At 42.5% G+C, this 72,089-nt stretch overlaps 1 pseudogene; it reads right to left on the reverse strand.

The window, feature by feature from the left end:
* Window positions 1-33,947: 33,947 nt before the first annotated feature.
* LOC129492656 (sal-like protein 4) lies at window positions 33,948-42,835 on the reverse strand (annotated as a pseudogene).
* Between the last annotated feature and the right edge of the window lie 29,254 nt (window positions 42,836-72,089).

The raw sequence follows: 72,089 nt of genomic DNA on the forward strand, positions 1-72,089 counted from the left end.
TATGATCAAGTCCTCAAAAGCAAATGCAATAAAAACAAAAATAGACAAATGGGACTTAATTAAACTAAAAAGCTTCTGCACATCAAAAGAAACAATCAATAGAGTAAACAGACAACCTCCAGAATGGGAAAAAAATATTTGCAAACTATGCATCCAACAAAGGGCTAACATACAGAATCTACAAGAAACTCAAACAACTCAACAAAAGAAAAAAATAACCCGATTAAAAAGTGGGCAAAGGACATAAACAGACATTTTTCAAAAGAAGAAATACAAGAGACCAACAAACGTATTTTAAAAAATGCTCAACATCACTAATCATCAAAAAAATGCAAAAATCCCAATGAGATACTGTCTTACACCAGTCAGAATGGCTATTATGAAAAAGTCAAAACCAACAGATGTCGGCAAAGATGCAGAGAAAAAGAAACACTTACATGCTGTTGGTGGGAATGTAAGCTAGTAAAACCTTTATGGAAAAGCAGTGTGGATATTCCTCAAAGAACTATATATAGAGCTGCCATTCAATCCAGAGAATCCCACAAATATTTTTTCTAACTTACCCAAAGGAAAAAAGTCATTATATCAAAAAGATACTGCACTCATATGTTTATTGCAGCACTATTCATAAGAGCAAAGATATGGAATCAACCTAAGTGTCCATCAACAGAGGAGTGGATAAAGAAAATATGGTAATTTCATATAATACATATTTTATGGTATAATGTATAAATATAATACATATATTTATATGGTATATATGGTGGGTATATATACCATTATATATTTCACATTATATATAAAATTTTATATTTTTATGCATATAAAATTTATAATTATATATAAATAATATATATAATATATAAAATTTTATGTGTGTGTGTGTATATATATATATATATCACCATAGAATACTACTCAGCCATAAAAAAGTGTGAAATCGTTTCTTTAGCAGCAACATGAATGGAAATGGAGACCGTTATCCTGAGTAAAATAACTCAGAAACTAAAAGTCAAATACTAATACTGCATGTTCTCACTTATAAGTAGGGGCTAAACAATGGGTACATGTGGGTGTACAGAGTGCAATAATAGACACTGGTGACCCAAAAAGATCAGAGGGCAAGAGGGGGATGAGGGCTGAAAAATGACCTGTCGGGTACAATGTTCACTACTGGGGTGATGGGTACTAAAAGCCTAGACTTCACCACAACACAATACAGGCACGTAAGAAACCTACACTTGCACCTCCCAAATATATAAACATTTCTTAAAAATTTTTTAAAAGCAATAATAGTCATGAACTTCATTCTCTGGGCTTCCACTCTTTTTTTTTTTTTTTTTTTTTTTGAGACGGAGTCTCGCTCTGTCGCCCAGGCTGGAGTGCAGTGGCGCAATCTCGGCTCACTGCAAGCTCCTCCTCTCGGGTTCACGCCATTCTCCTGCCTCAGCCTCTCCGAGTAGCTGGGACTACAGGCGCCCGCCACCACGCCCGGCTAATTTTTTGTATTTTTAGTAGAGACGGGGTTTCACCATGGTCTCGATCTCCTGACCTCGTGATCCGCCCGCCTCGGCCTCCCAAAGTGCTGAGATTACAAGCATGAGCCACCGCGCCCGGCCCCACTCTTTTAATTCACATAAATAAATTATGCTTGTATTGTTTTATAAGCTTAGAAAATGCTTTTACTTAAATGACTCCAGTTCATCCTTGTAACAGTCCTATTATCTTTTTAAAAATAATAATGTTGGCCAGGCGTAGTGGCTCACACCTGTAATCCCAGCACTTTGGGAGGCTGAGGCAGGCGGATCACGAGGTCAGGAGATCGAGACCATACTGGCGAACACGGTGAAACCTCATCTCTACTAAAAATACAAAAAATTAGCCGGGTGCGGTGGCGGGTCCCTGTAGTCCCAGCTACTCGGGAGGCTGAGGCAGGAGAATGGCGTGAACCTGGGAGGCAGAGCTTGCAGTGAGCCCAGATAGCTCCACTGCACTCCGGCCTGGACGAAAGAGCAAGACTCCATCTCAAAAATAAATAAATAATAATAATAATAATAATGTTAACATATAGTACTTTATATGTCCCAGGCACTATTTATTGTGTCTTATATTCTGTAGTCCTAAACTCACTTATTCATATAGCTCTGTGAGGGAAGTACTATATTATCCCCATATTACTGACCCAGAGAGGTTAAGTAGTATGACCAAGCTCACACAACTAGTAAGCAGTGGTGCTGGTATAGAACCCAGAAAGACAGGTTTCAGACTCTGAGCTCTGAACCTCTATTCTGTGGTGCCTACATATAAGGCAATTAAAGTTTATGAACCCTCTAACAGGTAACAGTGAGGAAGTGCCAGAACCAGGACTCAAATCCAGGTCTGTCTGCCTCCAGAGCCCCCAGTAGATTTTTCTGACCTGCTGTCTTGCATATCCAAGTAATGTAATAGAAATAGCTTTGAGTTGATGGTCAGCAGTAAAATAGAATAATCAGTCAACTGCTGGGTGACCTTGGGCAAATCAAGTTTGCCTCCATGCTTCACCTGAAAAATTAGGGAATCAGACTCATTTGAGCTTTAATATCTTGTAATTCTAGGTCACTGTTTTCCTATACTGAATTGTCTGCAGCAATGCTGTTTGAAGAAAAGAGACATGGGTTAGGGCTCAATGTCAGTCCACACTACACCACCCCTTAAGGAAAACGCTGACGAATGCCTCCCTTTACCTGATAAAATTCGACATGTTCTATGAGATGCAGCTCAAATGCATAGCAGCTAGAAGCACAGACATGTCTCTGAAGACCTCTCCAGCATACAGCCTCTTTCTTTCATCAATATTGGTAAGAATTACTCACTCGCTGTGCTGTCCTGCTGCAATACTCGGTTCATGCCTGTATAACAGCATTCACTGACATTAGGAGTGTGTGAGAGTGTCACTAGAAGTTCCTCCAGGACACAGTCTCCATTTTATTCCTTCATACGCTCGGTAAATTGTATTAGGCTGACCATATGTAAGTGCCAATATTTTATCATCTTTGACCTATACAAATGGCAATTTCACATGTTTCAACTTATAAGATGCTCATTAAATATAACCATATTTGCTGTTGTGCAATATATGCATTCCTGGAAAACCTCATGTTCTACAAGAAGGGCCAGTCAGATATTTCTGAAAAGGGCCACACAGTAGCTATTTTAGACTTTATATGCCATATAGTCCCTGATCCAACTATTCCTTTTTTGCCATTGTCACAAGAAAGCAGCCATGAAAAATCAGTAAATAAATGAGTATGGCTGCATTCCAATAAAACCATATCTGTAAAAACAGACTAGACTCAAGAAAAAAACAGAAAATCTGCATAGACCTATAACAAGTAGAGAATGAATTAGCAATCAAAAAAGCTTCTTATAAAAAAAAAGCTCAAAATCAGATGGTATCCTGATGAATTCTACAAAATATTTAAAGAATAACTAATACCATTTATTTACAAACACTTGCAGAAAATAAAAGAGGAAGGAACAATTCCTAACTAACTTTATGAAGCTAATGTTACCCTAATACAAAAAAGGACATCACAAAAAAATCTACAGACTAATGTCTCTTAAGAATATAGATGTGAAACTCCTAAAAAAAAAAAAAAAAAAAAAAACAGCTAGCAAATCGAATCCAGAAATATATAAAAAGGAGTATGTGCAATGACCAAGAAGGATTTATCCCCTTTGGGAGGCCAGGGTGGGCAGATCATAAGGTCAGGAGATCGAAACTATCCTGGCTAACACGGTGAAATCCCATCTCTACTAAAAATACAAAAAATTATACACGCGTAGTGCTGGGTGCCTGTAGTCCCAGCTACTCGGGAGGCTGAGGCAGAAGAATGGCGTGAACCCGGGAGGCGGAGCTTGCAGCGAGCCAAGATCGTGCCACTGCACTCCAGCCTGGGCAACAGAGCAAGATTCCCTCTCAAAAAAAAAAAAAAAAAAAAGAAGAAAGATTTATTCCAGAAATGCAAGGTTGGCTTAGCATCTGAAATTCAATGTAAATACACCATATTAATAGAACAAAGGACAAAACCACATGATCAACTGAATAGATACAGAAAAAACATTTGACAAAATTCAACACCCCTGTGTAATAAAAGCACTCAGCAATCTAAGGGTCAGGCATAGTGGCTCACACTGGTAACCCCAACACTTTGGAAGGCCAAGGCAGAAGGACTGCTTGAGGCCAGGAGTTTGAAACCAGCCTAGGCAACATAGCAAGACCCCATCTCTAAAAGCGTAATAAATAAATAAATAAATTAGCTGGGCATGGTGGCATGCTTGCAGCCTCAGCTACTCAGGAGACTAAGGTGGGAGGATTCCTTGGACCCAGGAGTTCAAGGTTACAGTGAGCTATGATCACACCACTTCACTCCAGCCTGGGTGACAGAGTGAGACCCTGTCTAAGAAAAATAGTAATAGTCAAAAGAAATACAACAGGTGCTGGAGAGGATGTGGAGAAATAGGAACACTTTTACACTGTTGGTGGGACTGTAAACTAGTTCAACCATTGTGGAAGTCAGTGTGGCGATTCCTCAGGGATCTAGAACTAGAAATACCATTTGACCCAGCCATCCCATTACTGGGTATATACCCAAAGGACTATAAATCATGCTGCTATAAAGACACATGCACACGTATGTTTATTGCGGCACTATTCACAATAGCAAAGAGTTGGAACCAACCCAAATGTCCAACAACAATAGACTGGATTAAGAAAATGTGGCACATATACACCATGGAATACTATGCAGCCATAAAAAATGATGAGTTCATGTCCTTTGTAGGGACATGGATGAAACTGGAAAACATCATTCTCAGTAAACTATCTCAAGGACAAAAAAACCAAACACCGCATGTTCTCATTCATAGGTGGGAATTGAACAATGAGAACTCATGGACACAGGAAGGGGAACATCACACTCCGGGGACTGTTGTGGAGTGGGGGGAGTGGGGAGGGACAGCATTAGGAAATATACCTAATGCTAAATGACGAGTTAATGGGTGCAGCAAAACAACATGGCACATGGATACATATGTAACAAACCTGCACATTGTGCACATGTACCCTAAAACCTAAAGTATAATAATAAAAAAAATAAAAAAAAGAAATACATTTAAACAAACTAGGAATGGAAGGGAACTTCCTTACCCTGATAAAGGGCATCTACAAAAAGTCACGACTAACTTCATACTTAATATTGAAAGACTGAATGCGTTCCTCCTAAGATTATGAACAGGACAAGGATGTCTACTCTCATGTCTTCTATTCTGTCCTACTCTATTCTAGCCGGGCCAATTAAGTAAGAAATATAAAATAAAAGGTGTCCACACTGGAAAAAAAAAGAGTAATACTATCTCTATTTGGAGATGACATGATCTTGATATAGGAAATCTTAAGAAATCCATTTAAAAAATTAAAACTAATAAACAAGTTCAGCAAGATTGCAGGATATGAGCTCAATATACAAAAGCCTATTGTATTTTGAAACACTAGCAATAATCTGAAAATAAAATTAAGAAAATAATTCCATTTACAGCAGCATCAATAAAGTACTGAGGGATAAATTTAAGAAAAGAAGTGCAAAACAATAATTTCTTTGGAAGAAATTAAAGAAGACCTCAATAAGTGGAAAGACATCCCATGTTCCTGGATCAAAAGACTTAATATGGTTAAGAGGGCAATACACTCTAAATTAATACACATAGTCAATGCAATTCTTATGAGAGAGTGTAGGATGCCAAGAAACAGATAAGTAGAATCTGAAACATAAGAGAAGTCTTAGATGGACTGGAAGAGGAACCACTTTCTTAGCCAAACACAGGAAAAGCTAATGAACAATTTAGGAATTTGTAAATTAATAATCATAACCATTATATACAATCTTATGCTAACTGAAAAATAAACTATGTACAATCCTCGTTCCAAAATTTGGACTCAGTCTTCTCAACTAACCCTTTTTGCCATATCCACAAAATACAGAGTTAATCTTTTTGGGGTATGGTCTGAGATAGCTATCGTGATTGAGTGGACCCTCCCTGACAAACAAAATCACTTCTTCGTTGCCAAAGAGGGCTGATAGAAGCATTTTTGAATAATGCTTTAGCTCATTTCAATGCAGGAATGATAAGCATTATCCAAGTAGGAGTGGTCACATGGATAATGTGTATCCTTACCATCAGAATGGTTTTCTTGGGGCTAAAGAAGTTACCTAGCTGGAAGGAACTATGTATGTCTTCTCATTCACTCAACATATATTGAGTGTTTGCTAGATACTGAAGATATGGCAAAGAACAAGCCTCAATTCTTGCTCCAACCCTAGAATTTTCAATCTAGCTTAAATACCATCTAATTCAGTAGTTCTCACCAAGGGGCAATTTTACACCCCAGGGAGCATTTGGCAATATCTGGGGATATTACTGGTCACAGTTAGGGAATTGCTACTGGCATCTACTGGTTAGAAGGCAGGGATGCTTCTAAACATTCTGCAATGCACAGGACAGCCTTCAACAACAAAGAACTATCTAGCCCATAATTTCAGTAATACCCTGATTAAGAAACTTGATCAATCTCAGTCTCTCCATTTTACAGAAGAAACTGAGGCCCATGTAATGACATGCCCAAGATCACCAAGCATCCAGATGTCCTGGTTTCATTCTGCATTCGGTAGGTTTCCAGTTTCCCTTTTTGAGCTGAGATTGAGGACTCATTTTGATATGTTTTCTGCTCTCTAAAAGCAATAAGCTCTGCAGCAGCGCCTTAATGGAAAGCTGCTTTCACCAGCAATAGAAAAACACTCATATTCAATCTGTGTGTGTGCCACTAGAAATGGGCACTAGACATGAGTGACAGAGCTGCCTTGGCAAGGTTTGCTGTGGCCTCTAGACTTTGTCTGAAAGTAAAGATGCCATAAAAAACAAACAAACAAACAAACATGGACTTAGAAGTTTCATTTATGCCCTTTTTTTTTTTTGAGACAGGACTCATTCTGTCGCCCAGGCTGGAAGGCTGGACTGCAGCGCTGGAGTGGCACAATTATAGCTCACTGGAACCTCAAATTCCTGGACTCAAGTGATCCTCTCACCTCAGCTGGGACTACAGGAATGTGCCACCATACTGGCTAATTTTTTTTTTCTTAAAGTTGGGGTCCTGCTAGCATTCCTTCCTTTTCTTGTTCATTCACAGATTCAACAAAAGCACACTGAGCCCCAATGTGTGCTGAGCACGAGGCTAGAAACTAGAGGCATGATGATGAGTAATAAATCTGTGGTGCCTGCCTTCAAGAGCTCACAATAAACAAGAGACAGATGAGTAAATCAGGCATCATCATACATTGACATAGAAGCATAGACAGAGGCAAACACAGGATGGAATGGGGTTATGCTAGTCAGGGTTATTGGTTGCAAGCAACAAAAATTGATTTTAGCTTATTTGATCCAAAAAATGAATTTACAGGAAAGATACAGGGAACTCACAGAAGCATCAGACAGCCTGAAGATGAAGGCTCATAAAACAGCAGGAGAAGAGAGATGCAGCAGCAGCTAGTACCTCAGTCTCAAAACTACCAGTGGTAAAGACCCTAAAGCCAGATTTGGGGAACAGTAGCTATTGGAGTCTAACAACATTACTCTAGCACTAGACATGTTAAGTTGCACTGAACTCCTGACCCCATGCCCGTGGAACCCACATGTTGCTGTCACAGCTGTGCCAGAATGGCTTCTCCACTGTCTCAGCTTTTTTAGCTTCCCAGGTACTAAAGCAATCTTTGGATTCAATTATCCTAGGTCATTCATCCTCACTCCAGCTGCAAGGCATGCTGGGATGGTAAGCATCTAACCTGTTGAGTTGCTACAGTTAGAGGCAGACTGCATCACCCACCACCAAAAAAAAAAACAACACTCTTTTGGAAAGAGGAAGTCTTCCTTCCAGGCTTTGGTGAAATGTCACCTTCTCAGTGATACCATTCTATTTAAAACTCTGATATTTCCCTCCCCTGGAATCTTTATTACCTATGATATATTTTTCCCATGACTCTTATCGCCATGTGAAATTCTACATGTCTATTTATTTATGTGTTTGTCTGTCTCTTCCTTGTCAAATTCAAGCTCCAGAGGGAAGGAATTTGTGTCTGGTTTTTTCACCACTGCATCTTTAGTGCTTGGAACATAGCAGACCCTCAGTAAATATTGTCAAACAAATGAGTGAGTGAATGAATTCTCCAAACATGGGGAGATCGAAGATCCTGAGAATCCAGATTTTCAACAAATGCTCACTGCAAAGAGCCTATCGGAAAGATGCAAAAGATAACTTAGCCTGGGAGTGAAATCACAGAGAGCTCCTTGGAGGAAGTGATACCTGAGCTGACTCTTCAGAAAAAGCAGTACAGACAGCTCAAGATCAGGAGAGCAAGATTTAAGCAATTATATGGGATTCCAAGAATGTGTTGTTTCATGGTTTGGCATGGTTCCAGGATGCTTCTCTGCCAAGCTCCTGCATCTTTTTAGTATGAGGGAGGCATAGGCTTGGACCAGTGAAGCAGCAAGCTTGACTATAAGAGGCCAAGATTCAGAGCTTAAAGGTCAATGGAATCTAACCCACAACATCCAAGAGTTGCAATGGTGGACTAGGGTAGTCCCTTGTAGACTAGAATGGTAGGTTCTTTTTCTTTCTTTCTCTTTCTTTCTTTCTCTCTTTCTTTTTTTTTTTTTTTTCCAGATGGAGTCTCGCTCTGTTGCCCAGGCTGGAGTGCAGTGGAGTGCAGTGGTGCAATCTCGGCTCACTGCAACCTCTGCCTCCCGGGTTCAAGCCATTCTTCTGCCTCAGCCTCCCAAGTAGCTAGGACTACAGGCATGTGCCACAACACCTGGCTAATTTTTGTATTTTTAGTAGAGACAGGGTTTTACCATGCCTAGCTAATTTTTTGTAGAGATGAGGTCTCACCATGTTGCCCAGGCTGGTCTCAAACTCTGCCCACCTTGGCCTCCCAAAGTGCTGGGATTACTAGCATGAGCCACTGCACCTAACCAAGAATGGTAGGTTTTAAGGAACATCTGGAGCCTTAAACAAAAAGCTGTTACTTTGAACTTTATTTGGAGAAAAGCAATCAGAGCAGTGAGAGAATAAATAATGATCACGCCTATGAGGGAAATGAGTTTTTCTCAGGTTTAAAGGTTCTTGTGTTATTACCTGGATAGCTTTTTGTTTAAGTGATTATGTTGCCATAGAACTTTTTTAATTCATCAAAATTCATGGGATGTGGAAGGCCAGAAAAAAAAAAGTAGGTGGTAGGGTTATTACTTAAAGTTCAATTCAATAAATATAATTTATTTTTCTATAGAGTCCTTTCTACAAAATAGTGCCAGCGGCTTTACGGTCCAATAAGACTGAGTTTGAATGACTCAAGTTATTTGCTTTCAGACCAAATGGACTTTTATGAACATTTTGACTTCCCCCCTGCACTAAATGAAGTGATATACAGCTATTCTCGACATAATTTCTGTCACCGCCATTATCTTTCCTTGCTCCAGCTCTTTTGCAGAGCTCCAAAATGACATAAAGTGATAATTGCTGCAGTATTTCCCCTCATGAAGGGGATCACTTTTGCTTTTTACGGTTGATCACTTCAGAAGGGCCTTTTACAAGGTGCTGAGTGGTGCAATGGGGAAAAAAGGAGCTGATGAGGACAAGACCTTAAAGACGGTGCCTAGAATTCTCTCCTCTGTCACATTCAACGGACTTAGCTAAAACTGTCGGGCAGACAGTATTGTAGATCTTGGAAGTGCAGACATGAGCCACATACAGCCTTGTCACCTTGTGCCTCATCTCATCTCCTTATGACATTCAAATAAATAGTAAAGGAAAGGCAATTTACATCTTTGCTGCAGTTTCTGCTGAAAATAACAAAGGGGAAAAGACTATCATAATGCATAGCAAAACTCAAAAATCCTTTCCCCAGCCTCTCTCCCTCCTCATTCCATGCTCCCTAATGTCCCCTCATAAATCAACCCCCTGCAATCTTTCTGTTTTCTCTTTTCTCCATACACAGGCTCAGCCTTCTGGCTTCCTCAAGTCTTCCTTTTCTACCATCACCTAGATACAAGAAAAGAGAGCAAGTAAGGTGAGCCTAAGGCAGAAAAAAATTCCAAAGATTTATAATTTGATATATTTTCTCCCTTCTAAGAGTGCCTATTCAGAGCACAGTTTTGTTTTGGTTAAACCTAGAGTGTAAAATATTATGTTATCAACAAGGCTTCCTGCCTGCTTATAAAGAGGACTTTGGGCCGGGCACAGTGACTCACACCTGTAATCCCAGCACTTTGGGAGGCCGAGGCAAGCAGATCACCTGAGGTCGGGAGTTCGAGACCAGACTGACCAACATGGAGAAACCCTGTCTCTACTGAAAATAATTAGCCAGGCATGGTGGCATGCGCCTGTAGTCCCAGCTACTCGGGAGGTTGAGGCAGGAGAATCGCTTGAACCCAGGAGGCGGAGGTTGCAGGGTGCCAAGATCGTGCCATTGCACTCCAGCCTGGGCAACAAGAGCGAAAGTCCACTGCAAACACACAAAGAAGCCTTAGAACTGGGGCAGGAGCGGGGGGAAGAAAAGGCAAAGAAAACACGTGTGTTTAATTTACCATGAGCAAAGATTTAATTACCTCAGATGTGACTGAAGAACACCTCTTTCTCTGTGAGAGTGGTGACAAATCCTCAAAATAAATAGACCTGCTTTTTTCTAATTCCCTTAGCCAATGACCAGTTCATTCAAATAAACCTAGGAGTCCAGCTGACATTTTTAAAACTGTGCTAAAATACGTGTAACATAAAACTTACCATCTTAACCATTTTTAAATGCACAGTGCAGTGACATCAAGTGCATTCATATTGTTGTACAACCATCACCACCATCCACCCTCAGAACATTTTCATCATGTCCAGCTGTAATTCTATGCTCATTAATCAATCACTCCCCATTCATCCCTTCCCCAAGCCTCTGGAAAACACCTTTCCGCTTTCTTTCCCTATGAATTTGAATACCCTAGATTGCTCATGTAAGTGGAATCATCCAGTATGTATTCTTTTGTGGTTGGCTTATTTCCTTTGGCATATAATGTCCTCAAGATTCATCTGCATTATAGCATGTATCAGAATTCCCTTAATCCTATAATCCTAGCTAGCCCTTTGGGAGGCCCAGGTGGGAGGATCACTTGAGGCCCGGAGCTCCAGATCAGCCAGGGCAACATAGAGAGACCCCCATATCAACAAAAGAAAAAGGAAGGAAAGAATCCCCTTACTTTTTAAGGCTAAGTAATATTCCATTGTACGTATTGATCACTTTTTGTTTAGCCATTCGTCAGTTGATGGACACTTGGATGGCTTCCATCTCTTAGCTATTGAAAATAATGCTGCTATAATATGAACATGGGAGTACTCAAGTCACCATTGTTTTGTCCAACACAAGAATCTGGAGTCCATTTTCTTCCTGCTGGATTTTTGTTGGGTAGAAAAGTGGCAGCCATAAGCATTGAGTGTTCCAACTCTTCACTCATGATTGAAGTGGATTCTTTGTGGGCACTCAATAGCCCATATCCCTGTTCTCTAAGAACTGCCTCCTCATCCACAGGTTGAGATGCTGCAGCTCTTTCCATTGTAAGGGACTCCACCCACTCACTCCCCAGACACAGGAGGCTGGATAAGAAAAAAAATCCCTGACCAGGGGAAGCCAAATCATTGGCTGAGATAAGCCAATTAAATTATTTCTCTCAGTAATCTGGAATTGGACTCACTGAGAGGCTGAGTTATTCAGCTTTGAGTATCGGACTTGTACAGTATGTAAATTCAGAGCCAGGGGACCATGCTTGGAGCAGTCACTCCATGAGCCCTCCAAGTTGGAAAATGGAGAAAGCTCATCTAATAGAGAAGGGTAAAGCCCTCTACAGAGAGAAAGAAAAGAAATATTCTCTGGCCTGAGAAAATCCGAGAAAGTTATACCCCCAGAGAAAGGAACAGAGACTCAAATAGAAGGAATCTGCCTCTGATGCCACTGACTTTCCTGTTCCTGAAAGACTGTATTTCCCATTCCAGTGTTCCAAGATGGCCCCATGTGTCCTTCCAAAACAGTTCCTGATTTGCTTAAGCTATTTTGAATGACTTCTCTTCTCTGTAACGCAGTGTGTCAAGATAATCTATTGAGATATTAATTTCGGTCTTGTTTCTCAGCTAGGGAAAGGAAAGATGAGAAAGTAATGATCTGTTTCTCCTCACCTGCTGGAAGAAGAGCTACATTTTTGTTTCTATTTTATTGTTCTGAAATTACACTTCCAATATGGTAGCCACTAGCCACATGTGGTTGTTGAGTGCTTGATATATGATCCATTCAAATGGAAATGTGGCTTAAGTGCAAAATACACACTGGATTTCAGCGACTTAACACTAAAAATTGATGGAAAATATCCCACTAATAATGTTATACTGATTGCATGTTAAAATGGCTATATTTTGAATATAGTGGGTTAAAGAAAATACATTATCAATATAAATTTTATCTACTTTTTAAAAATGACTACCGGAAATTTTTTAATTTAGGTGGCCCAAGTTATATATATCTCTGGGACAGTGCCAATCGAATGCCTAGACTAGTTTTTAGGGAAGAGTAAGATGTCACAGCATCTTTGAATTGCAGGAGCTCTTCTGATCAAAGCCAAGTCTACAGTCAGCACGTCAGACTGACCATGGAATTAAGCTGAAGTTGCTACAGAGGAGAGAGGAGGGAAGGGTTGGCACTGTGAGTGGAGGAAGAAATTGTGCCACCCTGGGAAAGAACTGGAGTTCTTACAGCTGAGAGGGTGGAGGGAGACAGATTCTGTGAGTGCTGGAGACCTGTGTTCTTCTCCCTTGCAGTGCCCTGAAGGAAGTAAACCTCTGATGGGGTGATGCTTGGATCCTAAGGTTGATCACCAAGAACCATGACCTACAAGCTCTACAAAGATCTCTGAATCTAAGCCACAGCTCACTCAGCTCGGCCACTGTAGGGAGTATCTCTAAAACAAACAGCTGAGGACCAAACCCCTCCTGGAACCAAAATAACCTTCAGGATTTGGTACAATCCCATGGGGTGGGAGAAACCGCCCATTGATGACAGATTCTGCACCTCTCATCAGTCATGTCGGTGGGGGCTTAGAGCCAGATTTAATTTGATTTAGATAAATGAAGAAATGTAAAGCTTTCTGCATCCTGGCACTGTGGAGCAAAGTCATGTCTGTTTCACAAATAATCTTTGGCTAAGGCAGCTATGCACCTTAAATTCAAAAATTTATTCAGGACATCTGAGGCCAAAGGCCCCTGGGCCTCTATGCATCTGGCTGGCTGCAGGACTTCTTTCCCATAGCCTCCAACCTGAAGCGTTAGGACCCCTGCTTTCCAGGTAGATACGTCTTCTTAGGAATATGCTCAGAAATTCCAGGAGCTAGAAGCCAAGAGAATCCCTACTAATGTAGAAGCCACCATCCTGAAACCTCTGAACTAAGAAAGGTCCTTAGGGATAATACAGCCCACCCCCCATATTTTACTGTGAAGAAATCAAAGTCTGGATGAGAGCTAGGGAGGGCTTGCTCAAGGACATGAGGCAATAGTCAGACCTCTAACTAGAAGACAACCCCTTTTTACTCGCCTGAGCATCTCAAATGTTCCTATAGCCCTGTCCTCAACACCGCAACCTCAGATCTTTCCCTTTCCAAGGAAGTCACAGTTTGTAAGATTCCAGGCACAGCCCTTCTAACCGTATAACATGCAGATATCTAAGTTGAGATGTTGAAACTCTACAAGGAGGAAATTAACTTTATCAGAACTATGCACATGTACACATATTATATTAAGATATAACTTAGCACAGCTGCTGTAGCTCCTATCATTGAGAACCAAAAGAAGGTGTTTTAAATAAGAAGTGTATTATTGTCTCATGAAACAATCTGTAATAAGCAACTCAGGGTTAGTAAGGAAGCTCCAGAGTGCTTGTGGCCCAGGACGTTTCCATCTTGTTGTTCTTCCACACACAGGGTATTGCCCTTGACCCTCTGGTCCAAGACAGCCCATTCTCATGCCGGTACTCCCCGCATTGGGAGTGGGGGAAAAGGAAGAAATGTGGGCAGCATATCCCTGCCCTTTAAAGACATGACCCTGAAGTTGCTCAAATCACTTCTGCTCACACCTATGGAGCAGAACATATTCACATGACCATACCTCACTCCAAGGGAGACCAGAAAGTAACCTTTATTCCAAGAAGCCATGTATCTAAGAAAAAGTTTCTTGCTATAGAAGAATAAAATGATGGATGTGGGAGACAACTAGTGGTCTTTTTTACATACTCCTGTATGTAAAAGAGTATGCAGCTGCTCAAAGACCCATACCCACACATAAATACACGTGCTCAAATAGAAACACACACTTACATAGCAATCCATGCACATGAGACCCACACTCATGTATATGCACTCACACACATTCAAATATACATACACTAAAGTCCTTTGCACATTTGTATATCCATTTATACACTGATTCATAGGCATACACATACACCAATGTGATGGTGCCTCTAACACACACACACACACACACATATGTATATACACATGGAAAGAGAGGAAGAGAGAGAGAGACCCTGCAAAATTTATAATTCCACTCTGCAATGTATTGGGGATCACATCCCAGTCTTCATATGTCTCCATTCATTGGGAATGCCCTGTGTTCTGTGTTTAGGATACATTCTTCTTTTACTATTAATATATTTAGAAGGGCATTTAGAACAAGATTAAAGCAGCACAACAGAATGTAAAACAAAATGATATATCATGGAGGTCCACAGCCATAACCACTAAGGTAGCTGATACCTCACCCTGTCTATTGGCAGTCTGTCCACTGCATGTTTGGGCCTGCCCTGCTCTTCAGGAGGACGTGTAAGATACTAGCACCAACTAGTATAGAAGACCTCTAAGACTTCTAAGACCAACTACTATGGGAAAGGAGGCAGAACTAAAAGCAAGCCTAGGATAATGTGAAATATTCTGGGTCACTGCACATTGCCTGACTTGTAATAGCTGTTGGATGGATGGATGGATGAATGGATATATGGATAGATGCATTAACAGATAGCATAGAACATTCTGCACTCCACCCTGACCTCACTTCTACAACTCAATCCCCTGGCACAGTACCAGGCACACAGTAGGTACTCAAACGATAGTTAAGCCAACTGGCTGGTTGATAGGATGGATGAATAAATAATGCATAACCTTTTCCATCCTTCTTGGAAAATGAGTGTTTGTCCCAAGCAACATTTTGAATTAAGTAAAGCAAATTACAGGTGAGGATAGGAACTAACATTTATTGACAATTTGTATGTTCCAGGCTGAACAGTTACATGGACATGACATTGAATTCTCAAAAGAAGCCAATAAGTAGGCTCTTTTATTATCTTCCCCATCTTACAGTTTTTGATGGTTAAATTAATGTGTCAACCTGACTGGACTAAGAGATGCCCAGCTAGCTGGTAAAACATTATTTCTGGATGTGTCTGTGAGAGTGTTTCCAGTAGAGATTAGCATTTGGATCAATGGACTGAGTAAAGAAGACAGCTTTCCCCAAAGTGGGTGGGTATCATCAAATCTATTTACAGTCTAATAGAATAAAAAGAAGGAGACAGTGTGAATTTGCTCTCTTCTTGAGCTGAGACATCTATCTTTTCCTGCCCTCAGACAACAGAGCTCTTACTTATTGGATTTTGGGACTCAGACTGGAGTTTATACCACTGGCCTTCAAGCTGGGACTGAAACTATATCACTGGCTTTCTTACGTCTCCAGCTTGCAGATGGCAGATTGTGGAATCTTCAGTTCCCGTAATCATGTGAGCCAATCTTTCACAATAAATCTCTGTCTGTCTATATATATATATATATATGTATATATATATATATATATATATATACATATATATATATATATATATATACATATATATATATATATCCTATTGGTTCCATTTCTATGGAGAACCCTGATTAATACACAGTCGATAAAACTGAGGGACAAAATGATTAAGTGCCTTGCCCAAAGTCACTTGCTCAAGCTAGTAAATGCAGAGCAGGCATTTGAACCAGGGCTGTCTGTCTCCATCCTGCAATGATGCAATACTGTAGAATGCTTTTCCCAATTGTGATGGGGTGTCAAAACCCAGTTTATATGACAGATGAGGGAGAGGCAGCTTTGGCTGTTTTGACTCAGGACTTCAGTGCTCTGCTGTATCCCTGTCATTCTCTGCTTATTTCCAAAGACACCTCTATGGATCCCTAGACTTCCATGAACCATGACATGAAACAGTGTAGAAAACCACTGCTCTGTAGGCTACTCCAGGGCTCTTCCTGGCCCTGTGCTAAGCAGCCTTCCAGCCTACTACAGCAGAGATGATATTACATTCCCCAAAGCTTCCAACCAACAGGGGGAAAAGCAGTGGATATGACACAATAAAAAGAATCCAGACAGAATTGGGCTTTGTTGCCTCACCATTTTGGGCTTCTGTTTCTTCAGATGTACAATGGACATACTAATGTCCACTTCATAGGAGTGATGTGAGGATGAAATGAAATGATGTATGCGAAGTGCTCTGTGTGTGGTGCACATAGAAAAAATAATCAATAGAAGTCAGATGGTGGCACCAGTAGTGGAGGAAGCATCAACATTTCCTAGTTTTCTGCATCTAGATGTGGCAACTCCTTCTTTTCTTTGGCTCCTTTGACAGCATAAAATGGTTTCAAAACGTAGGTTTGAATTCGAATGCCAAGTCTGCTATTTATTAGCTGTGTGACCCTGGGCAAGTCAGTTAACCTCTCGGGAGCTTCCATTTCTGCTTTCTTAAATGTAGAGAGTGTCTTCTAACTTACGTTGTGAGAATCAAATGAGATGAAGGATGAAACGTGCCACTCAGGGAAGCATACATAAGGATTCATCTTCCCTTCCTATCACCCAGGCTTGGGAACTCAAAGTGAAAGCTGACAGCTTCAATTCACATGAAATCCACAAGTATTTTCCTTAGGATGCAGATTTTCCCAGCCAGTTCTCACTCCTGGGTTTATCATTCTCTCCTTCCCACCAGGCTCCATGAAGTTGGCTTCCATTTGTCTGCTGTGTGACAACTCTCTCCTTATTATTTATTTATCTCCAAACAACCAGGGAGAGAGAGTAGGCTGGCTCTTGCTTTAGGCAGACATCCTCAGAGATATAAATTGCTCCCTTAGCCAGCTGAGACAAAGAAAGATTTGGAGCCCTGGATGAATGGACTGCAAACTCCTGCCCCACACCCTTGGCCCGAGGGAAGGGGGGGGATACCCGTAGCTCCATCATCCAGCTGGCATCATGGAGAAATATGAGTCACTGAGATTCCTGGAAAAGTATCACTTGAGAAAAGGCTTTTCAGTGCCAATACGATGATTTACTAGTCCACCGTACCATCTGAATAGTAATGCCCGGATGTCCTCGCGACACCTCCGTCATCTTGTAAAAAGAATCTCTGAGCCAGGCAGCTGGGGCAGAATCCATAATGGCAGGAGGTAATTAGCTGTCATATCTGCCTTTACCACTGACAAAGGGGTTGGAGTCTCATGCTCCCTCCTTAAGTTTCCCATTCTGGAGTGTGTGTGTGTGTGTGTGTGTGTGTATAGGAAAGATGGGAGATGGGGTGTGAAGCCCTGAGCTCGACATATTTATTTTATACACAAGAGAAACAGACAATCATGGGTCATATTTTCATATTTTCTGACTACTCACTAGATTGCCAAGCATTGTCTGAGAGGCCTTTGCAAGAACTAACTCTTATAATCCGCACAAGAGCCCTATGAGATAGGTATTTTAACACACCCATTTACAGACATAGAAATTGAGGCACAAGAAGCCCCTGCACTCAGGGCACAGAGCTGGGAAGTGGCAGAACCTGCATTTGGACCATGAACATCTGGCTCTAGAGCTCACACTCTCGATGACTGTTCAATCTCACAGCTCAAGAGAATGACTTCCGCCAGGCACGGTGGCTCATGCCTATAATCCCAGCACCTTGGGAGGCCAAGGCGGGTGGATCACCTGAAGTCAGGAGTTCGAGACCAACCTGGCCAACGTGGTGAAACCCTGTCTCTACTAAAAATACAAAAATTATCTGGGTATGGTGGCGTGCACCTGTAATGCTAGCTATTGGGGAGACTGAGGCAGGATAATCGCTTGAACCTGGGAGACGGAGGTTGCAGTGAGCTGCGATTGTGCCAATGCACACCAGCCTGGGTGACAGAGCAAGACTCCTTCTCAAAACAAACAAGCAAATAAACAAACCAAGAGAATGACTTCCAGGGTCAATCTGAAATCACCTTTGCAAAATTATGAAAGTAAGAGAAATCTGACGTAGTCAACTTCATCTTGCTTCTAACCACCAAACCATCCTTGGTCATTCCTGGGCATAGGCCAAGCCAACTGTGGAAGGAATTCAGTTCATAGTTTAACTTTGAAGCAAGGATGATAATAGTTCCCCCCCAAAACTAATCCTCTCTTTTTTCTGGGGCTGAAACTGTCTTTGTAAGACTAATGAAAGGCCACAAGATTAGGATCATGAGAGGACCATGAGCTCTGCTAAAATGTAGGCGTGGTTTCTATAATCCCGAGATCACAAAATGTGTGATTTTCTCAGTTTCTCCTGGGGATAACATCACTATTGTAGAACCTACAACTGGTTTTTTAAGATGTTTTTCAGACTGATCCCATCCAGATTCATGACTCAACTGGTCCTGTAGTCCCACCCAGAGGCAGACTCAGCACATGAGGACCATTTTCCACACCCCTATGATTTCATCCCCAACCAATCATAGGTGCCATTCCCTAGCACCCTGCCCACCAAACTGTCCATAAAAACTCTAACCTCCAAGCCTTCAAAGGGACTGATTTGAGTAATAACTCCATCTTCCATCCATGTGGCTGGCCTTGTGTTAATAAAACTCTCTCTCTGCTACAATGGCACAGTTTCAGTGAACTGATTTTGTTTGTGCAGTGAGCAGAAGGAACCCATCGGGCAATTATACATCTATGGAGTGCAAGTTCCCTTAAGCACTAAGACCCTGTCTGGAAGGCAAACATGCATTTTATCTGCCTGCTCCTTCAGCAAACATGTTCTAAGTGCCTATGATGTGCCTGGTGCTGGGCTGGGCACACATCTCATGGAGATGAATTGGATCAGGATCCTGTGCAGAAAGAACAGTCGGAAGGACTAGACACATGCATGTAATTGTCATAACATAATAATCATTATGCGTTAATTTACTTCATTGGCACCACCACCTTATGAAGTAGGTGCAATTATTATCCCCATTCCACAAATGACAAAACTGAGATACAAAACTTTAGTAATTTGCTCAGGATTACAGTTAGCAAGTGGCAGAGGCAGAAATGGAAAAAAGGCATGTAGCCACAGAGCCTCTCTTGGCTCCTGTCCTCCATCCACATAGGACAGAATGTGGTAAGGCCATAAGGGTGTCCAAATAAAGTGCTAACAGTAGTTTACAAAGGGACCCAGGGAAGGCTTCCCAGATCCAATACTACCTGTGGGGCCTTGAAGGACAGGGAGGATTTGGACAGAAGGGGAAGGAGGAGGTCGAGCATTCAGGCAGGTGAAACCATGAATAAACGGATGAAGATGGAATACCTCGTGGGCTTGGTAAGCAGACAGGGTGCTGCCCAGCTTCACTGGCCAGTGGGGAGAGTCCTGGAAGAGAAGGTTGGTAAGAGAGGCACAAGCACCAGGCTGAGACCATTAGACTGAGCTACTAGCAAGTTGGGAGTCACTGGGGTCTTGGAGCAGGAGAGAGCCTGCTCATATCAATGCTCTAGGGATGGGGTGTAATGTGGGCAGAGGAACAGGAAGGGAGGGGCTGAGGCCCCAGGAAGGGATGGAAAGGAAGGTGCAGGCTCTTGTTGTAGAAGATTCTGTGAAATTTGAGGAAGACAAGGGATAAGGGAGGCGACGAAGGGGATGAAACCCAAGACAAAGAAGATGAAAGAGGAATAAAGAAAAGACAAGAAGAAGGAGGAGGGAAAGGAAAGAAGAAAAAGAAAGAAATGCCTCTTATCAGGGTGCCAAGCACATGCATTCTCAGTATTTTCCCTAAGTATATGGCTCACGCATCTGGGGACAGGTACACACTAGAGATGACATGGGGCATAAAAGTTGTGGTAGAGTAAGGGGCTCTGGAGGGCTGGGGTGTGGGGAAAGTAGTTAGATTGGGTCTCCTTGAGAAGGTGGAGATTAGGGCAAAGATTGGAAGGTGGTGAAGGAATGGGCCAGGAGGCTGTCTAGGGCACAATCTTGCCGGGCAGAAGGAACAGTTCTTGCAAAGGCCCTGAGACGAGACTGTAAACGATCCTTCAGCAGCAACGCCTGAGCGGCTGGAGCACAGCAAGTGGAGTGGGAGTGGTAGAAAATGTGGAAGTTGGGGCTGGGGGCGGGAACAGACCATGAAGGCTCTTATAAGCTGTTTTCAGGACTTTGGCATTTACTCTAAGTAAAAGAATAAGCCTGCTTTCCTAACATATCAGAAAACTGGATATATTAGTCCATTTTCACACCGTTGATAAAGACATACCTGAGACTGGGTAATTTATAAACAAAAAGAGGTTTAATGGACTTACGGTTCCATGTGGCTGGGGAGGCCTCACAATCATGGTAGAAGGTTAAAGGCATGTCTTACATAATGGCAGACAAGAGAGAATGAGAACCAAGCAAAAGGGGCAACCCCTTATGAAACCATCAGATCTTGCGAGACTTATTCACTACCACGAGAACAGGATGGGAGAAACCACCCCCACGATTCAATTATCTCCCACTGGGTCCCTCCCACAACATGCAGGAATTACGAAAGCTACAATTCAAGATGAGATTTGAGTAGAGACACAGCCAAACCGTATCACTGGGCTGCACTGGCTCCCAATTCCCCCAGAGCAACAGGTGCCAGGACCTCAGTATCAGCCATCTTCTTCCTTAGGCATTTGCTTTCCCTTTTGCTGCAGTCCCCTCTATTCCCTATTAGCTCCCATCCTGGCATGCTTCACTCACTCATGTTTCTTATATGGTCCCTGTAAACATTTAAGGTTGCAATTCCTGTTGTGCAGATTAATGTCTCAGGCATCCTTAGGAATCGACTTCCCTTGAGTGAAAAGTCGGTTCTGGTTTGCAGAGAAAACAAATGCATCATGGGGACCCCTGTTAGCCTGGATTGATGCTGACTGGGTGCCAAGTGGTTAGAAGCAAACTGGGTCTGGTATGGAAAGATCCATCATCACCCCCATCTTGTCAACCTGCCTCATACTTCAGAGACTCTTCCTACACTGTCTTTGCGAGAGCACGGCACTGATATGGGGCTTAATTAAAAGAACACCATATGCTGGCTTCCTTCACTGGGGATGGATGTGCTGGGCTGGGAAGCAGACATGGGATTCCCCGGGCTTCTCAGCAAGGCTGTCGAGCTGTCATGTTGTCAGAGTTGGGACTATAGGCATTTGGAAAGTAATGTAGCTTAGGACAGAAAGGTCTTTGAAGCTGATGTATCTTCACATGGGGCAGCTTTGGTGTTGTCCTCATCAAGGAAACTGAGGCTCAGGGAGCAAAATTTGTCACCCAAGTGAACATAACTCTTAAGGAGCAGAGGAGGGACTGGAGCTCAAATCTGTGTCTCCACAGCATTTGTTCTTGCCTGATATCAAGCTGCAAAACCCAAAGACCTCCCGTAGTGACAAGATTCCTCCCATCACCTCAGAGGTCACATCGTGGCTGTCCCATAGCAGTTCATTGATTTGGATGCTTTTATGGTAATTCAGAGTTCATGATATTTTGGCCAAAACTGAAGTTTATCTGCATGTCATAAAGAAAAAAATGGCCTAGCAAATGAGAGGGGAAAATAAGATTATTGGCTCTTCTTGACATATGCAAGGCATGCATTCTTTGAGAAGCTCATGCATCTGAAATTGCATTCTTTTGAAGAAATGGTCCCCTAAGGCTGGGTGCAGTGGCTCACGCCTGTAATCCCAGCACTTTGGGAGGCCAAGCAGGTGCATCACATGAGGCCAAGAGTTCCAGACCAGCCTGGCCAACATGGAGAAAGCCCATCTCTATTAAAAACACAAAAAAATCAGCTCGGTATAATGGTATATGCCTGTAATCCCAGCTACTTGGGAGGCTGAGGCATGAGAATCACTTGAACTGAGGAGGCGGAGGTTGCAGTGAGCCAGGATCACACCACTGCACTCCAGCCTGGGTGAAAAAATGAGATTCTGTCTCAAAAACAAAAACAAATGGTCCCCTAAAATCATTGACATAGGACTTAAGAGTGCTAGTTTTGGCAACTGATTAATTGTCCACCAGCTGATGACATTTGGAGCTCGCAAGAATTGTCCCACTCTGCCCCACAGATCGTCCTACTCTGTCCACCTTGGAAGGATGGCAAAGCTAACTCCCAATTAGCCTCCATCTGCAGCCCTGGGAAAGACCAGTTCCTTCCAGTCTGATTTAAAGCTTTAAAGGACTTTTGAGAATCAGAGCTTTCTCACATAATAGATTACTAGAGCCCTTTCTGGCAAAAAAAAAAAAAAAAAAGGACAAATTACAAATGGTTAATGAAACAAGAGCAAAATTTACAGTCAGATAAATTCTTTTCCTGAACCTTCCAATTACATGAGCCATTAACACTTCTGAGGTGGAGAAAGAAAATCCCAACGTGAGTGCAGAAGGGAAAATGTTTGCTGGGGTCACCTGTGGCATTACACTCCCTGGCAAAGCCCCTTGAAATTCCACACACCACTCACGCCTGTAATCCCAGCACTTTGGGAGGTGGAGGTGGGCACATCACTTGAGGTCAGGAGTTCGAGACCAGCCTGGCCATCATGGCAAAACCCTGTTTCTACCCAAAATACAAAAATTATCCAGGCGTGGTGGTGGGCGCCTGTAATCCCAGCTACTTGGGAGGCTGAGGCATGAGAATTGCTTGAACCCGGGAGGCAGAGGTTGCAGTGAGCCGAGATCGCACCACTGCACTCCAGCCTGGGTGACAGAGCCAGATTCCGTCTCAAAAAATATTAAAAAAAAAAAAAGAAAGAAATTTCACACACCAACATTTCTAAGATAACAAACAAAAGAGCCAAAGAAAAAGCTTCTGCTATTTCAGAATCACATAAGCAAATACGAGAAACCCAAGAAAGCCTTGATGTTTTGCCTTCTTAAGAGGACCTACTGTTTTAACTCAAGTTAGCATATTAATTGCCCTTATGCAGCTGCGTGCTGCTAAGTACAAATGAATGGTATTTACTCATTATAGAAGACCCAGCAGGAAAGTCTCTACTTAGCAACACTGTGTTAATTTAAGTTTGGCTTTCTCAGGTCACAAAACTGCTTTGAATGAAAAGGTTTTTTAGAGAGAGCGTTATTTCCCCTTTTCGCCTTCACTCTTTGCAAGGAGATTCTGAGTAGAGAGCTTCTGACTCTTTCTCAGTTTCGTTTCTTGCTCCTCCTGTGATAGGGGAGAGCCTGTTTAGTCAGGATAGCAGATTATCATGTTAACAGCTTCTGCTAATGCATGGCACATCCTCACTGCCTCTTTCCCTCTTACTTGTATTTTCATTATCTGCATTCCAGCACTGCAGGTCCATTTCTCTTCTATTTGCATGCAGAAAGCACCCCTCCCCACCAGTCAGAACTCCTGTTTGTGTTTTCTTTTTATTATTATTGTTATTTTATTTTTATTTTTTGAGATGCAGTCTCGCCCTGTCTCTCAGGCTGAAGTGCAGTGGCACGATCTTGGCTCACTGCAACCTCCACCTCCTGGGTTCAAACGATTCTCCTGCCTCAGCCTCCCAAGTAGCTGGGACTACGGGCGCTCACCACCACACCCAGCTAATTTGTGTATGTTTAATAGAGATGGGGTTTCACCATGTTGGTCAGGCTGGTCTCAAACTCCTGACCTTGTGATCCGCCCACCTCGACCTCCCAAAGTGCTGGGATTACAGGTGTGAGCTGCCGCGCCTGGCCCTGTTTGTGTTTTCTTGTGGTGGTAGGTCCTACCAACCTTTCACTAACAAACTAGCTCCCTTCTAGTTAGGAATTTAGGGAGAAAGAGGTCCCAATTTGGGCTTGGATCTAAGTTGTATTCTCATTCCAGCTTTTATCTGAGAGCCCTGGATTTGAGAGGTAGCAGGCTGCTCTTCTGTGTCATCAAAGCATTTTTCATTTGTCTAGCGATGGTTGTGTACAGCGCCCACTGGACAGAGCTTGGAAGAGATAATGGGAGGTTGACACCTTGTAACTCTCTTGGAGTCTATAATTTAGAGACATTTCAAAAGAACATTTATTGTGATTAGTCTGGATTCTTTCCTGTAGAATGACTTGAAGTCACTGTTGTCTAACTCCAGTAATAACTGTTGATATCTTTAGGTCTCAACCTTCACTCTAATTTTTTTACATGTATTACCTCATTTCCCTCTCATAACCATCCTAAAAGGCAACACTATTATTATCTTCCTTTTCTAGGTGAAGAAACTAAGTCTCAGAGAGGTCAAACAGCTTGCCCAAAGTCACACAGCTAGTAAAATATGAAAGTAGACACTGGTTTTATCTGACTCCAGAGCTCTGAATCACTGCTCTACAATGGCCTATCAATAGCTCAGCAGTTTTAAATGGAGAAAAAGAGGGTGGGCTGGGAAAATAGAATCTAAACTTGAAACTGGCTAACCCAATGGCAGAGTTTCCTCAATGACTTCTAGAGCATTGGCTGCAAACTAAAAGATGATAGCATCCCATCACAAGGCATTTTAGAAGCCAGTGTTAAAAAAAAAAAAAAAAAAACAATAAAATTTGGCCAGGTGCAATAGCTTACCTGTAATCCCAGCCCTATGGGAGACTGAGGCAGGAGGATCACTTGAGCCCAGGAGCTAGAGACAAGCCTGAGCAACACAGACTTTATCTCTACATAAAAATTAAAAATTAGCCAGGTGTGGTGGCACATGCCTGTGGTCCCAGCTACTTGAGAGGCTGTGGTGGTGTTACAGGAAAGGGGTCCCAATCCAGACCCGAAGAGAGGGTTCTTGGATCTCACACAAAAAAGAATCCAGGGTGAGTCTACAGTGCAAAGCAAAAGCAAGTTTATTAGGAAAGTAAAGAACTAAAAGCATGGCTACTCCATAGACAGAGCAGCCCCGAGGGCTGCTGGGTGCCCATTTTTATGGTTATTTCTTGATGATATGATAAACTGGGTGAATTATTCATGCCTCCCCTTTTTAGACCATATAAGGTAACATTGCCATGGCATTTGTAAACTGCCATGGCACCATGGCATTTGTAAACTGTCATGGCGCTGGTGGGAGTGTAGCAGTGAGGGTGACCAGAGATCTTTCTCATCACCATCTTGGTTGTGGTGGGCTTTGGCCGGCTTCTTTACTGCAAGCTGTTTTACCAGCAGGGTCTTTATGACCTGTATCTTGTGCTGACCTCCTATCTCATCCTGTGACTTAGAATGCCTTAACCGTCTGGAAATGCAGCCCAGTAGGTTTCAGCCTCATTTTACCCAGCTCCTATTTAAGATGGAGTTGCTGTGTTTCTAATGCCTCGGACAGTGGGAGGATCATTTGAGCCTGGAAGGTGGAGGCTGCAGTAAGCTCTTGTTACCAGAAAGGGGTCCTGATCCAGACCCCAAGAGAGGGTTCTTGGATCTCCATAGGCAGAGCACCCTGGAAAGCTGCAGGTTGTCTATTTTTATGGTTATTTATTGATCACATGTTAAACAAGGGGTGGCTTATTCATGCCTCCCCTTTTTAGACCATGTAGGGTAACTTCCTGACATTGTGATGGTATTTGTGAACTGTCATGAAGCTGGTGGGAGTGTAGCAGTGAGGATGACCAGAGGTCACTCTTGTCGCCATCTTGGCCTTGTTGGGTTTTAGCTGGCTTCTTTACTGCAACCTGTTTTATCAGCAAGGTCTTTATGACCCGTATCTTGTGTTGACCTCCTATCGCATTCTGTGATTAAGAATGTCTTAACTTCCTGAAAATGATGCCCAGCGGGTCTTAGCCTTATTTACCCAGCCCCTACTCAAGGTGGAGTTGCTTTAGCTTAAATGCCTCTGACACTATGATTACACCACTGAACTCCAGCCGGCATGACAGAGTGAGACTCTGTCTCTAAAAAAAATAAAAATATAAAAAATAAGAATCAATAAAATGTAACCCATCAAACTATTGAGGAGTTGGGGTTGCTGATAGAATGAGAAGTCAGCTTAGAATTGCTGGTAACCATCTTACCACCATGAGGGGAGAGCTTATTTGAAAATGGAGACCACAGCTGAGGAAAGAAGATCTGAAATGAGGAGAGAGAGAAACAAAACGCTGATCACATCAGTTGAACTCCTGGGTCCAGCCACACTTGCATGTTTACCTCTTTTCTAAAATTACTTGAATGAATTACTCTCCAATTCTTCCATGTCCTGGTAATTAATTATAATTGAAAAATCACTTATAAGCAGTTAAATCTTCTCCTAAACTTTTTCGGTTACATAAGCCAATACATCTGTTTTCCTTGTTAAATTGTGAGTTTGTCATTTGTACCTGCAATGGTCTTGAGTATATGTTAGCTTTCCACTGTTGTTGCTGTCCTCTTTATTGTTGATTTTATTTTCATAGCACATGGATAGATCATTCAACTGTGGATTAACAGGTCCCTAATTCACTGAAACTTTACTTGTCGCCAAAGCCAAAAACTGATTCCAGATTAATCAGAGATCTAAACATCAAGCTAAAAATGTAAAACTTCTAAAACAAAACATAAGATAATATCTTTAAAACAAAGATTTATCAGAACAGAAAATAAAAACCTTAACCATAAAACAAACAAATGATAAAATAAATTTTATTGCATTTTAAAACTTCTGGTACTCAAAAGATAACATTAAGAAAATGAAAAGGCAAGTAGCAGACTTGGAAAAAATTTACAATACATATATCTGACAAATGACTTACAGCCAGAATATGTAAACAAATAATACAACCTATTACATTATTGTACTCGAGCCTGGGTGACAGAGTGAGATCCTGTCTAAAAACGTTTTTTAAAGGCAAAAAGACTTAAACGAAATTTCACAAAAAAGATTCAAACAGCCAAAAAGCCATATGAAAAAATATTCTATAGGATTAACCTTCTGGGAAATGCAGGTTAAACCCATATTAAGATACTACTTTAGGCCGGGTGCGGTGGCTCACGCTTGTAATCCCAGCACTTTGGGAGGCCGAGGGGGGCGGATAATGAGGTCAGGAGATCGAGACCACGATGAAACCCCATCTCTACCAAAAATACAAAAAAAAAAAATTAGCCGGGTGTGGTGGTGGGCGCCTGTAGTCCCAGCTACTCGGAGAGGCTGAGGCAGGAGAATGGCGTGAACCCGGGAGGCGGAGCTTGCAGTGAGCCGAGATTGCGCCACTGCACTCCAGCCTGGGCGACAGAGCAAGATTCCATCTCAAAAAAAAAAAAAAAAAAGATACTACTTTATACCCACTAAAAAGGCTAAATTAAGGACTGATAACACCAAATATTGGTGAACACATAGAACAACTGGAACTCTCATCTATGCTTGTAAAAATGTAAAATGTTACAACCACCCTGTAAAATAGTTTGGCAGTTAATTAAACATATATCTGTCCAATGACCCAACAGTTTCACTCCCAGGCATTTATTTACCCAAGAGAAATGAAAACATGTGCCCACATAAAGACTTGTACAAGACTGCTCATAGCAGCTCTATGATAATAACCAAAGCCTGGAAATGATACAAACAGGCATCATAAATTGTGATAGGTTCAGACAACAGAAGTAGATTCATCACTAAAAATAAAAACAAACAACTAATATGTACAATAACACAGATGAATGTATTAGTCACTGCTAATAAAGACATACCCAAGACTGGGTAATTTATAAAGGGAAGAAGTTTAATTGACTCACAGTTCCACATGGCTGGGGAGGCCTCACAATCATGGTGGAAGGTGAAGGGGAAGCAAGACACGTTTTACATGGCAGCAGGCAAGAGTGCATGTGCACGGGAACTCCCCTTTACAAAACCATCAGATCTCATGAGATTTACTCACTATCACAAGAACAGCACAGGAAAAACCCATCCTCATGATTCCAATTACTTCCTACCAGGTCCCTCCCATGACACATGGGGATTATTAAACTTCAATATAAGATTTGTGTGGGGACACAGTGCCAAACCATACCAATGAATCTTTTTTTTAACCTGTATTTTAAGTTCAAGGGTACATGTGCGGGTTTGTTACATAGGTAAACTTTGTGTCATGGGGGTTTGTTGTACAGATTATTAGATCACCCAGGCATTAAACCTAGTACCCATTAGTTATTCTTCCTGATCCTCTCCCTCCTCCTACCCTCCACTTAAAAACATTATGCTGAGTATGGAGAAACCCAGTCTCTACTAAAAATACAAAATTAGCCAGGCATTGTGGGGCATGCCTGCAATCCCAGCTACTCAGTAGGCTGAGGCAGGAGGATTGCTTCAACTTGGGAGGCGGAGGTTGAGGTGAGCCAAGATTGCGCCATTGCACTCCAGCCTATGCAACAAGAGTAAAACTCTGTCTCAAAAAAAAACAAAAAAAAAAAAACAGACAAACAGAAAAAAATTACGTTGAGTAAAGGAGGCCAGACACGAGACTACATATTATCTGATCCCATTTATATGAACTTCTAGTAGAGGCAAAACTAAGCTAAGATGATAGAAATCAAGATCTGCGGTTTCTTGAGCAGGAGTGCAGGGTGACCCTGCTTGGATTCCTTCCTTCATCAAATAATGTAAAAGATTGCTTCAACATGGAGATTCTGGAGCTAAACGCCCAACTCAAATCCTGGCTTGATGGCATAGCAGACAGGTGAACTTGGGCAAGTCACTTGACCTCTCTGAACCTCACATTTTCCCACCTGTATTAGTTCTACTTACTGTATAAGGTTGATGGAGAATTAAATGAGATAATACAGGGTGTAGAATTGAATAGTGTCCCCCACAGAAAAATTCATGTTTACCCAGAACCTCAGGATGTAAGCTTATTTGGAAATAGGGTCCTTGCAGATGTAATGAGGACAAAACTTGAGATACGAGCTTACTAAATTAGGATGGGCCCTAAATCAAATGAAAGTGTCCTTATAAGAGACAGAAAAGAACACACAAAGAAAGAGTGATGTGATGGCAGAGGCAGATATAGGGGTGATGTGTGTACAAGCCAAGAAACACCAAGGACTGCTGACCACATCACAAGCAAGGAGAGACGGTGGGATGGTTTCTCCCTCTGAACCTCCGGGAGGGACCAACCTCACCAACACCTCAGTTTTAGATTTCTGGCCTCCTTACTGCAAGAGGATAAATTTTTTTTCTTTTTTTCTTTTTTTTTTTTTTTTCTGAGACAGAGTCTCACTCTGTCACCCAGGCTGGAGTGCAGTGGCACGACCTCAGCTCACTGCAACCTCTGTCTCCCGGGTCCAAGCGATTCTCCTGCCTCAGCCTCCTGAGTAGCTGAGATTACAGGTGCCCACCACCGTGCCTGGCCAATTTTTGTATTTTTAGTAGAGATGGGGTTTCACCATGTTAGCCAGGCTGGTCTCAAACTCCTGACCTTGTGATCTGCCTACCTTGGCCTCCCAAAGTGCTGGGATTACAGGCATGAGCCACCACACCCGACCAAATTTCTATTGTTTTAATCTATTCAGTTTGTGGCAGTTTGTTAGGGAAACCCTAGGAAACAAATACACGGTAAGGGCCCATGGGTGATAAATGGATTTTTTTATTAGTAAAATTAGTAACCTGTTATTAAAGAGCAGCAGCCCACCTCTATATTCCTGTGGATAACATGATCTAGCTAGATGTTTGTATCCAATCTGTTCAGGCCATCATATCAAAGTACTATGGGCTGGGTAGCTTAAACAACAGAAATTTATTTCCTTACAGTTTGGAAGGCTGCAAGTCCAAGATCAAGGTGATGGCAGAGTTGTTCTTCTCAGACCTCTTTCCTTGACTTGAAAATAGCCATCTTCTCCCTCTATCTTCCCATTATCTTTTCTCTGTACATGTCTGTCCCCAAATGTTCTCTTCTTATAAGGACACCCATCCTTATGACGGTTAGGGCCCACCACCCTAGTAGCCTCATTTTATCTTAATTACCTCTTTAAAGACCATCTTTAAACACAGTCACATTCTGAGGAACAAGGGTTAGGATTTCAACTTATGAATTTTGGAGAGACACAGCTCAGCCTGTAACAATGCTGATAAATGCTTTCTGTGCTGAAGCATCAGCACATTGAGCCTACAGCTTGCAACGATGATTTAATAATATTGAACAAGGATTTACTGAACTTGCTGCAGCAACCATGGAAGTGTCCTGGCCAGATCTATCTATGGCTGCATTCATGCTCGGTCACGCTTCTGCTGGGCTGTTCTTTGCCAATGACTGAGGACTGTGAGAAGGGAGGGTGAAGGGCACCCTGGATCAGAGCCATTCCTGCGGCTGCAGGATTTCTCTAATGGACAGTGTCTGCTCTGGGTGTCCCCATTAGCCTGGTAGAGACTCCAGAGCTGCACTATGATCTGAGACTCTTCCTATCCAATCCATCCTTCCCTCTCTTCTTTCACAGGTGTCAAACCTGCATCACAGTTGAAGTGTCTCCCTGATCACTTCTACTCTCTCGCCTTTATTCGTCACAGGAATTTCCTAAAATAAACCTCTTGTATCTCATCTTACTTCAGACTGCTATCACAGAGTACCCAACATTGGGCAGCTTAAACAACACACATTTATTTCTCAGTTCTGAGGGCTTCCAGCCTCCTCCTTGCAGACAGCCAAATTTTCATTGCACCCTTATGTGAAAGAAAGAGGATGAGTGAGCTCTCTGAAATCCCTTTTAAAACAGCACTAATCCCATTCATAAGGGTTCCATTTTTATGACCTAATCATCTCCCAAAAGCCCCACTTCCTGATATCATCAGCCTAGATGGAGGTTAGAGTTTTAACACATGAATTTTGCAGGGACGTAAGCATTCAGTCCATAATACACCTCTTATCCCAACTCAGCATCTACTTCTCAGAAGACCTGAACTAACACACATGTTGAGAATTTAGGAGTGAGACACAAAAATTAGCCTAAAAGCCTGGAATTCACCAAAGCCACCATAAAGCATAAAGCCTTTTGATGCAAAATTTAAAGTCAGGTACTTTCTTTTCCATCTTACCACAACACACACTGGATAGGCACAAATGCTACCATGATGTCGTGTGTTTTACATAAATATATGGAGAAGCTGGAACTCAAATCTAGGTCTCTTTTTACCAAAGACAGTGCTTTTCACTACTATGTTTTTAAGGGTTTGAAACTCAAATGCCTCTGACATTGGACAGGTAACAGAAAGGTGTGAACCAGGTCAGGCATAAGGTAAAAGGAATGATGGAGCTTGCAGGGAAATAAAAAGAACATATATTCAAACTTAAGTTTTTAAACTAGCCAAAGAAAACACATCTGTGGACAGTGCTCAACCAGCTGAGCTACCTGCTGAGAAGTCTGCAACTCTTGGTTTCCTTCTTCATCACTAATTTTGGTTGTCATCATTATCTTCCTGCCTCCTTTACTTGGAAATCTTTTCTGATACCTGCATGGTGAACTCCTACCCATCCTTCAAAGCCCTAGACAAATGTTACCTATTCAGACAGCACTTCTCAAGCAGACTCCAACTCTCCTTCTCCCTACTAGATGATAAGCTCCCCAAGGTCAGAGAGTTTTACTCCCTATTCCTCGCTTACATTTGAGAACAGAACACTACTACTTATTGAGTGCCTGCTCTGTATCAGGCATTGCAGTAAGCACTTAATCTTCACAGTTCCTCCGGCAAGGCAATTCTCCTACCTCATTTTACAGATGGGGATTCTGAATTCCAAGAAGGTAAAGTCCCTTGCCCAAGGTCCCACAACTAGCAAAACTTTGGCAAAGGTAGAATTCAAACTCAGATCTCCCTGTCCCCAAAGCTCCAACCCAATCTCCCATGCCACACTGCTCCCTAATTAGCCAGAGGGGCCATCTGCCCACAGATGGCTAAGGGTACAGAGGAAGAGCCACAGGAACCATTCCTGTCCTTCCTGTGCATTGAGGGGGCTGGACTGATATTTAGCTTTTTTCTTACACTGATGTTTTATTCTAGGAGGTTTGTTATCTCTCCTTTTGACACCACCTGAACTATTTGAGACAAGTCCCTGCTTAAAAAATAATGATAAAACTGCCTGTCGGTGGAAATAAGCCTCACACACTATCTCACTAATAGAAGCAGGAGAATTTCTGAGATACCTCTGCAACTTCGTTAGGCATGCAAGATTAAGCTCGAATTCATCTCGGCTTAGTCATACGCGCTCTGAAACTGAATTGTGAAGGATGGAATTTGCAGCTGCTCAGTTCATTCAAGATAAAGACAAGGGAGACCTGGGCAAACATGCAGAAAACTGCTCATTGGAAGAGAGAGACTTCTAACTGCCAATAGCTTGGTGGACCCCGATCAATTTGGACACGTCGCATAAGATGTAAATGTGCAGACCCTGGATTCAGAACTTCCAGGTTCAAATAGAACTCCACCACTTGCTAGATGAGTGGCCTTGAGCAAGTTTCTTAATTTCTCAGTTCCTCAGTTTCTTCATCTATAAAATGGGGTAAATAATAGAACCCATACCACTAGCTGTTGTGGGGAATAAATGAACTATTGTATGTCGTTAGTGCAGTCCCTGATATATAAGAAATGCTTAACACTGAGTCACAATAATCATATATGGTCTTTCCAAGAGTGTTCAGAATGGTCTACTGCTCCTAGGAGAGAAGTCAAACTCAGGGTCATGTTTGCAAGGCCCTGCACACCTGGCCTCCGACTATCCCTCAAGCCTCGGATCTTGCTTCTCGGCTTCATTCCATCCTCACCCCTGCTCAATGACTTGCAGTAGTCCGGATGGTCCCCACTGTGTCCTCCCTTTCCTACCACTGCTATCACATATAAACTCCTACTCACCTCATATGGTTTGGCTCTGTGTCCACATCCAAATCTCATCTCAAATTGTAATCCCCATGTGTCAAGGAAGGGACCTGCAATTCCCAGGTGTTGAGGAAGGGAAGTGATTGGATTATGGGGGTGGTTTTCCCCATGCTGTTCTTGGGATAGTGAGTGAATTCTCATGAGATCTGTTGGTTTTATAAATAATAGTTTTTTTCCTACGTGCTCACACTCTCTCCTGCTGCCTTGGGAAGAAGGTGCCTGCTTCCCCTTCCGCCATGATTGTAAGTTTCCTGAGGCTTCTCCAGCCATGTGGAACTGTGAGCCAATTAAACCTCCTTTGTTTATAAGTTACTCAGTGTTGGGTAATATCTTTATAGCAGCGTGAGAATGGACTAATAGATCACCCTTCAGAGATCATGTCTTCTAGACACCTTCTCCCACCTCCTCACCAGGAAGGAAGATTGCATTAGGGGTTGCAGGAAGGTTCCTCATGCAGCATGAGGCTTGGTTCTGCTGGGGTGCAGAAGCGGGGATCATTCCAGGAAAACTGCCCTGCAATTCACCTTGCCCTACTGTAAACACACAAGAATGTGCTGGGTGTCACCTGGGACTTGCCTTTGGTAGAAAGTCAAGCAATGGGGCAGCATCTCTCAAACCATCAGGAGGGGCCAGGATGCCCATGATGATAGCCAAAGGAAGCTTCTCTGAGGAGCAGATGGGATATTCTCTCCTCTCAGAAGGTATTATCAGTAGCGGAGTAAGCACTTAATCTTCATGGGGACTTGGAAGCCTCCATCCTATGAGGTTTTCTCTTGTCCAGTAAGTTCTTGTGCCTTTTGCCTGTGACTTCTGGCATTCTCTCCTCCAGTAACTTTGTCATCATCCTCAATAGCACCACATCACCCCAAGAGGCACCACAAAGGTGCCTGTCTTCCAAGATCCCACAGAACCCTGCATTTCTCCTCTTCTGGTCCTTTTCATACTGTATATGGTTAGGGTTTAAGAGTGTGGATTCAAGAAACAGACTGCTGGAGTTCCAGTCCAAGAGCATCTATTTCCTAGCTGTGTGACCTCAGGCAAGTTACTTAACCTCTCTGTGCTTCAGTTTCTTTACAAACTAGATAAAACTAATACCTTTCTCATCGGGGTGTTGTAAGGGTTAGACGAATCAAAACATATAAAGCTCCTGGAATAGTACCTGGTACACAGAACTTGCTCAATAAACATTAGCAATGGTCAGTAGTACTACTCCTCTGTATCACCCCCTCACTCCTCACTGGGTTGTACAGTCTAAGAGGTTAGTGGCTATCTTCATTGTTTATCCCTTGCCACTAGCACAGGATCTAATACAAGGCACATACTCATTTGTGGAGGGAAACAAAAGAGAGAGAAAAGAAGAAAGGAAAGGATGGAAGGAAGAGGAGGGAAGGGGAAGGAAGGAGAGAGAAGGGGAGAAAGGGAAGGGAGAGGAGATGAAAGATGGGGAGGGGAGGAGAGAAGAGGGGAGGAAAGGGCTGGGAAAAATCTTGAAGTTTGTTCACTTGTAACCCCGCTAATATGGTAAACAGAGAAATGTATCTAGAATTGAAGAAAGCCAGATAAATTTCCACCCAAGTGGAATTGGTCACTCTGTCTTAGCTTCCCCAAATCATGTAAATATCCTGAATCATTAAATATGTCAGAATTTTTTATATTTATTTATTTGTTTATTTATTTATTTTTGAGATGGAATCTCACTGTCACCCAGGCTAGAGTACAATGGCACAATCTTGGTTCACTGCAACCTCCACCTCCCAGGTTCCAGCAATTCTCCTGCCTCAGCCTCCTGAGTAGCTGGGATTACGGGTGTGTGCCACCATGCACGGCTAATTTTTTTTGTATTTTTAGTAGAGACAGGGTTTCACCATGTTAGCCAGGCTGGTATCGAACTCCTGACCTCAGGTAATCCACCCGTCTTGTCCTCCCAAAGTGCTGGGATTACAGGCGTGAGCCACCATGCCTGGCCCAGAATTTTGTATAGTGAGTTTATTATTTGTTATTTTGGGGAGGCAGGATTAGGAGACATTAGCAGTTACTTGAAAAATGGATTGAATGGACCGGGTGCTGTGGCTCATGCCTGTTATCCCAGCACTTTAGGGGGCCGAGGCAGGCAGATTGCTTGAGGCCAGGAGTTTGAGACCAGCCTGACCAACATGGTGAAACCCCATCTCTACTAAAACACAAAAAAATAGCCAGGTATGGTGGCGCACGCCTGTAATCCCAGCTACCTGACAGGCTGAAGCAAGAGAATGGCTTGAACCCAAGAGGTAGAGGTTGTACTGAGCCGAGATCACGCCACTGCACTCTTGCCTGGACCAGAGAGCAAGGCTCTGTCTCAAAAACAAAAACAAACAAACAAAAATGCATTGAAAGGCATAAATGGCTTTCTACATTGTACCAGGATCCAGCTGTTCCCTCAGAGATCCCCCATCTGGATACATCTCACTCCCAGCCAGTGCCCATGAAGGTCTGGATAAAGCCAGTAATTACTTGGGTGCTTATCCTGCAGTCCCACATACAAGCCTCAGCTTTGCAAATTGAATCCTTGATTTTGCCAGCACGCCCACAATGGATTCATTTTCAGTTGCAGATTCACATTACCCAAGTTCTCAAGATTAATGTTTAAAACCAAAAAGTTAATTGAATTGTTTTCAATGCAAAATCATTATCACACAGATTGGATTTCTCTAACTCCATGTGACCAGTATTTTCTCTCCCTGTCAACAGCCAAGTAATATTCAAAGGTCATCTGATGATTAGATACTCCAAACTAGAGGAGTTAGATGAATCAAATGTTCAGCGGCATCCAGATAAGATAGACTGATGCATTTGTCTCATAGTAACCGACGGTCCTGCTTCATATTTTTTAAACTTCGGTCTTTCAGGTGCCACCTACATGACTGTTTGCTGTATTCACTGCTACTATTATTTACTATCTCAATAAGGGGTTCCTGGACCATCGCTTTGTGGGGAGGGGCTGAAAGCCCCCAAACAAATACATCTATATATGGAGAAGTTCTTTTTTCCTTTGTCACCATATACTTCCTAATAGAGTTGAAGCCTGCAGGTCTCCCTTAAATGTAAAACGGTCTTTGCGACATTTAAAAAATCATATGGCAATTAAGAGGAGATACAAATTATTTGTTGAAATGTAAGAATGTGCTTGCATTTCAGAATGATAAAATTTTAAGGATCAGTGTTTCTATGTGCCTGGGAAGCCTCTCTCTGGAAACCTTGGCCACCCCTAAGAAGTTTGGGTTTATGCGCAGATGTGGCCAACACCCCAGGTTAGCTGGACGTAATAAGATGCCCAGTTAGTCCACGCCACTGCTATTGCTCTGCTGAGACACAGTGGTAGAAATGCTGATCTTCACCCCTGGACACACGTAACACCCATTACCCCTTAGTCAAATGGATGCATATATAAAAAACCAATGGGCAACAGCACACTTAATGGTGAGAGACTGAAAGCTTTTCCCCTAAGGTTAGAAACAGACAAGGATGCCAGATTTCACCATTTGTATTCAACATAGTATTGGAAGTTCGAGCCAGAGCAATTAGGAAAGCAAAATAAAAGGCATCCAAATTGGAAAGGAAGAAGTAACTGTTCACATATAACATGATCTCATATGTAGAAAACCCTGAATATTCCACACACAAAAATTGAAGCTAATAAATAAATTCAGCAAAGTTGTGAGATATCCAATCAAAACACGAAAATCAGTTTGCATCTCTATACACTAGCAATGAACAATCTAAAAATGAAATTAAGAAAACAATTCCACTTAAAATAGCATCAAAAAAGAATAAATGTTTAGGAATAAACTTAACCAAAGAGTAGAGAGATTTGTATGCTGAAAATTACAAAACACTGCTAAAAGAAATTAAAGAAGACATAAGTAAGTGCAAAGAAATCGTATGTTCATGGATTGGAAGAATTAATATTGTTAAGATAACAATACTACCTAAAGCAATCTACAGGTTCAATGCAATCCTTACAAAAGTCCTAGAAGTGTTTTTTAGGGGAAGGAATAAACATTCAAAATTTATTTTCCAACAGACAGACAGCATCAGCAGGTACAACTATAGGGGTTTCTCTGTAGATCATATATTCACGAGGGCATTATTAGCTAGTGAGAAAGCCCTGGTATGTTCTCTGTAACAGTATCCACTTCACAGCGTAAACAGGTACTATCACTGTGCTCATTTACAATTCCAGAAGGAAAGGTACAACTTGGCAAAAAAAAGTGGTCAGGAATCCTCAAGTCAGGTGCGATAACTAACAGACAAGATTTTGGCTAACAGTCTTGGATCCACATTTCAATCAGGGCCTTCCACAGACAGGGGAAAGACTTCCCTCCCAGAAGTTAGAATCTTATCATTCTCCTTTCTCATTAAATCATTAGAGCAATGTTTCTTTGCTTTGTTTTGCTTTGTTTTATGGAGACGGAGTATCACTCTACTGCCCAGGCTGGAGTGCAGTGGTGCCATCATGGCTCACTGCAGCCTCGACTTCCCAGGCTCTAGTGATCCTCCCACCTCAGCCTCCTGAGTAGCTGGAGCCATAGATGCACATCACCTCCAGCTAATTTTTTATTATTTGTAGAGACAAGGTCTCTCCATGTTGCCCAGGCTGGTCTTGAACCCCTGGACTCAAGTGATCCTCCGCTTCAGTCTCCCAAAGCGCTGGGATTACAGATGTGAGCCACCACACCCAGCCTAGAGCAATGTTTCATTTGCTCAATATTGTTACATGTACAAAAGATTACAAAAACAGGAGTCACAAAAACATCTTGAACGTCCATTTTTTCCCACCAATACATCAACTTTTAGGTTTATGACAGGGCCTGGGAATACTTCAGTGGTCTTAAAATAGGAAAACAGACACTATGGCTACAAAAAATGAAAAATAAATGAGGTAGATAAATTAAAGCTTTCACACCCAGGACTTGTCTGTCCCAACTTTGTAGCCTTCATGAAATATTCAAGGAAAAAAATCTTTGTAATTACTTGGCATAAGTCACACTACGGAAATTAAACAAAAAAATTAGTATGTGAACTCGTAATAGAAAATGTGCTTCCATGAGTTTCTTCTCAAGAATGAAAACCTAGTTCTCCAATAGAGTAGGCACTGGCAAACTAAATTAAGTCACCTGAGATTCCCCACTCAAGGGCCCACGTCTTCTGGGGTTCAGGAAGACAAAGGCATCTGGGAGATGTGGCGAGGACACTGGCACTCTCAGGCCAACTGAGCTGTATCTAAATAAGCAGCCACACAGACATTGATTCACAATTAGGAAAGCAAAATAAAAGGCAACCAAATTGGAAAGGAAGAAATAACTGTTCACATATAACATGATCTCATATGTAGAAAACCCTAAATATTCCAAACACAAATACTGAAGCTAATAAATAAATTCGGCAAAGTTGTGACATATTCAATCAAAACACCAAAATCAGTTTGCATCTCTATACCATTTTAAGGATTAGTGTTTTTATGTGCCTAGGAATAAAAGTCGATATGAGGGCATCCCACTTAAGGTTCTAAGGCTGAAGCAATTTTATAATTCCACAACCTTAGGTTTTTGCTGCTGTTTTTTAAGTACATTCAAACAAACAAACAAAAAGATGGAGACAGGGTTGGGGACATATAAAACAGGTACCTAAATAGATGAAAGACCTTGTCCTTTTACCCACATCAGTTACTAGGGAAGTATCCATACCCCTCTCTTCAACAGGCTAAGTAGTTAGCTGTCTTTTCCATTGTGGTTCAGTAAGGTCCAACAGTTCTACCTTGAAATAGATAACAGTCTTTGGAAAAAAGTCACTCTAGGTTGTACAAAGATTCTATGTGTACAGTTTGTCACAAGTAACAAAGCTACTTTGCAAGACCCACTTCTTTCCAAAATTTAAAAAAAGAATTTTAGTCTGTACTTGTTTGGGTGTGAATTTTTTTTTCATCAACAATCATGATTGTAGGACTTGCCTGAGATTGTGGTCATAATCCTGGTAAACATCATTTGCATACCAGTAAGAAAAAGAAAACAGGCGATGAGTTCTTTTTTTTTTCTTTTTTTTTTTTCTTTTTGAGACGGAGTCTTGCTCTGTCACCAGGGTGGAGTGCAGTGGCGATCTCGTCTCACTGCAACCTCTACCTCTCAGGTTCAAATGATTCTCCTGACTCAGCCTCCCGAGTAGCTGGTATTATAGGCCCTCGCCACCACGCCCAGCTAATTTTTGTATTTTTAATAGAGACAGGGTTTCACCATGTTGGCCAGGATGGTCTTGATCTCTTGACCTCATGATCTACCTGCCTCGGTCTCCCAAAGTGCTGGGATTACAGGCTTGAGCCACCGCATCTGGCCAGGAGATGAGCTCTTATTAAAAAGAGCAGATTCTAGAGATTTCACTCTGTTTGCATTTCTCCTTCCATGCAAGTTCTCCTTGAGTTTGGCTGACCACAAGCTCATCTTCTTCCAGGAAGTGAGGAAACTGGTATTTAGGAATGCTCCTAGTAGCACCTGCTTTTTCCATATCTGCACTGATACCTAATTGGAAGCCATCCACGTTGGAGACAGTGGCATTATTTATATTGAAGCTGACTCCCAAGGAAACCAGGAGGGTAGGAACACCGCCACTCTGGATCACAGAGATCTCATTGGTCTTCTTGGCCAGACCACCATTGAGCATGCTGGTGTCCTGGTTCCACACAACAGGGCCCATGTTCACTGAAGTGGCCAGGATTTCCCTGGGAAATATTTGAGACTCTTTCCATCTGTACCTAACAGAGCTATGGTGTTCTCAATAGCCGGCTTCCTACCATGGCATGCTGTGTCACATAGTGGACCTTCCAGTTGCCTTTGGTGGTAAAAGCTTACCCACAAATGTTGCATGCAAAAGGCTTCTCTCCAGTGTGAGTCTGCTCGTTAATCTGAAGAAAGCTAATGGGTGAGAAGTTCTTCCCACACCACGTGCAGCTGTGTTGCTTGGCCTGTTGGCATGGCTAGGCCGCTGACAAAGGGGTCATCCCCGGGGACAATGTGGAGGGTTCAACAAATGTGCCAGGGACTTCAACTTTGACATAGATTGACTGAGCTCGGATAAACGTTGAAGGGAGATGGCTCCAACCTTCTATCTTAGTAGGGCTGTTTTCAGAGCTTTCTGCTTTGTCCCCAGCATCAGGAGACTTTGACTGATCCTTTCTGTTTGGCCATTGACTGGGGAGAGTACCTGAAAGGATGTGGCTTCCATGATGTCTGGACTTTAGCTCTGATACTCCTGGTCTCCCATCAGTGAGGACCGGTCGTTGGTCAAGCTATTGCTCTTCATGGAACTGTTTTCTCTGCTGCTCTGGTGCTGCAGGCCAAAAGGGGCAGGGCCCACTTTTCCCAGGGCATCTAAGGAACCCATCTTGGTGAACCCTAGTGTGGATGATGCCTACTACATACTGGGAAGAGGCACAGGGACCTTTGAGGAGCTACTAGAGGCCTCTGGGAGCTGACTTCATCTACACTGGTGCTTTCAAAAACATCATCATGGCACACGGCACTGGTGCTGCCATTCTCATCCACCGTCATTGGCTCAGGGACCATAAAGTCACAGGAATTCTCTGGCAGGGGAAGGTTGGGAATCTGACTGGCCAGGTCCATGTGAATATGCTGCCGCAACATCACAGCACCGGTGAACTTCTTCTGATAGAAAAGGCACAGATGCTGCACCTTTATGGACATGTTGGGTTGGTGAACCCCAGTGTGTCTTAAGGGTTGCCTTTGGTAGAAAAAGCTCAGCCACAGATCTTATACTGGAATGGTGTCTCCGGAGTGTGGATGTAGCAATGCATTTAAAGGGAGCTTTAGCAGCTTAATACGTGGTGGCAAATGAGGCATTTGTTGGGGTCAGTGGTGGTCATGTCAATGTACTCCACCAGCTGCTGCAATTTCAGGGTCTCTGACCTTGGTTCAGGGGTCCCACTTTCTTGGAAGCCACCAACCCTTGGGGAATTATGGTTTGGCCCCATGCCAGGAAGTGTGGACTACAGGTCACTGGGCAATGGGTCACCTGTGAGGCCTTGGGGTTAGGCCCCAAACAGAGCTTTTGAGGTAGCCCTACAGAGGGGATTACAAGAACAGGTTTTCTGGCTAAAGAGAGACTCAGTTCATCTATTGACGTACAAAGAGTGCACAGGGGATGTCATTGCCTACCACCATTTTGACCTAGAGCTCAGCAAAGAGCTGAGGGTTTGCCTTCACCTGGGGATGTTGGTGAATGTACCTTGAGGTTGCCCTTGGTGGTGAAGCAGTTATCACAGACAGAGCACACAAAGGGTCTCTCTTCCCATGTGGAAGTGGAGGTGGATCTGCAAGGAGCTATCAGTCTCGAAAAATCTTGCTACAGTACTTACACTTGTCCTTGTAGAGGATCACCTCATCTTTGGGTTTGACATCCACTGAGGAGATGTTCAGTGGCTTCCCCTTCCCTTTCTTGGATGGGTCAAGTGCCCCAGTGGAGAAAGGACTTTGGAAGCGCACCAAGCCAGGGGTCTGAGAAAGCAAAGCACTCAAGAGGTGGGACATTACATTTGGTGCACCTGGTCCCATCCAGCTTCACAGCAAAGGGCATCAGCCCTGGGGATGGAGAACTAGTGGTGAAAAGGATGTTGGTGTGAGGTAGTATGGCTTGTTTCAAGGCGTCCAGAGACAGACTTTGGCTTCCAGCTTTTGGGCTGAGCAAAGCCACAGCTGCAGAAACCTGCTGGGACAGGTGGCTGCATAAGGCCTTCGGCGTGTTGGCCCCTTCCCCACCTGAGTGGAAGGCGTGTAAGACCCACATGTCCGCCTGGATAAGGACCTGCTTGGTGAGCTGAATCTACCGTAGCTGCTGCTGCTGCCGACACAGGATCTGCTTGAGGACCCATGGGATGCTGTTGTTACTGGTCACGGAGGCTTGCAATGCATCTAAGCTCCACTGATTCATTGCCACTTTGGTGCCCTGTATTGCCTGCAGGCTCACATAGTGTTGGCCACTTTGCCTTTAAGTAAATAGCTTATCTTCTGGGGTGTGGGTGGCAGGGCCATCTCTGTTTTTAAGTGCACCACAGACTCCACACCCAGCTTCTCCTTCATGCTCCCTAGGCTGCCACCATTCTTCCTGTGACCATCCTTACTGCTTGAACTAAGTGGCTGGTGGCTCAGAACAGCTCCAGAGAAGTCTCCTGAAGACACTGGCCCCTTGCTGTCATTCGTGATGACAACATGACAGGTGAATTTTTAGTGCAATTTTTCTTATGTTCTAAGAACTCAAAGATGCTAAAGAACTCCACATAACATTTCTCACATTTGTGTGTTTCCTCCCAATGAAGCCACTTTATCATCGTGATTGCCTGGGTGGTTCACTGGAGCACCTAAAATTTGGACGTCTGCCCTCAGAACGGTGACAGAATAAATTTCTGTTGTTTTAAGCCATCCAGTTTGTGGTTGTTTGTTACAGCAGCCCCAGCTCCCTGGCCACCAGCACCACTGGGGCCACATCTGCAAACGCTAGGGTCAGCTGCTGTGGCTGGTGCTCACCCTGGTCCTCGTCCAAGTTGATGTGCTGGGGTTTTACCAGCTTGTGCCTTGACATGGTGTGAGCTTCAGTGTTCCCAGAGAGCCGCAGTTATTTGCCCTGTCCCTAATAGTGCTATTTTGAAGACATAGAAAAACCCATCTTTAAACTCTTACGGACTCTCAAAGGACTCTGAATAACCAAAACAATTTTGAAAAAGAACAAAGAACAAAATTTAGAGGATGCACAGTTCCTGATTTCAAAACTTACTACAAAGCTACAGTAATCAGAACAGTTTGGTACTAGAATGAGAACTAACATATAGACCAATGGATAGAAGAGTCCAGAAATAAATCATCATATAGATGGTCAGTTAACTTTTAAAAAGAGAGCTTAGACTATTCAATGAAGAAATGATGATGCTTTCAACAAATGGTGCTGGGAAAACTGGATATCTACATGCAAAAGAATGAAGGTGGACCCTTATGCCAGATCATATACCAAAAGGATATAAAACCTCATAATGAATCAAAGACCTAAATGGAAGAACTAAAACTATAAAACTCCTAGAAGAAAACATAAGGGAAAATCTTTATGACATTAGATTGGGTAATAGTTTCTTGGATATGATGCCAATAGCGCAGGCAACAAAAGAAAAAAAATGTTAAATTGGAATTCATTAAAAGTAAAAACTTTTGTGCATCAAAGGATATTATCAAGAGAGTGAAAAGAGAACCCATGGAATGGGAGATAATATTAGTAAAACATGTATCTGGTAAGGGATTAATATCTGGAACGTATAAAGATCTGCTACAACTCAACAACAACAAAAGTAGCCCAATTCAAAAACAGGCAAAAGACTTGAATAGATATTTCTCCAAATATATAGAATACCCAAGAAGCAAATGAAAAGATGTTCAACATCATTAGCTATTAGGCAAAATGCAAATCAAACCCACAATGAGATACCACTTTACATCCATTAGGATGGCTGTTATTTTAAATAATTAAAACCTGAAAATAACAAGTGTTGGCAAAGATGTGGAGAAATTGGAACCCTTGTGCATTGCTAATGAGGATGTAAAAGGTGCAGCCACTATAGAACACAGTACGGCAGTTCCACAGAAAATTAAACATAGAATTACTACATGATTCAACAATTTCATTTCTGGGTATATACCCAAGAGAACTGAAAGCAGGGACTCAAACAGATATTTGCATACCATTGTTCATAGCAGCAGCATTCACAGTAGTCAAAAGGTGAAAACAGCACAAGTGTCTATCATTAAATGAACAAATAAATAAAATATGGTATATACATATAGTGGAATATTATTCAGCCCTAAAAAAGAATAAAATTCTGACACATGCTACAACACAGATGAACTTTGAGAACATTATGCTAACTGAAATAAGCCAGCCTTTAAAAGACAAATACCATATGATTTCATTTATATGAGGTGTCTAGAATTGTCAAATTCATAGAGGCATAAAGTTGTATGGGGGTTACCAGGCGGGTAGGGGCTGGGGAAAGAATGGGGAATTATTGTTTTATAACTACAGAGCTTCTGTTTGGAATGATCAAAAGTTCTGGATAGGTAGTGGTGATAGGTGCACAAATTATAAACGTGCTTAATGCCAATGAAAATGACACATACTTAAAAGTGGTTAAAATGGTAACTTTTATGTTATATATATGTTTTATCACAATAAAAGATATATGCTGGTCAACCCTAAGCATGAGAATGGATAAACAAATTGTAGTATATTCATACAATAAAATACTACTCAGCAATATTTTTTTAAAAGCTACTGATATGCCCAAAAACGTGGATGAATCTCCAAAACACTATATTTAGCAAGAGAAGCCTTACACAAAGGGATATATACAGATGATTCCATTTATACCAAGTTCTAGAATAGGCTACATTATTCAAAGTGAAAAATATGACAAAGTGGTTGCCTGGAAGGGGGTTGGTTTTGATTGGAAAGGGCCTGGAATTTTCTGAGGTGAAGAAAATGTACTATATTTTGGGTTTCATAGTTGTACATAATTGCCAAAATTCATTTAATTCAACACTGAAGATTTTATCATATGTAAATTATATCTCAAAGATACAGAAAAATTCTATTGGTCAAAATTTCTTTCTAGATGGAAAGTACTGACTTGAGTATCCCAATGGTCCTTCTCCTTTCTCTCATCTCCGTGGCTGCACAATCTCCTGCCTGTCTCTTTTTGACTGACACTTTCCTTATTTGACTCTGCTAATGTATTAAATCAGGTTACATTAACATTTTACAGGCTTGATACATATTCGATCTTCTTAAGGTGATTTTTCACATCACCTTTCTGACTCTTTATGAGGTTATATGACTTCTTCACATAACCTCCCAAAGCCAACCCTACTATAATGATCAAGTTTTAAGCATATACTTCACGATAGCTCCAATGCTAAAATATGATATTACTTTCAGTAGATGAGCCCTAGAACTAAACAAGATGGTCCAATATTTTAGTTTACAGTCAGATAACATGATTAAGTTGAACCATATGAAATTGCCAATGTTTCCCTTATTTTCAGCAATTACATATGACAATTACATATGCCTCAAACAGTAAAGTTTTTCTTTTTTTTTTTTTTTTGACACAGAGTCTCATCTTGTCACCAGGCTGGAGTGCAATGGCGTGATCTCAGCTGGCTGCAACCTCTGCCTCCTGGGTTCAAATGATTCTCCCGCCTCAGCCTCCAGAGTAGTTGGAGGTGGTGGCACCTGCCACCACACCCAGCTAATTTTTGTATTTTTAGTAGAAACGGGGTTTCACCGTGTTGGCCAAGCTGGTCTCGAACTCCTGACCTCGTGACCCGCCCGCCTCGGCCTTCCAAAGTGCTGGGATTACAGGCGTGAACTGGTTCCCGCGACTGGGCATAAAGTTTTAAAAATTGAATAATCTCACATTTTTCTCAACATCCTTAACAGGTAATCCAACGTAAGATGACTATTTCTTTTAAAATTAGAAAAATGTAAAGGACTATAAATCATGCTGCTATAAAGACACATGCACACATATGTTTATTGCGGCACTATTCACAATAGCAAAGAGTTGGAACCAACCCAAATGTCCAACAACGATAGACTGGATTAAGAAAATGTGGCACACATACACCATGGAATACTATGCAGCCATAAAAATGATGAGTTCATGTCCTTTGTAGGGACATGGATGAAACTGGAAACCATCATTCTCAGTAAACTATCACAAGGACAAAAAACCAAACACCGCATGTTCTCACTCATAGGTGGGAATTGAACAATGAGAACTCATGGACACAGGAAGGGGAACATCACACTCCGGGGACTGTTGTGGGGTGGGGGGAGGGGGGAGGGACAGCATTAGGAGATATACCTAATGCTAAACGACGAGTTAATGGGTGCAGGAAATCAACACGGCACATGGATACATATGTAACAAACCTGCACATTGTGCACATGTACCCTGAAACCTAAAGTATAATAATTAAAAAAAAAAAAGTTTTGGACTCACCTAAGTAGGATGTACAATTCAAGCTCATTTCATAAATGTTGTATGACTGAAAAAAAAAATTAGAAAAATGTAATAAATAAGCACAAATGATTAGTTGAATGATTTTAAAATGAGCTGTCATATAAGTAGTTAAATAATTAAGTTAATTAAATTTAAAGAACAATAATTAGTCAAATAATTGTTTTAAAAGATTAGTCAAGTATGTAAAAGACATTAACTAAATATTGTTTATATAAATAGCCTCATGATGACCCAGTATTCTGCTGGAGGTCATCTTGCAACAACAGAAATTAACCTCTGTGTCGCATTCATTGTTACATTCTTAGCACCCAGCAGAGTGCCTGAAATACAGCACATGCTCAAGAAATATCTGCTAAAATGAACAAGTAAGAAGGACTTTTTGTCAGATGAACCATTACAACCCCAAAACATATATCCCAACATCTTTTGCCTATAAAGGAAGCCCCAAGATAATTTTCATTGCATTTTTCCCATGTTCACATTACACCCAAATCAACTTTCTTGCTTTTAAGACATACGGTGCCCAAATCAAAGAGAAAAGGTATATCAAAAATCCAAATTTTTCTATATCTTGTCTTCTATGTGACTAGAATAAAAAACAACATAGAGGATTTCAGGTTTGACAATAACAGGAACTTCCGGAAGAGACAGTAGAATGCAACCAGAATATAACTCTTGCCATGGAATATTTAATTTGCTGGAAGCAATATGGCGATCTGTTAGGAGCATGATGCCTATAAATTGGGCAGTCCTGTGTTCAAAGGTCAGTTTTTCTCTTTTCTAGACATGAGCTTGAGCAAGTTCTTTCACCTCCCTGAGCTCCTATTGCTCATCTGTAAAATGGGGATGATAATTATTCATTCATTCATTCACCTATTAAATATGTATTGAACACCTATCATATGCCAGGCCTGGAAATGGGCTCTGGGATACAACAATGAGCAAAATAGACCAAAAGACCTGCCCTCATGGAGTTTACAATCCAGAGAGAATGACATGCAAAACATCAAGTAAGTAAAATATACAGTGTGTTTGAAGATGAGCTGAATTTTCAGGAGACTGAAATTATGCATGAGTTGGTAGGGCAAAAACCAATGGGCTTTGAGTAATTATTGGTAATGGGATGAATTACTTGTACCAATGAGCAGCTTAGAGCAATCACTTAAATAGATTTAAGAGAATCATCACTAGCTAGATAGGCACATGCTTGAATAGATTAGTGATAGATAGACAAACAGAGCAACAGATGGATGAATTAGAGAGTCAAGCAGACAGACCTAAACAGGTTGACACAAATGGTATCTCAAGGTGCCCTGAAAACAGCATCTGCTGCTAGAATGACTGACTTTTGATCTTGCACGTCTGGCTAGCAAGATAGGCATTAGTGTCTCCCTCACTGGACTACAGGCATCCTTGCAAAATCCTCTCCATCTTTGAAGGTGAGTTGGAAGACCTAGTCTTCCCTTAGGAGAGGACCTATGTAAATCTGTGCCAGGCCTCTTCTCCAAATCTTCCAAAAAATCAATAGCCTCTTTCAAGCAGAGGGTAGAGGTGATGCCAAGGGAAAGTCTCTGTAGCAGGAGAAGCGAACAGTCCCAAGAGATAGAAACCAGACACCAGAGAGATGAAGAGAGAATGTATTCAACAAGGAGATGGATGTCAGAAGGTGTCAAGTTTTATTTCAGTAAGACCAGTGGCCCATTCTTTATCATTTCCCATTTCAGATAATTCAGTGTGAATTGAGTATTGAAAGCTATTGAAGAATTATCGTTGGTCTTCTGGGTGTGATAATGGCAATGCAGCACTGTAGAGAGAGAGAGAAAAAAAAAAGTCTTTCTCCTTTATGTCTGCAGTAGAATAATATGATGTCTGGGATTACTTTGGCAAACTCCAGCCAGAAAAATAAAAGAAAGAAAGTCAGGGGTTTTGATGAAACAAGCTTGGCAACATTTTTATGATTGTTGGAGTTGTGTTGGGTGCACAAGAGTTCATTAGATACTTCTCTCCACTACTGAGTGTGCTGGAAAGTTTTCATAGTAAAAAGTTACGATTTTCCCATTTATTTTCAGAAGCAAAAAAATACACATAAGCACACATACATACACTTGAAGCATTTTTCCAGCTTTAGGGATTAATTCTGTTTGGCAGACGAAAGTCATTCTGTTAAACGATTTATGATATTTAAAGAGCAATTTGGTTCCATTTAATTGCTACCTTAAATTAACTGTTGCCTGAGCCTAGAGAAATGATTGCTAGGGCCAGAGTGGAGGAAGAGGTGACAGTGAGCTTCAAGTGGTATTGAGTGATTTCAAGTGTGACCAGGGACTTAGACGAAAGGATGCAGAGTTCCCATGTAAAGGGCAATGCTCTCTAAAAATCACTGCTCTCAACAATCTTCCACCATCTGAGAAGGTTATTTGAATTCCTTCCCAACTGTTCCCAAACAGAGCATTTTGTAATGCAGAGGAATTTTAAAATAAGTGAACCCAGACTTATAAATGCCTTCAACATCCAGTCACTACATATTTGTTCAGTATCTACTCTATCACTGGCACTGTGCCAGGCCTAAGGGCTATATGGTAGTAGACAACCTAGAGAAGAGCATTGCTTTTTTTTTTTTTTTTTTTTGAGGTGGAGTCTTACTCTGTCACCCAGGCTGGAGTGCAGTGGCACAATCTTGGCTCACTGCAAGCTCTGCCCCCCTCAGGTTTAAGTGATTCTCCTGCCTCAGCCTCCCGAGTAGCTGGGATTACAGGCATCTGTCACCACACCCAGCTAATTTTTGTATTTTTAGTAGAGACAGGGTTTCACCATCTTGGCCAGGCTGGTCTTGAACTCCTGATCACGTGATCCACCCGCCTCAGCCTCCCAAAGTGCTGAGATTACAGGCATGAGCCACTGTGCCTGGCTGAGGATTACTTTCATGAGACTTATGGTCTAGCTGGAAACACAGGCATCCTCAACATGTAAGCACACATTAAAGCAATTAACAACCTTCTGATAAGTGGGATTTTTTTTTTTTTTTTGCTCTTGTTGCCCAGGCTGGAGTGTGATGGCGTGATCTTGGCTTACTGCAACCTCCGCCTCCTGGGTTCAAGTGATTCTCCTGTCTTAGCCTCCTGAGTAGCTGGGATTACAGGCATGCACCACCACACCTGGCTAATTTTGTATTTTGAGTAGAGATGGGGTTTCACCATGTTGGTCAGGCTGGTCTCGAACTCCTGACCTCAGGTGATCCACCTGCCTCAGCCTCCCAGAGTGCTGGGATTACAGGCGTGAGCCTGTGGGAACTTTTATAGATCAAAGTAAGGATGTGCTGGACATTGGTATAAATGTTCCACAAGCAGTCACTCATTTAATCCTTCCAACAACTCATATGCCTTCTACAGGTGGAGAAACTGAGGCACAGAGAGGATAAGTAACTTGCTCAAGATTATCAGGTATTAACCAGTGGAGCCATGATTGGAACCACAGATTTGCTGCAGAGCCTCACATCCTAACCACTCTGTTGTCCAGCCTCTCAAATCAAAGCCACTATTACATATTTTTGGAATATCTAACATATGCCAAGCTCTATTCTTAGCCCTGGGATAAAGCAGATAATAAAGTCCCTGCTCTCATGGAGCTTTCTAGGGGAGAGGGACAATTAGAAACACCTAAATATATAATATGCCAGAAGGCTATAAGTGTCACATAGGACAATAATCAATGGAACAAATAGAAAATGACAGAGAGTCTCAGATGGCAACAGCATGAAGTTCTTGTAAGTTCAAGGACTCTCCAAGAAGGCACTGAGATTGGAGGAGTGAGGTGGGTGTGTTAGGAGGTGATGTCAGAAATCAGATGATGCTCATACAGCCTTGAAGGTCAATTTAGGAACTTCAGATTCCACTGTGAATAGATGAGGAACCCTCAGGGTCATGAGCAGAGGACAGATAGGATACACCTTTTTCTTTTTTTTTTTTTTTTCCAGGCTGGAGTGCAGTAGCATGACCTCAGTTCACTGCAACCTCTGCCTCCTGGGTTCAAGCGATTTTTGTGTCTCAGCCTCCCGAATAGCTGGGATTACAGGCATGTGCAACCATGCCAGGCTAATTTTTGTATTTTTTGTAGAAACAGGGTTTCACCATGTTGGTCAGGCTGGTCTCGAATTCCTGGCCTCAAACGATCCTCCCACCTGGGCCTCCCAAAGTGCTGGGATTACAGGCATGAGCTACCGCACCTGGCCAGGATACACCATTTTTTAAAAGGCTCACGCTGCCTTTAGGGAGTGAGGGTGGAAGCAGGCAGACCCTTTAGGAGGCTGTTGCAACAATCCAGGGATTCACGATGGTGGTTTGGACCAGGAGATAACCACGGGGGAGGATGAAAGGCAGGAAAGTTCTGGATGTATTCTCAGATGAAGCCAGGAGGAATTGCTGACAGATTGGATGTGGCTGTGAGAGAAAGAGAGCCCCCCAAGGTGTTTGGCCTGAGCATCAGCCAAGAGGGAGTTGCCTTTAACTGCAATGAAGAAGACTGCAGGAGAGCAGAGACTCACCTGGTAGGGTAGAGGAAAGAAAATGAACAGGTCCCTTCAGTCATTGGAGGCACATAAATCAAGTGGAGTCCTATGTCAAGGTTGGAAATCAGACTAGATGAAGAACAAGGTCAGAGAGGATAAGCTGGGGTGGTCTATAGAAATCCTGGAGCCAAAATGCCCATGCCTGCAGGGGATCCTTGTACCTGGGGTCATCTAAAGAGACCAGGGTCCTGGTGGGCTTTGAATTCAGCATTGAAAGATGGGGAAGACACAAGGATGCAGGAGAGATTCTGTCCTGGCAACCATGAAAGCAAAGGTTCGGAGGGAGGCACAGGCTTTGGATGGTCAGTGTCCTCAATGACCACTGGACAAAGTTTACAGGGCTCCATTTTCTGCACTGCCCAGAGCATAGGCACAGGGGTGGGCAGAGCAGAGTGCTTCTGCCTGAGTATCCCAGGCAGACACATTAAGCCGGATGGAGAAAAACAGATGGTGCAGCAACAAAAACAAGCCACCTCCTTCATGGCTCAGCTGTTTGAGTTGTAAAATTATTGATGGAGGCTGGGCAAGCGGAGTCCATGGAGGAACAATTCAGTCTGGTGATGTCTCAAAAACTCACTTAGACAAGGTGGTTCTGAGAAGAGAAATTAGACAGTCCCCTTCCCCATGGGCTTCCCACATTACTCAGCCCAGCCACCCAAACTGTTGCCCCAGGCTATAGTACAGGCTGTGGAGGAGCAAAGGAGAGGCAGTGGAGACCAACAGTTAGGGAATTTGCTCTGCAGCCTGCTGAGTTTGAGAAGCTGCTCTCCCACCTACTAACTATATGATTGTGGGCAAGATCCTGGGCTGCTCTGTGCCTCATGACCTATAGTGATGATCATAGTGGCTCCTCATAGGGCGATTGTGAAATGAAGTGAGTTAATTGCTATAACGCATGGAGACAGTGCTTGGTATGCACTAAGTACTCAATAAAAATTAACTGTAATTATTATTATCTAACTGCATCCACAGAGCTAAGTATACAGCTCACTACATGTTGGGAGTTCAATAAAGGGCTGCTTAATATAATTTGATGTCATCATGATCATTATCATAGTTATTGAGCTCTTACAGTGGCCAGCTCTTTGCAAAGCCATTTAGACACTTGAGTTTCTTACATTGGGATATAGGGAAAACGCAAAAATCTCAGGACATATGTCAGGCACCAATTTTGCTCAGAAACTCAGGGATCACTTTTAGAAGCCGACTTCGGTCATGCAGATAGATATGACAAAGCAAAGGAGAAAGGAAAAATGAACAAGGAGAAAAGGTTTTCCTGAGGACAAGAGTTGAGATTTAGACGTTTCAGGGAATTACATATGCCCATACGATTGCCCATACTATGTGTTTTGTGTGTGTGTGTGTGTGTGTATGTGTGTTTAATTGGAGCTAGGCATTAGTTACTTAGTCAATGAGTTACTTAGTTTTAACTTGGGACAGATGGTCCTTCCCTTCTCCCTCCTTCCTCCCCTTCCATACCTTCTTTCCTTCTTCCCAAGAAGAAAAGATAAGGGGTTCACAAACTATGAGATACAGATCAGGCCAATATATGGACAAACCAGTACAACAAGAGCCAATTCCCTAAAAAGCTAAGGTTTGCTAAGAATGCCATTCAGCAACTGACTTTCTTTAAATTGACCTAAGTTCCTAGGATATCACTGAAGATGGAAAGACAGAGACAAGAGCAGGAAATGGGGCTCTTGGAGAGCACACTGCACTGAGCCCTGCTTGGAGAGCTGCCCATCCTAAGGTACCTGTTCCCAAAGGGAGGTGGAAGATTTGTCCTCGACAGAATCCATACTCAATTCAGCTCTAAGGCACCAGAAGCACTGGGCTCATAGGGAAAATGGACAATGGAGGCTGTAAGTACTTAGGAAGGACTCTCACAGAAAGAAGAATGCCTCAAGCAAGACCTGGAGACTGGATGCCTCCTCAGAAAACATCCGGATGAAGGAGGAAGACCAGTATGAATTTCTTTTTCTTTTTCTTTTTTTTTGAGAAGGAGTCTCGCTCTGTCACTCAGGCTCACGTGCAGTGGCGCAATCTCGACTCACTGCAACCTCCGCCTCCCAAGTTCAAACCATTCTCCTGCCTCAGCCTCCTGAGTAGCTGGGATTACAGGCATGTGCCACCACGCCCGGCTAATTATTGTATTTTTAGTAGAGACAGGGTTTCACCATGTTGGCCAAGCCGGTCTTGAACTCCTGACCTCAAGTGATCTGCCCACCTCGGCCTCCCAAACTGCTGGGATTAAAGGCGTGAGCCACCGCGCCCGGCCCAGCATGAATTTCATAGAGCAAATTCCGCTTTGTGACAGAGGAGGCAGGCTGCAATAATAAAGGTGGAGGCCGGGCACAGTGAGCTTAAGCTCTGTGTCTGATCTTTGACAAACCTGACAAAAACAAGAAATAGGGAAAGGATTCCCTATTTAATAAATGGTGCTGGGAACTGGCTAGCTATATGTAGAAAGCTGAAACTGCATTCCTTCCTTACACCTTATACAAAAATTAATTCGAGATGGATTAAAGACTTAAATGTTAGACCTAAAACCATAAAAACCCTAGAAGAAAACCTAGGCAATACCATTCAGGACATAGGCATGGGCAAGGACTTCATGACTAAAACACCAAAAGCAATGGCAACAAAAGCCAAAATTGACAAATGGGATCTAATTAAACTAAAGAGATTCTGCACAGCAAAAGAGACTACCATCAGAGTGAACAGGCAACCTACAGAATGGGGGAAAACTTTTGCAATCTACCCGTCTGACAAAGGGCTAATATCCAGAATCTACAAAGAACTTAAACAAATTTACAAGAAAAAAAATCAAACAACCCTATCAAAAAGTGGGTGAAGGATATGAACAGACACTTCTCAAAAGAAGACATTTATGCAGCCAACAGACACGTGAAAAAATGCTCATCATCACTGGCCATCAGAGAAATGCAAATCAAAACCACAGTGAGATACCATCTCACACCATTTAGAATGGCGATCATTAAAAAGTCAGGAAACAACAGGTGCTGGAGAGGATGTGGAGAAATAGGAGCACTTTTACACTGTTAGTGGGAATGTAAACTAGTTTAACCATTGTGGAAGATAGTGTGATGATTTCTCAAGGATCTAGAACTAGAAATACCATTTGACCCAGCTATCCCATTACCGGGTATATACCCAAAGGATTATAAATCATGCTACTATAAAGACACATGCACATGTATGTTTATTGCAGCACTATTCACAATAGCAAAGACTTGGAACCAACCCAAATGTCCATCAATGATAGACTGGATTAAGAAAATGTGGCACATATACACCATGGAATACTATGCAGCCATAAAAAAGGATGAGTTCATGTCCTTTGTAGGGACATGGATGAAGCTGAAAACCATCATTCTGAGCAAACTATCGCAAGGACAGAAAGCCAAACACCGCATGTTCTCACTCATAGGTGGGAATTGAACAACGAGAACACTTGGACACAGGGTGGGGAACACCGGGGCCTGTCATGGGGTGGGGGGCTGGGGGAGGGATAGCATTAAGAGAAATACCTAATGTAAATGACGAGTTAATGGGTGCAGCACACCAACATGACACATGTATACCTATGTAACAAACCTGCACATTGTGCACATGTACCCTAGAACTTAAAGTATAATAAAAGAAAAAAAAAGTTCAGAGTTCTTAAATTCCACACAACCTGCACAAAGTGATTAGCATCCTGGTGAGGCATAAAGTAGGGAGATTGTCTTTTTTTTCCTCTCCTATTTTCTATGTCTCCACCTTCCCCAGATAATATTAAGTCTGTTTGTTGATTCCCCCAACCCCACACAGAGACATGTAGCTTAATGGTTAGCAATGTGGACTTGGGGGACAACCCACCATGTGACCTTGGGCAAATCACTTCCACTCACCTGTGCCTAAGTTTCCTCATCTGCAAAATGGAAATGAAGGTAATAAGAGTACCAGCTTTATAAGGTAGTTATAAGGGTTAAATAAATTAATACAGTAAAGTTATTAGAATAGTCCTTGGCTCATTGTAAGTGATCAATGCATCATAGCAATTCTTACTATTAGTACTGCTACTTCTACTCCTACTAATACTATTATTCACTCAGTTGAATGAAAATACTTAGACTAAGGCAAAACATAGTAAAAAATTGGAAAGAGAAGAATTTCAGCCTTTAACTTCGAACTCTAATTTATAAAAAGTCAACTGGAGAGAAGTTATATGGTTTCCATTTAGGTCAGGGTATGATCACCAGAAAGCTATGTTGGATAACGTCTCTGGATATAATGCAAGATGGGCATTGAAATACAGTAATTTTCACCCGCTGGAGTGCAGACAGCCTTCGCTTAATGAATGAGTTGTCATGATCCATTTCAGAGAATTCTGGTGGGGAAGATCTGAACCATCCATCCTATTGGTTCCAGGAAAACATCCAAGGATGTGCTAGGAGAGACTTCTTCCAAAAGTAGAAGCAGAAATGCCTAGTTACGCTTCTGCTCCTCCTCCAGGGAGAAGCGCCACACTCCACCTGACCCTTAGCTTAGACATTTAACCCAGTTGATGGAGAGGACAAAACCTAGATGACGTTTCAAGGGATGGTGTGTTTTTCCCCCTCTGTGCACATTTCTGGCCTCTTCCTCAAGAGAAGAGAGAATTTCTGCCCTTCTGTATCTTCATCATCACTGTGCCACCCAATCCTAGAGGGGGAGAAATTGATCATCTAACATTCGCTGGGCCCAGCTTTACTGAAGGTTACTACATTGAAAGGCAAACTTGCTTCCTTCTGCCATGTGTGACAGGCTCTACAAGATTGGCCCTCACAGTGCCTTCCTTCCACTTTCCCCTACTCCCTCTGGAAGGGGTATAAAGGGTCTTAATTCTCAGGGAAGGCTGAGTTATACTCTTGCATTGGTGGAAAGAAGCACAGACATCTCTTATTCCTTTTTCATTTCCCTTTGCCCCAGTGGCAGCAGGCAAAAGTCAAAGCCAGCCTCCAAGCCTGTCTCAGCTCTGCCTGCACCCATGTGTCAGACCTCCCCACAATTCCCACCCAGGAGCAAGGCATGACCTATTCCTCTCCACCTCTCTCGCTCCCTCCCAGTTGTTCTTGTGTCCTTGTCCATTGCGTGTATGAAATCCTTTGTGCATATACAAAAGCAGAGGTCAGGATCCAGACTCTCAGATTCCTTTGCATCTAACTGTATACACCTGCCCAAACAACAGCAGGCTATGACTCCCATTTTGCAGATGAGAAAACAGAGGCCCAGAGAGACTTAAAGGAGCTATGCTATAGAGAGTAGGTGGCACAGCCCGGATTCTATGACTGGCCTTCATGTTCTAAATTGTCTTCCCAGTTCACTCACTGCTTCTTATCCACATTCGTTACTCGCTCCTTTAATACCTGAATCACTCCACAAAAAATTGTGTGTGTGTGTGTGTATATATATATGTATTAAATACATATATGCATATATGTATAGTAAAATAAGATATGCAATATGCAAAAGAAAATATACAACATGCATACAATATAAAATAAAATGATATAATTCCCCCATCCAATGTCTAGTTGCTTGGAGGACTATGTGAAAATCAAATCATGTTATCTACCACTTAGACTTATTGGACTCAGAGCTGCTTCTCTCCTTCCTAATTCACAGTAGACTCTCAAACACCAGCTCTGCATTCTCTCTCCTTCCTCAGTCTGGCAGTTAGGCTCTGAGCTATGTTCTCATTAGAGCAGAATTTCCCCCTCCACACAGCACAGTCTCTGGATGAAGGCTCCGTGGAGTTGAGGATAATAGACTCTGCTGGCAGTTCCAATCAGGTAGGCATGACAAAAAGACGCGTGCAACACCCAGAGTGTGGACAGAAGGCAACAGAATTGGATGCAGACCTGACTGACACAGATGGTAACTGTGGTTTGCACTAGACCAGGCAGCTGGAGCTCGCTCCTCCTGCCTAGCTTTCAGGCAGGGGTCTGGGAGGATGCGGGTGTTGAGTGGGTGTTCAGGAATGAGTGAAGTGATGCCGCCTGGACCACCAGGTGCTCTGGGGTCGAAATTTTCTCAATTAATGACTTAATGCTTGTAACACAGGTTCAGCACATGTGCCCCAGTGCCTGATGAGAGAGCAGGGCAGCGCTCTTTTGCCATTAATCCTGGAAAGGATTTCCTAATCTTCTCGTCATGGTGGCAAGAGCTTGTGGGAGCCAGAGCTAGAGGCAGTTCCAGTAGAGGAAAAACAACACTAGCTTTGGACTTGAAAACCTGGACTCTGGGAAAACATCATTCTCAGTAAACTATCGCAAGGACAAAAAACCAAACACCGCATGTTCTCACTCATAGGTGGGAATTGAACAATGAGAACTCATGGACACAGGAAGGTGAACATCACACTCCGGGGACTGTTGTGGGGTGGGGGGAGGGGGGAGGGACAGCATTAGGAGATATACCTAATGCTAAATGACGAGTTAATGGGTGCAGGAAATCAACATGGCACATGGATACATATGTAACAAACCTGCACATTGTGCACATGTACCCTAAAACCTAAAGTATAATAAAAAAAAAAAGAAATGTATTGCTAAATGTTTAATTTTGTTGGGAATTTTCAACATCATAGATTATGTTTAATACAAAAAGAGGGCCTGTTATATTATGTAACAAGTATTTTTAAAAACTTATTTAAGTAATATATCTAATAGCACTGTGTAAAAAATATATCTCATCAACTTATAAATTCACATTGAATTTGTTTTCATTTAAAAAAAGATATGTTTACCTTTGGGGCATGAAAAAAAATTTGATAAATTTTAAAATAAAATAACGTTATCTTATTAAAAAAAAAAAAAAAAGAAAAAAGAAAACCTGGACTCTGATTCCAGCTTTGTTTATATACAGATGGGAAGAAACACACCATCTCTTGAGCTGCAGGACCTGGGACAAATCACCTCATTTTCCTGGAGCACAGATTTCCCATCCTGACCTGCATATAAATTATACAAGTCTACCAATAATATAAATATACAATCTATATATGTATGTATATGTAAAAGCACAAACTCCTAACCTGGGCAAGGGTCTGCATGTTCCAGTCCCTGCCCATCTTTCACCCTCTGTTCCTGTCACCCTCCACCCTAAGTCCAGTTGGCTCCAGCCTCTCGTCCTCTTGCATCTCTCAAAGGACCAAGCTCACTCCCACCTCCACTCTCTTTACACCTTTTCTTCCTTCTGCCTGCAATACTTTCCCACCCTCTTTCTCTGACCAACTCCATGTCTCACCTTAAATATCACTTCTCCCAAGAACCTATCTGAACTGCCTCTTGCTCCTGACAGGGTCTCAGTTGAGCAAACTGAAGGCCACACAGCCTGGTGGTTGGAACACAGGAACTGCAGTTGGCATACCTGGGTTCAAATCTGGACCTTATAGTCACTAGCTCATGTGGCCTTGGGAAAAGTCTTGTCTGAGACCCTATCTCCTAGTCTGTAAAGCAGGACTCATATTAGGTTCACATCAGAGGACCGTTGTGAGGATTAAATGAAATTAACTATGGAAGATACACAGAGACTGGATGAGTGATGCCTGTTTCCCCTCTAGAACACTCAGAATCATTAATATGTTAGAAAATATTCATCCTATTATATGTTCCTCGTCTATCTCCCCTGCCAGATTTTGAACTCAAAGAGAGAAGGAACCATCTCTGCGTGTTTCATCCCTGTCTCCAAGTCCCCACCAGACAAGATATGCAATGAATTGTATGGCTTCAGCGAATGACTAAAATGAAGACATTAGCACCTGTCTCCAGGATCTCTTGCGGAAGTAAAGGAGATTGTGTGCAGTTGAGTGCATTACAGGCCATTAAATGCCGTGAGAACAGGAAAGGTGGTTATTGCATCGTTTGTGAGGTGCAGAAGGGCTGACAGTCCACTGGGTGGGGCAGAAGGAAGGGCATTCATGGCAGGGAAGAGAAAAATAATTCAAATATGGGAAGGGCTGGAGAAGTTGTGGGGAGGAACTGTTAGAGGGTGGCCTGAGGGAATGAAAGACAGTGATGAAGAGAATGACACCACTGCTTTTACATAAAATATCCAGGCCCTGAGCATGGGCTAAGCGTCAGTCCACCTGTGCCAACCCTATGATGGAGACGTTTATGCACCTTTTCCTCCTGAGGACTGACTTTCCCCAGAAGACTTTTATTTATGCATTCATCCATGTGATATTTATTGATTTCCTACTAAATGCACTTTACTGAGCACTTACTAAGTTCACTTTGAGGTGCAGGGGATATAGCAATGAATAAACCAGACCAAGTTCCTGCTCTTATGAAACTTATATCCTAGTGGAGATAAAGAAATAAGTAAATTAGCCACTACAGGTATAAGTGTCATGAAGGAAAATAAAGTTACAGAGGGGATTGGAATGGTGCAGGTCAGGACTATTTTACAGAAGAGACTCAAGAAGGCTTCTCTGATAAGACACATTTCAGCAGCAACCTGAAGGAAGCAGATGTAGGAGCCATAAGGAAATCTGAGGGAACAGCATTCTAAGCAGAGGGAACCGCAGGTATAAAGGCCCTCAGCTAGAAGTGAAGCCATCCTTACAGGGTTAATGAGAATTCCAGACAGAAATATAGCTGTAATTAAGCATTAATCAGGCTGCACTTTGGCTCACTTCCTTGTAATGGAAAGTAATCCATAACACTAGATGCTGACCACTTACATCCTCTTTCATCCTACACTCCTTGACCAAGCAACAATCTCCATGTTTGGCCCACTCCAAAACCCTTACAAACCCTAGCCCCAAGTTCCTTGGAAGATGGATTTGAGGTTTCCTCGGTCTCCTATTTCAGCAGCCCTATGATTAAGCCTCTTTCTCTGCTGCAACCATTGGGCCATGGACCTATTGCTATTACAACAGTGTGCTTGGTGGATTCAAGGAACAGCACCATGGTGGTTTTGGCTGGAGTGCAGTGAGTGAGGGGGAAGTAAAAAGAGATGAGATCAGAAAGCAGCCAGGCTCCTGATCACGTGGCCTTTATTGGCCACGATGAGGGCTAATGAAAAGAATACCATTACATGTCTTAGTCTTTAATAGATCACTAGCTGCCTGTGAAAAACAGAGTATAGAGGGCAAGGGTGGAAGAGGGAGACCACTGCGGGGAGGATGCTGCTGCTCTCCAAGTGGGCAATGATGGTGGCTGGGACCAGGAAGCAATGGAGGAGATGGGTAGTCTCTGCAATGAGGCTTTTTTCTGACTACAGGGGAATTGGATTTGCATTAGAAATCATAATCAGAACTAGTCCGGGAGCAGTGTAAACTCAGCACTCTGGGAGGCTGAAGTGGGAGGATTGCCTGAGGTCAAGAGTTCTAGACTCTGAAACCCCACCGCTACTAAAAATACAAAAATTAGCTGGGCGTGGTGGAGCATGCCTATAATCCCAGCTACTTGGGAGGCTGAGTCACAAGAATGTGCTTGAACCCAGGAGGTGGAGGTTACTGTGAGCTGAAATCACACCACTTTACTCCAGCCTGGGCAACAAAGCGAGACTCCTCCATCTCAAAAAACAAACAAACAAACAAACAAACAAAAAAGAAATCATAATCAGAACTAAAAGAGACCTTGACCCTCAGCTGGTCCAAGGACCCTCATTTGACCAATGAGATTTCTCCAAGGTCACATGGTCAGAGACTGGACAGAGCTTGGGCCTGAATCCCCTTCCCAGTTCAAAGCCCTTCCACCTGGTGGCTTCTTTTTGGTCATTGTGACTGTCCCTTCCATCTCTGTGGCTTTGTACAAACATATCCACAAAGAGCTACTGCACTTTAGAGGTTGAGGGTAAAATTAAGAACAACTTGCTTTTCATTTATAATTTATGCATTATACACCACCTACTTCCCAAAAGGATTTGAGACAGCTTACAATAACAATCATCTTTAAACCATCTGCACAGCCACCAAAATACATGTTTTCAGAGAATCCTTAATGGCACAAGGAAATGTACAAAACATAACTTTTAATGAAAATGACAGGACACGATACTGTATTTACTATAATATTGTTACATATTATGAGGATGGATAAGGAGAGGGAAGAGAGGGAGAGTGAGAAGGGGGAAGAGAGAATGGGAAGGGAAGGGAAAGAAGGGGAGAGGGAAGGGAGGGGAGGGGAGGAAACATCAATAGTGGTTATTTCCTTTGTTAAAATTGTATGGTGAGACCTCATTGCTCACAGCACAGGTCCCCAAAATGTCGTAACTAAAATTATTTTCAACAGCACTCTTTTTTTTAATATTAATAGTTATGCATTTGTATATTAAATGTGAGTTTTTAAAAATATGGCTAACACATCAAATCCACGTGTGCTGGTTAGATTTCATTGCCCTTCCAGATCCATTCTTCATCCTTTTCTGCCCTGCTCTGTACAGAGGAGATTTCTTTGCCCTCTGGCTTGGTTTGGGCCAATAGGAATTCCAGTAAAAATATATATATATATCAGAGGGCAGAGGAGGGAGGTGTGAGGATATTGGTCACCTCTTTCCCCCAACCCTTCCTCCACTGCCCCAGCTCTAGAATGGCTGTGTCCCTTGGCTGCCCACGAGCCTCTATTTCAGGGCTCCAGTTCTCCCTGGGGTCCATGAATACTGTTCCCCTCTGCTAATTCCTGTTTCACTGTCCGTTGCTGTCTTCCTTAGCCCTGCCCTCGCCTATATAATAGTCCCTTTATTCAACTCTTTTTTTGTTTAGTATTTCTTAAAGTGCGTAAGAATCACCAGGAAGTGGAGCTGGTTAAAACACAGATTCCTGCCCCAATTCCCGGAGATTCTGCTTCAGTAAGTCTGGGCAGGGCCTGAGAAGTTTTATTTCTAAGGAGCGTTCAGATGAAGCTTATGTTGTTAGTCCAGAGACCGTACTTTGAGTAGCAATGCTTTAGTGAAACCCTTTGGGTGTGTCATCTGCTTTCTGGAAGTTCCATGACTAATTCTCGATGAGGCAGTCCAGTGGCAGTTTCTGCAGTGGTGAAAATGCTCTATAAAATTCTATACTTTCCAACAGAGGAGCCATGGGTGCCTCCTGAGCACTTGAAACGTGGCTAGTGCAATTAAGGTACTGGGTTTTTAATTATATTGAATTTTAATTAACAAAAATAATTAGCTCTGAGCTACTAAGGGTCAGTTGGCACTTTCAACAGTCTAACTGGAAATCTCCTTAACCAATTGACAGGTTCATTAGGCACCATTTTTATCTTCATGTTACTGCAGGGGACAGTTTTGCTAATTGTTCTGGCAGTTCATAATTCAAGTTTCATTTTCTCCTGTCTCCAACAGCAATTTTCTCATTGACCTTCCAGCCTCCATTAACAGCCTCCTTGAGGCATTTCAGGTCTTTATCCACTGCCCAGTTCCAAGGCCACTGACACATGATATGGCAGCATTCTACTTTTAGATACCAACTTCCCTTTTGATTATTTATTGCTGCATAGCAAGCCACCCACGCCTTAATGCCTTGAAACAACAGCCACGTTATTATCACTGAGTCTTTGGGTTGACTGGGTTCAGCTTGGTGACTCTTCTGCTCTAAGTGATGTTGGCTGGGGATACAGTCATCAGGGGGCTCAACTGGGATGAAACATTCAAGATGGATTACTCACCTGACTGGCTGTCAGGGTTGGCTGGATGCTGAGATGGGGCTACCACCCAGAGTGCCTCAATTCTTACTCATGTGTCTGCTCTACATAGTTTCAGCTTCCCACAGCACAGCAGCTGGTTCCCAAAGGCAAGAAGTACAAACTTCTTGGAAATCTTAGAACATCACTTCTTGTACATTCTAGTGGTTAAAGCCAGCTACATGACAACCCAGATTCAAGGGAGTGGAAACAACTTCCACCTCTTTGTGTGAGGAGTGGCATGTACACAGAGTGAAGGAATGGATTGTTGGTGTTACCTCTGTAGATGTGCTGCTGCAATGCCTCTGTCCTCAGTGAGTATGTTTTCACTGCAAAAATAGACCCATGTAGACTACTGCTCCTCAAACTTGTGTACCCACAGTCTCCCAGGGCTTACATTAAATGCATTAAAATGCAGACTCTGATTCAGTATATCTAGGTGAGAAACCACATTTTTAACAAGTTTCAGGTGATGCTGATGCTTCTGGTTTGAGTAGCAAGGATGTAGATTAGACGGTGGAAGTCCACTATGCTTTTATATGTGTACTTCCACATAAATTTCACAATGACCCCGAGGGTTAGGAATGATTATCTCCATTTTATACATGAGGAAACAGTGGCTTGAAAGCACAGACCATGCTTTGAGTAACAGGGATGTAGATTAGATAATGGAAGTCACCTGGGGTTTAGAATCACAAGACTTCAGTCCAAAACACCTATCTTTATCACTTTTCAAAATTTCTTTTCTGGTTTTTTTTTGTTTTGTTTTGTGCTGTGAGTCTTTGAGTAAGTTATCTAGTCTCCGTGTCTTCATCTGTTAAAACGGAACAGTAGAACAACTGTGAGAATCCGTAGGAAGAAGTACAAGGAAATACTAGTTTAGTCTCTAACCAGCTGTGTTTCTTGGGGCATTTAACTTTCTCTCTGAGCTTTAGTCTCTCCACTTAAAATTAAAGTGAGAATGGGAATGAAAGTAGCAACCTCACAGGGTGGTTGTGAGCATGCAGTAAAACCTAGAATTAGTAGAGGGTATTGACAGGACATGGGATACACAATGGTTTTCCTTTCCTTTTCATCCCCTTCAGCACCATCAAATATTTCCCAGCAGGTCAGCATTTGCTGATGTTTTGCAGAAGGACAGAGTAGAAGGAAACAAGGACTGAGCTTCTGAGTTAAGTAAGATTCAAATCTGACCCATGGTTCGCCTCTAACAACGACACCCTGTGACCATACAGAAGTGAGAATTGGCTTCTCCTTCTCCCCCTACTGGGTTGGAACCAAGGATAATAACCAAGAACCATATTTGTCCTAGATGTCTGGCAAATAGCCTCAGCCCTATTGTTTGTGGTATCAGTGGCCAGTATGATTAATGATCCCTGCTGGGAAATGCAGCTGTGAGCTTCTGATGATGGAGGGCAGCTATGAAGCCCTGAGTCCCAGGACATTCCCATCTAGTACCACGTGGGCTGTGCCCCCGCCAGGATCCTTAGGCCACCCTTGGGAATCAGATGTTCTGGACCCACTGGAGACAGTCCAGGTTTGTTTAGTCTTTTATTTGGGCTTTCTTATATTCACTGAGATCTGTGTAAAATCCAAAATGGCTCTCCAACATTGAGATTATGTCAAGCTGTCATACCTGAGAATGAGGCCACAAACAATAAGGCAAGAAGCAATGGTTCATGTTCATTTTGCACTTACTCCATGCTAGGATCTGAGATAACTGTATCAATACACATTGTCTCATCCTCACAACAATCCTACAAAGAAGACAGCTTAAGAATCCCCATTTTTCAGAAAAGGAAACGGAGGTACACAGAGATGAAATGACCTACTGGAAGTCACACCGTGAAGTGGCAAGCTTAGACTTGAATTTAGGTCTCGCTAACATCAGACTGTGCTGAGCTGATTTTTGAGGGCTGATGAAATTTGGCTGGGGTGGGAGGGGAGTAGCATCTCACAACATCTCACAATTAAAAATCTTTCCATCCTAGTTCAGTGACCATGGTGTTGTTCCCCTGTACACACACACACACACATGAACACACAAACACACACACACAAACACACACACACACCTGGGAAGAGGAGAGCCCTAAGGGTAAAGTGGGAGTTTAAGAACCAACTCATTTGGTTCTCTTGACCAAAGCAAAACTGGAAGAGTCTGTTGATCCAATCTGGATCTGCTGCTCCACAAATACCAGGCTTGGTGCTGTACCACCTGGTGACCACATCATCTTCCTTCATATGTAAGGCCTTCTCTTCCTCACTGGACTGTGTCTTCCTTAAAGATACAGATATTGCCTTCTGCTTCAAAGCCCCTGCACTTCCCACCATGGTCACTGAGATAAGATCCTCCTCTGCAGCCACCCTCTCTCTACTTGGGTCCTCATCCAGCTCATTCTCTGAAATGATTTTTGAAAGTGCAAGTTAAATGATGTCACTCCCCAACTTAAAAATCCCTCAGGGATTCTCCCTATCCTTAGAGTCAGAGTATCCAAAGTCTTTCCCAAGCTCATCTCCTGACACTTCCTTGCCCACACCAAGCCCTCCAGCCATGCCCCGCCACCTCTAGCTAGCATCACGAGCTGGTTCTCACTTCCCCACTTTTCTCCTGCTGTTTCCTATGCCTGGAATGTCCTTTCCCCAACTCACTACCCTAGTAATATGGCCTCCAGCAAGTCACCTCAGCCCTCTAAGATTCAACTGGCTCATCGTTACAATGAAGCTAATGATTAGGCCTCCCTCACAGGTGACTGGAGGATTAAGGAAGACAAGATATGCAAAATGCCCAGGACAGGACCTGGCCACCATTAGTGTCCCTCCTGGCTATGGTGGGGAGGGAGTCCATTCCTTGGCCCAGAATCTTCCTTGCCAGTATCATCTTAGTCAATTTTACACTTTTCCAAGGAAGCTTCCCACACTATCTTGACCCCTACCTAAGGTTTTATTTTCCCCAGAAGACCTAAATCTGGATGATTAACAGAAAATAAAGAAAAGTGGTACTTTTTTTTCCTCTCCAGTGGCCAAGGGAGAAAAGGAAGGGAGAGTTGGATTGCTGAAGAAAGAGACAGCTTTGGAACGGCCGCTGGAGTTCTAAAGACTTAGATGCAGGCTTATGGATGAGGTGAGGGATTAATCACTTCCTTTTCTCTTAAAGAGTGACTTGAGGCAGAAGGACAGTCTCACTCAAGATCATACAGCGTTTTCTTGGCAAACTACTACCATTTGTCACCCTTTGGGAAAAGCATGAGCAGAAGGGAAACAAATATTAGAAAAGTATTTTACCCGAAAAGCCCCACAGTCTGTAGGATAAATTGCCTGCCATGGCTACAGCCACAGGGAAGTTTCACGCGATTACTTGCCCAAGATCCTCATAAATTGTCAGCTTTGCCAGTCAGATGTTAAACCAAACTTGAGGGATAAGAGGAAGAGTCATAAACATTAAATACATAATCTTTCAAGTGTGTGCCTTCATTTCCTGACTGTTTCTTCTCCAAAGGGAATTGTTTTCTCTTTTCTTTCTCTTTTTCCTTTTCCTTTGACGTTGCAGAGAGGAGTCAGAAATCATCAGTTGGATTTCTGATTCACCACACAATGGAGCTCTGGGAAAGAAGGACTAGCTTAGGGGAATAGGAAAAAGTGTTGCAATCAGACGGTCTTGGGTGTTCATTCTTGCTCTGTTACTTGCCAGTGTTAAGCCTTCCCGTGATATGCGTAACCTCTCCAAGTCACTTTTTCCTCGTCTATAAAATGGAGATAATCATTCCTAACCCTAAGGGGCACTGTGACATTTACGTGGAATTACACATATAAAAGGCAGTAAGTAGTAGGGACTCAATAAATGGCTGTTGTTATTATTATCATTGTTGTTATTATTATACTTGAATAGGATATTTAAGATACTTCAGTGGTCACCAATAAGAGTCCTAGCACATCCTTCCCTGCTTCCAGACTCCTAATTGTCCTCCCTTGCATCATTTTTCTCCATAGCCCTTATCAACTCCTCATATACAATATATATTTTCTTATTTGTAATTATTTGTTTTCCTGTTAGTGAATGTTAACTCCTTGAGGGCAGAGATCTTAGTCCGCTTTGTTCCACTGCCAAAATTCCAGCATTTATTAAATGTCTGGCACATAGTATATGTCAAATAAATATCTGTTGGATGAATGAACGAATGAACCCACTACTATACTCTGATCCCTACTTCTCATGATAACCACTGGAAAAAGGAAGAACTCACATCATCTTCCAGTGCACCCTACCCTATGGAAGTTTGATGCCTATTAAATAGACCAAATAAACATCCTTGTTCCAGATATTTCTGCTGTGTAACAAACATGCCAAGCTTAATGCCGTAAAACAATAAGCACTCTACTTTGCTCATGATTTTGTGCATGACGCTCAGGCTACAAATCCAGGTTTCACATGCAGTTGCAGTTAGATGTTGGCTGGGCTGCAATCACCTGAAGACTCAACTGTGGCTGGAGGATCCAGCTTCAAGTTGGGTCACCCACATGGTTGGCAGTTGATGCTGGTTGTTACCTGGGAGCTTAGTCAGGGCTGTCACCAGGAGCACCTACACATAGTCTCTTCAACACAGCAGTCTCAGAGTAGTTGTATTTCTTACATGACACCTGACTTCCCCCAGAGCAAGTGTCCCAAGACAATAAGGCAGACGTTTTGGCCTTTTATTGATCTAGCCTCAGAAGTCACATAGTGTCACTTCTGCCTTACTCTATTTGTCAGAGCTGTCACAAGCCCAGCCAGGTACAATGGAAGAGGACATAGACCCCACCTCTTGATGAGAGGAGTGTTAAAGAATTTGGGGTCATGATTTAAAACCTCCACAGACATGATCTCACATGCCTCTGGGGACTAGCCAGATATAAGAAGTAAGTGAAATACGTGTGGATGAGTGAGACAACAGAGAGTGGTGGGGACTATGGAGAAATGGAGCCTTTTTCCCTGGCTGGAGGCATCATCCACAGCTCAGCAGCCAGCAGTTTTTTTTTTCCCTGTGGAAATATGGGCCCAGGGTTGCCAAGTCCTTTGATTTTTCAAGTGAAGCTGTGAAAATGTCAGTGGAATTTCCCAATTTAAAAGACTCCAAGTGAGCTGAAGAGAACAGGTTTGAAGACCCACAGGTTTCCAATTGTTGGCAGCTAAGATAAATGATCTGAAGTAATAGTGCTTTGTGATAACAGAGTGAGAGACCTGCCACGTGTTTCTTCAGGCTGCATGACGACAGACACAGCGGTTCATGCCTGTAGTCCCAGCACTTTGGATGGCTGAGGTGGGAGAATAGCTTGAAGCCAGGAGTACAAGACCATGTGAACTTGAAGGCACTTCTAAGTAGGTACTTAAGAACCTTTAAGAAGGTTCTCCCCAAACAGGAAATAAAGCAAACCAGCCAAAAGATCTCTTTGGTAGAAATGAGTGGCTACCAATCTTGAGAGCTAGAAGGAAAAGTAAATGGAATGAAGTGAAACATTTGTTAACCTCCACATCATGTGCCACGAATCTTTTATGTATTATTGCACCAATTCTCACTGACAACTACCGGGGATAGGATAATTACCTTCCTATCACAGGTGAGTAAACTACATTAGGTCCCGTGCTGGATTATACAGGTAGAAGGTAGTATAATATGGTTTGGCTGTGTCCCCACCCAAATTTATCTTGAATTGTAGCTCCCATAATCCCCACATGTTGTGGGAGGGACCTGGTAGGACCTAATTGAATCATGGGGTAGGGGTTTCCCTCCATACTGTTCTTGTGGTAGTAAATAAGTCTCACAAGATCTGATGGTTTTATAAGGGGTTTCCCCTTTCACTTGGCTCTCATTCTCTTCTCTGCTGCCATGTAAGACATGCCTTTCACCTTCCATTATGATTTTGAGGCCTCCCCAGCCATGTGGAACTGTGAGTCCATTAAACCTTTTTTTCTTTATAAATTACCCAGTCTTGGGTATGTCTTTATCAGCAGCCTGAAAACAGACTAATACATAGTAGATCCCAGGTCAGCAGGACCCTGGAACCCCCACGCCCAACACACACAAATTCCCTCCACCAGACGAGGCCCTTGGGAGTTACTGGTGCTGCATAATTAATGTTGTGGCTCAAAAGGAATCAACCATGTCTGAGATCACTGTGGTGATGAGTAAATGGCAGAATGTGAGCCATGGAGCTTTAAGTGGGCCTAAGGTTGACCATCTTCTACTTTGGGCATCTCCTGGCTGGTGGTCATTATACTAGAAGAACCTCCCAATGATAGTAATAACCCAAATGTTTAGTAATCATGATATCACTTATACAATGCTCACTATGTGTCAGCTCTTGCATGTATATTTTTATTTATTTAATCCTTAAAATAGTTCATTTTACAGATGAGAAAACTGAGGCATAGAGAGGTTAAATTATTAATACTTGCCTGAGATAACACATTAGCAAATGGCAGAGTTAGGGTCATAACCCAAGGCTGTTTGGCTCAAAGTTTGTTTTCTTAAACCCTAGGTTACCTACTTATAACTTTTTTTCTATTTGCCACACTGGTTAATGAAATTTGATGGGCTGTGTCCATACAGAGCTATCTCCCAGGACAAGAAGGCAAGCTCTGCCTCTCAAGGAGCCTGACCTTGGTGGATGCTTCCCTATCCAGTCTCACAAACACAAGGACTCAGGATCCTAGTGTCAGTGGCATTTAGAGAGTATGACACATGCCAGCAAAACTCACAAGAGACAAATGTATATACCACAATAAATACATAATGTTCATCTACAAGGACTATGCCAAGAGGACCAGAATGCCTCTGATGGCATGAACACCATGCTTATTCTTTGTCTGAAGCCAAATTGCAATCATTTATTCATTAAACAAATATTGATGGAATATTTGCACTGGAGTGAACAAAAGCAGACACAGCAGGATGGTGGTTTGGTAAGGAGTTTGAGAACAGCCTGTGCAACATAGTGAGAGAAGAAAAAGAAAGGAAGGGAAGGAAAGGCAAGGGAAAGGAAGGGAAAGGAAGGGAAGGAGGAAGGAAAGGGAAGGGAAGGAGGAAGGAAAGGGAAGGGAAAGAGGAAGGGAAGGGAAGGGAAGGGAAGAGAAGGGAAGGGAAGGGAAGGGAAGGGAAGGGGGAAGGAAAGGGAAGAGAAGGGAAGGGGGAATGGGGAGGGAAGAAGGGAGGAAGAGAGGAAGGAAAGAAGGAAGGACGGAAGGAAAGAAGAAGGAAAGGGGAAGGAAGGAAGGAAGGAAGGAAGGAAGGAAGGAAGGAAGGAAGGAAGGCAGGCAGGCAGGCAAAGGAAGAAACCATGGAATAGAATTCTCTCTCTCTTTTCCATTGTCACATCAGCTTCACCCTATACATCTGCTTCATTCTTTTCTTCAATCAATCAGAATCCTTAGCTGCACAGAAACTAACTCTGACTGATCTTAACAGAAAATGAATTTTTGAAAGGATATCAGAAGCCTCAGAATCTCTAGGAAGCTCAGGAAACAAGACAAAAACAAGCAGGAACAAGAAGCTAGACAGCCAAAACCGCAGCCAGAATCCCACTACAGACCAAGCCTAGTGAGGATACCACTGCTGCTGCCACTAAGAACCAAACATCCCTGCTTGCACCCGCTCCACTGCTGGCACCAGGCACAGAGTCCTGCTGAGGCACTGCTGCTGGAATACAATCTCCACTATGCCTGCATCATGTTTATAAGCTTTTGTTATTGATATTTTCATATATACATGCACACAATAGCACAGTATAATGCCAACTTAAATAATTCTCAGCTCACAGTCAATCTTGTTTCATTTGTCTCCCTACCCACTTGTCCCCACCCTCATAATATTTTGAAGCAAATACCACTTATCCTACAATTTTATCCAAAACAATTTCAACATGTATGTCTAGAATGGCGTTTCGCAATGTTGGCACTGCTGACATCTTGGACCAGATAATTCTTTGTTGTCGGGGGCTGTCTTGTGCATTGTAGGATGTTAAGCAGCATTCCTGGTCTCTACCCACCAGATGCCAGTAGCACCCTCTTCACTCTCAGTTGTGACAACCAAAACTACATCTAGACGTTGCCAAATGTCTCCTAGGGAGAAACACTGTCCCTGATTAAGAACTTTGGGAGGCCGAGGTAGGACGATTGCTTGAGCCCAGGAGTTTGAGAGCAGCCTGGGCAACATGGTGAAACCCTTTCTCTACAAAAAATTAGCTGGGTGTGGTGGCATGCCAGCAGTCCCAGCTACCAGGAAGGCTGAGATGGGAGGATCCCCTGAGCCCAGGAGGTTGAGGCTTCAGTGAGCCATGGCCATGATCGCACCACTGCACTCCAGCCTGGGGGACAGAGCGAGACCCTGCCTCAATAAACAAAAAAGATATGTGTATCATCATAAAAACATATAGACAGCTAGATGATAGATAATCACAAAACTATCATCACACTTTAAAAATTAAAAATAATTCCTCAAAACTATGAAATGCTGAGTTGGTGTTGAAATTTACCTGATTGTCTTGAGGTATTTCTCTCATATTTATTTGCTAGATTCTAGACGAAAATAAGAACCATACTTTGCCATTGGTTGGTATGTCTCACGTCTCTTTTAATAGGAAGGAAGGAAGGAAGGAAGGAAGGAAGGAAGGAAGGAAGGGAGGGAGGGAGGGAGGGAGGGAGGGAGGGAGGGAGGATATTCTGTATGTGTGTGCGTGCATGTGTGTGTGTGTGTGTGTTACCAGGGGCCAGAGAGAGGGGAAGGAAATGGAGAGATGTAGATCAAAGGATACAAAGTAAGAGGTATGTAGAATGAACAAGTCTAGAGATGTAATGTATAGCACGAGAGCCGTCCTTAATAACATTGGGTTGTACTTGTGATTTTTTGCTCAAAGATTAGATACTATGTGAGATGATGGATGTGTTCATTTGTTTGACTATAGTAATGTTTTCACTACCTATATGTATATCAAAACATCATGTTATACACATTAAATACATATAAAACAATTTAAAAAAATAAAGTGGAAAAAAGAAATCAGTTCCTGTAGAGTTCACCCACAGTTTGAATTACTGATTCTATCTCCATGATTGAATTGAACATACTCCTGTTTCTCCTGTGTTTCCTAGAAGTTAGTAGTTAGATCTAGAGGTTTGATTTCATTTTAGTTCTTTGTTAACTGCTTCATGATTAGGGAGCACACTTCCATCAAAAAGCCACGATGTCTGTTTGCCTCTTTTGTTTGGATATCAGTTGGCAATCACTTTCTAAATCCTTTATTTCATTAGGTATTAAAAATGATGAAATTCTATCAATCCTTCCTCATTTATTAGCTAGAATACTTACAAAGATAAACATGCCCTTCAATTGTTTGGCCTCGCTGACAAACTGTATGGGGAAAAGTAGAATGCATGTTTGATTCTCTTCCTTTCCTTATCAGTTTTCAAAATAATGCAATGGTATGCTAGCATCTTCCAAGGGGGACCTGTGAGTTTTGTTGTTGTTGATAGTAGTGGTGGTACCCTCATGAACT

The sequence above is a fragment of the Symphalangus syndactylus genome, chromosome 11, assembly GCF_028878055.3.
Source record: "Symphalangus syndactylus isolate Jambi chromosome 11, NHGRI_mSymSyn1-v2.1_pri, whole genome shotgun sequence".
Taxonomy (NCBI): Eukaryota; Metazoa; Chordata; class Mammalia; order Primates; family Hylobatidae; genus Symphalangus; species Symphalangus syndactylus.